At 41.2% G+C, this 72,089-nt stretch overlaps 1 protein-coding gene across 1 annotated transcript; it reads right to left on the bottom strand.

Annotated features, from left to right (window-relative positions):
* Positions 1-29,819: 29,819 nt before the first annotated feature.
* Positions 29,820-63,904, bottom strand: LOC141139965 (cryptic protein-like). Its single transcript, XM_073626653.1, has 6 exons — positions 63,570-63,904; positions 56,869-56,915; positions 51,071-51,241; positions 46,403-46,517; positions 34,061-34,173; positions 29,820-30,076 (listed from the first exon to the last, which is right to left on the bottom strand). Exons 1-6 carry the CDS (start codon positions 63,590-63,592, stop codon positions 29,928-29,930), a joined length of 618 nt encoding a protein of 205 aa, XP_073482754.1. The 5' UTR covers positions 63,593-63,904; the 3' UTR covers positions 29,820-29,927.
* Positions 63,905-72,089: the final 8,185 nt, after the last annotated feature.

The following is a 72,089-nucleotide window of genomic DNA, read 5'->3' as shown; positions in this document are numbered from 1 at the left end:
GTATCGAGGCACAGATCTGGGGAAGGGTACAGAAACATTTCTGCAGTATTGAAGGTCCCAATGAGCACAGTGGCCTCCATCATCCGTAAATGGAAGAAGTTGGAATCACCAGGACTCTTCCTAGAGCAGGTTGCCCATCCAAACTGGGTGATTGGGATACAAGGGTCTTAGTCAGGGAGGTGACCAAAAACCTGATGGTCACTCTGACAGAGCTCCATTGTTTCTCTGCGGAGAGAGGAGAAACTTCCAGAAGAACAGCCATCTTTGCAGAACTCTAGCAATCAGGCCTGTATAGTAGAGTAGCCAGACAGAAGCCACTCCTCAGTAAAAGGTACGACAGCCCGTCTGTAGTTTGCCAAAAGGCACCTGAAGGAATCTCAGACCATGAGAAACAAAATTGTTTGGTCTGATGAAACAAAGATTGAACTCTTTGGCCTGAATGGCAAGCATCATGTCTGAAGGAAACCAGGCAATGCTCATCACCTGGCCAATACCATCCCTACAGTGAAGCATGGTGGTGGCAACATCATGCTGTGGAGATGTTTTTCAGCGCCAGGATCAAGGGAAAGATGAATGCAGCAATGTACATGATTTGGAAAGGCACATACCTGCACACCTGTCTGCATAAGGCCCCACAGTTAACAGTTTTCATCTTTGATGAAAACCTGCTCCAGAGTGCTCTGGACCACAGACTGGGGCGAAAGTTCATCTTCCAACAGGACAACGACCCTAAGCACACAGCCAAGATAACAAAGGAGTGGCTAGGGGACAACTCCGTGAATGTCCTTGAGTGGCCCGGTCAGAGCCCAGACTTGTACCGGATTGAACATCTCTGGAGAGATCTGGAAATGGCCATGCACCGCCGCTCCCCCTCCAACCTGATAGAACTTGAGAGGCAACGCAAAGAAGAATGGGAGAAACTACCCAAAAATAGGTGTGCCAAGCATCATACTCGAAAAGACTTGAGGCTGTAATTGGTGCCAAAGACGCGTCAACAAAGTATTGCGCAAAGGCTGTAAATACTTATGTACATGGGATTTTTCGCCTTTTTTATTTATAATAAATTTGCAAAGATTTCAAACAAACTTCTTTCACGTTATCATTATGGGGAATTATTTTTAGAATTTTGTGGAAAATAATTAATGTAATTCATTTTGGAAAAAGGCTGTAATATAACAAAATATCCTGTGAATACTTTCCTGATGCACTGTACCTGGCAAGGAGGGAAGTAGTAGGTTTCCTCTTACGGGGTGTCTCTTCTGGCAGCTTCTTGGAACTGTGCCCCCACTAGCAGACGCAGGGAGATCACAGGGTGATCTACAAATCATATACCTCATCCAAGGGAAGTTCTCCTCAGGCATTTTGTAGTCTGTACACTCATGTTACATCACTATTGACAAAGTGCCTTGTTGACAAACTGTACCTTTTCTGCCTGAAGAAGTGTATAATCTGCAACATTAGTATTGCCACTGCTTTAAATTACCTTCTTACTGTGATAATTAAAATTTACAATACAAATAATGTTTAAGCATCAATGTGTTTTGACTCCAATTTCTGGGTATAAGTGTCACCCCCCACACACTGTAAATTATGAGTGGAGCAGCACCAGTGAATATATTTTTGGCATAACAGTAATCTACAGAAACATTTTAACTCCAAACCCTGAGAATCAAAGATTTACCTGCTCAATAATTTGTAATTGTGTTTTTCCAGTGTTGTCATCCACACACCCATAGGTAACATCTTATGCCGCGTACACACGGCCGGACTTGCCAAAGGGCTAAACTCCATCGGCATTTCCAACGGAAAGATTTAGAACATGTTCTATATCTGGGTCCGTCGGAAATGCAGACAGAAAAAGTCTGATGGGGCATACACACGGTCGGAATGTCCGACCGAAAGCTCCCATCAGACTTTTTCTGTCGGGAAGTCCGGCCTTGTGTACGCGGCATTAGCCTTGCCCTGAACCTGGCCGACATTGAAGTAATACAGCTTGGCCTAGAATGTACTCATAGTACTGCCCCTTCCACTCTTATGCCCTGTACACACGGTCGGATTTTCCGATGGAAAATGTGTGATAGGACCTTGTTGTCGGAAATTCTGACCGTGTGTAGGCTCCATCACACATTTTCCATCGGATTTTCCGACACACAAGGTTTGAGAGCAGGATATAAAATTTTCCGACAACAAAATCCGTTGTTGGAAATTCCGATCGTGTGTACACAAATCCGATGGACAAAGTGCCACGCATGCTCAGAATAAATAAAGAGATGAAAGCTATTGGCCACTGCCCCATTTATAGTCCCGACGTACGCGTTTTACGTCACCGCGTTTAGAACGATCGGATTTTCTGACAACTTTGTGTGACCGTGTGTATGCAAGACAAGTTTGAGCCAACATCCATCGGAAAAAATCCTAGGATTTCGTTGTTGGAATGTCCGAACAAAGTCCGACCGTGTGTACGGGGCATTAGTCTTGCTGAGCAGGCATAAAACCCGAAAGGTGATATGAAAACAAATGACAAATTATAATAGTAACAGTAAAAATACACAATATGTTCATTTTAAAGAATACTCTAATCACAAAACAAATTATCAGGGAGCTCTATCTTTCTAACACAAAACCTTCCTGATTCGCTCTGAATTTAAGCAATAGTCATCTGTGTTTCAGCCAGCTTTAGCTTTTCCAGTCAAGAGGTCCTGTCCACTTATAACACAAGTGGAATAATCTCCCTGTACATAGTGCAAGAGAAAGCTATTTGGGACATCTTGTAGGATTATGTTTGATTGGTGGACAAATTACTACAGCACTCAAAACCACTAAACCTTGGCATCAAGGACTGCTCTAGGCAGCATGTCAAAGTTGTAAGGAATCACTTCAGTGGGGTGCACGTGCATCACCAAGTACACCCGGTAAGCTCATTACAGCAGCTTTTGTTTCTGCAACGTGGTTTGATATCTAAGTAACAAAACCAAATGGGGAAATATATGCAAAAATTTTATTAAAATTCTGCTTTCTGGTTTTAGCAAGCATTCTCACAAATTCAACCATTGTTTGTTTGGAAGTGATTCATGTTTGCTTTAACATGCTCCTTCCTAATACATTATTGGTAGGGTCTTTCTTCATTATTAGTAGCTGATCAGCTTGATTGCAAGGTGTCAGACAAGTAAATGACTACAGATAGACTGCTGCATTCAGAGGCAGCTATAACTACATACAAACTGGCTGATTAAGCTGCAGTCTGTTTGTGTGTGGCAATGCCTGGGCACAAAATGTCAGGTTCCAGGGCTAGAAAAAGGCTCTATTTGCCTGTAACGGCCCAAATGAGTGGTTATATGTAAACAGCAGAAGCACTGGTCATTCATGTGTGCAGGTGACCACACTGCCAGTGTACTTGCAGCTGTTCCTCTGGCAGTAAGAATCTGCCAAAAGCTGTGGACAGTCACCCATGTGAATAAGAATAGCTGGTGGGTCTCCATCCTTTTGGGTGAGAATAAGCCTTGGAGAGTATCTTATTCAGAGCCAAGCAGAAGAGACAGCTGGCTTGTGCATCGTGCTGCGTGGGGTGCAGCTGAACTGGGAGCCTGTCCTACCTCTGCATTCCCTGTTCTTTGCAGAGCTGAGCTGTCAAACTGATATCTCAGTCCTGTGGAATTCACTGGGAGGTTGCAGCAGATCTCCCTGTGTAACCAGTGACACTCCATTCTGCCTCCCACTTTGTGGGAGGCGCTCTATGTGCTCCTGGTAAACATAGTACAGTTTCCCCCATCACAGAGCTCTAATGTAGGCTGACCAGACGTCCCCGTTTTCCGGGGACAGTCCCCGGATTGGGGACGCTCTCCCCGGACTGAATTTGTCCCCGGTTTTGTCCCCGGATTGGCGCGGCAGCAGCCATGGCACTATTTTCGGCTGCTTAGTCTCAGGTGCTTCCACATTTTAGCTCCGGGAGTCAGGCTGTAGCGCCTGTTGCCCATCCCATCAGCACTTCCTGGCTCTTCCCTCACTCCGCCGCCTGTCCAATCAGACAATCCGCCTTGAATTGGTGTCCGCCCAACCCTGCCCACACTCCAGCCTCCTGCATATAATGCATGCACTGTGCTCAGCCTACTTGTGAAAACCAGCCTGAGAGGGGAGGCATAATTGGTGAGTGAGCCATCTGCTCCATGAACAGCTCTCCTCTCTCACCAGACCTCTTTGCTTCTTTCCCTTCTCATTCTGTTCTCCCCCTTTTGCAGACTGGGGGGGATTGTGCTAATTGGGAGGGGAGTTGTGTGCAGACTGGGGGGATTGTGCAGACTTGGGGGGTGGATTGTGCAGACTGGGGGGGAGGATTGTGCAGAATAGGGGGGGTTGTGCAGATTGGGGGGGATTGTGCAGACTGGGGGGGTTATGCAGACTGGGGGTAGATTGTGCAGACTGGGGGGGTTGTGCTGACTGGCGGGTATTGTGCAGACTGGGGAGGGGGATTGTGCTGACCAGGGGGATTATGCAGACTGGGGGTGGGATTGTGCAGACTGGGGGGGTTGTGCTTACGTGGGGGAGGGGATTGTGTACTGACTATGAGGGGATTGTGCAGACTGGGGGGGATTGTGCTGACTGGGGGGGATTGTGCAGACTTGGGGGGTTCTGCTCACTTGGGGGGGTTGTGCTGACTGGGGGGGATTTTGCAGACTGGACTGGGGGGATTGTGCAGACTGGGTGGGGGATTGTGCAGACTGGGGGGAATGTGCAGATTGAGGGGAGGATTGTGCAGACTGGGGGGAATTGTGCAGACTGGGGGGCTAAACAGTGCTTTGGACGGTGGTCTGAGAGGAGGCCTGTAATGTACACGTGCTCTGGATGGTGGTATGAGAGGAGGCCTGTAATGTACACAGTGCTTTGGACGGTGGTCTGAGAGGAGGCCTGTAATGTACACAGTGCTCTGGACAGTGGTATGAATGGAGGCCTGTAGTGTACACAGTGCTCTGGACAGTGGTAAGAAGTATTTCTTTTTTTATCTCATGGACGAAATGTGAGAAATAACGTATATATCATACAATCATTCCATAAACACATACACTGCATATATCATTTGAGGAAAATATGCTTATCAAATAGTTTACCATTTGCCAATAAAAAATACATTTAAAAAATATGTCCCCGGATTTCATTTTGAAAATCTGGTCACCTTACTCTAATGATCACACAGGGATAGCTGAATTCTCCCGGTGTAATCTACCTGACTGAGCAATCAGTTATGAATTAAAGCTGGTAGTGTAACTTTTATTCATAGGGTTTTGCTTGGGCAATAAAAAATATATATTAAAAAAAAAAAAATTTTATCCTCTTATTAACCCTTAGTGAACCCCAGTTTTTTATTTACTCCCTCATTTCCTTGAGCTTCTTTTTTTTTTTTTTAATTGAGAAAAACAATCTTTTCACCAAAACATAATTCTAGTGCCTTTATGAAAAAGGAAAAATCATAGAATAAAATCTGTAATTATCCCTTATTAGTTTTTAAAGCTTAAAATTTAGTAAACCTTAATTTGTTTGCATTTTTTAACTCTCATTCTTTCACCTTAGCTTTTTTAACATTTGTATATAAACATTTAAAATTTGTGTTTGTTTTTGTATTGCTAAATTAAAAACTGGGGACGAGGAGGGCGCCCTTTGGCATCCTTTGCCATCCTAACGTTGGGTGCCAGAGGATCTTGTCTTGGCACTGATCTCACCCAAAAAATCTAATTTGTTTCTGGAGGTACATGTAATTTGACAGATTTTGGGAAAACCAATAAGACAATTACACAAGCAGGATGTGACATGCAGCATACAATCACCTGCGGGTTACCATTAGACACGTGCAATCATTATCGAATGCATTCTCGTCTGAATTTTTGGGGATTTTCACGTTTGTTTTAACAAAACGATAACTAACGCGCAGAATCCAAAATCCGAAAGATCCGAAATAAAAAATGCTTTATTTTCGTATCCATTATATTTTCGTTTCGTTGCAACAACAGTTCGATATAGATAGATAGAAGATTCGACATGACGGTGACAATAGCAATCTGCGTCTATCGAACCTGCGGTCGAATGTGCCTAACCTAACTCTATTAGTCCAAGATTATTCGACACAGAGAGAAAAGATTCAACATTATAGAAACATGAAGATTCGACGAAGCAGCTAAAAACATACTAAATCTATCAATGGATCCGCGCTTCAGACTATTAAACCACTGCTGCCCCCCTATGTGAGTAGGGAACACCTCAGTGTTACCCCAAAGAGGTTAGAATCAAAGTATAGGGAATGGCGCTGTGTTGAAACAGAAAGTGTAAACTATAAAATATTACTAAATTTTAAAAGTGACAGGTGTTCTAGTGCGTGATGCAATCCCTTCATAAAAGTAAAAAAAGAGAGGTGCAGTATTTAAAATGATCAATTGTTAATTAGTGGCAGAGGGAATTATCAGCTGTATATGCAAGCAATAACAATCTCATCTAATAAGCAGACTCAGACCTTATATTATCAACATTATAGAGCATGTGTTGGAAATGACTTATATAAATCCACTGATTAAAAAATATAAAGTGACAAGTGCCAAATTGTGCTATATATAAAAAAAAACGGTGGTTATCAAACCATTGTGCAATAATGTGCAAAAAACATTAAAAATTGTGAATCATCATTTATGTATAAATTGAGTCTTGCCACACAGAGTTAATCCATTTCTGAGCAATCCCCTTTTATTGTTCAGTGAGAAAAATCTTGACAAACTGACAAAAACTTTGTCAAATCCTCCCCCTTGCTGTGAGTGACAGCCTAAGACACAGGCATTATTTTTTAATTCCCTCCTCCACTCCTTTCTTCAGCAGCTCTGCAAGGATTGGCTGTTCCACACCTCAGCATGATTTGGCATGCTGAAGTCATGTGGTTACTTTCCTGTCTTTTCACTGGATGTTAGAGATCATAGCAGAAGCTCAGTGTTAGAAATACACAGGAGAAAATGCATATTGACAGGGGGAGTGTAGAGGTGGGCGGGGAGTCTACTGACATCACGACTCCACCCACCGAGCTCCAGACAACAGACCCACCCACAGAATATGCCGTTTTTCAGCTCTCATAACAGACAGAGGGGAGACATTTGACAGGTAAAGATACATGCAGGAGGCATGTATATCCTTATAGATAACCACTATGGCAGTAGTTTAGAAAGGATGACATTGGGTTTACATCCACTTTAAGCGCATGATGGTATCTACATGTGTGAAGAAATATCACCCTATGACTTTATGTATGCAAGAAACGCATTTAACCAATGAAACAAAATGTTGCCTTAGATATGCATGGGTGGGCAGGGCCTATCATTCCACTCACACCTCCTATTCCAGGGGTGTGAGTGTAATGTTCCACAATTCCATAGATTTTCAGGAAATTAATGTCTGTGTTGATACCGAGGGCCTGTTCATTTTTTTTGCATTGCCGAGTGGGAAAAGTATATTGTACTCTGGCTTGTGTGTATATACCCCCGCCATTTTCGGTGGTGGTACTCCGACTACTGCTGACATATTTGGAGGGCAAACCAGATCTACCGCTACTGACAGTGGGTGACTTTAACTGCTGGTTGAGTCCCTCCATGGACAGACACCCGTATTCGGAGGTCTCTGCCGCATCGAGGGAGTCTCCATTGCTGAGATTACTGAACAAAGTAGGTTGGATTGATATATGGAGTTTTAAGCATCCTGCTGATAAACAATTTTCTTGCTTCTCCAAGACTCATGGGACACTGTCCAGAATTGACCTTGCCGTGGGTAACCCTGCCATGCTCCAATCCCTTTTAGAAGTGCTGTATAAGCCCCGCAGTGTCTCGAATCACTCGCATGTAGTGATATATTTGATTATATCCCCGCCATCCACACTCCCTAGAGCCCTGTGGAAATGTAATGCCTACTGGCTAAAACAATTTTTGACACACGATGAGATGGAGCGGAGCATGGGGGAATTTCTGGACGGAAGGGACTTTACTGACTCCCCGGCGACAATGTGGGACGCTTTTAAGGTATATGTTAGGGGGCTAATTATCTCTGAAATTAATAAGGTAAAGAAGAACTCCTCAGGGCACAGAAAGGACCTTGAAAAACAGGTAGTGGCTCTGGAGGAGCCATATGTACAAGCCCCAACAGACTCTGCCAGGGAGGCGTGGCAGTTGGCTCAATCAGTTTATGAGCGGCTGCTGACCTTCACAGCAGAGAAAAAGCTCTTTTTCTGCAAGGTTGCTTTCTATGAGGAAGGGGAAAGCACGGGGTGCACGCTGGCCAGGATAGCTAATTCCCAACAACGTTCCCCGACTATCGGGGCTATCAAAACGACAGAGGGCAGGATAGTGAACTCCCCCGACTTAATACTGGAAGAACTGACCAGATTCTACGAGAATCTTTATCTTCCGACTGGACAGTATACCCAAACGGAGCTTACAGATTACTTACAAAGCATTGATTTTCCACAACTTACGGTAGAACAAAGAAGGGATCTAGATGCCCCTATTACTTTAGAGGAGCTACAGATAGCACTTCCCAACTGTAAGGCCCCTGGGGAGGATGGGATACCCATGGAGGTGTATAAGCAATATGCAGATATACTCCTGCCCAAGCTTTTAGCAGTGTTTAACGCGGCTAGGGAGCGGAGGGCTTTGCCTTCTTCCATGGCCGTGGCTAACATTGTCCTCATATTGAAGCCTGGAAAGGACCCTATGGACCTGGGCTCATACAGACCCATATCGCTACTACAGAGTGATATTAAGCTTCTAGCCAAAATCCTGGCACTCAGGCTGAATGGGGCCATCACAGGAATCGTTCACCCTGATCAGGCCGGCTTTATGCCTAATAATTCGACGGCTGTCAACTTAAGGAGGCTTTACCTTAATATGCAATCTCTGGCGGATAATGTAGGGCAGAGGGCTTTGCTCTCGTTGGACGCAATGAAAGCTTTCGATAGCATTGGATGGGAGTACCTTTGGGAGATTCTTCGCCGATTTGGATTTGGAGAGTCTTATATTTCCTGGGTGCGTCTGCTGTACCACAGCCCTCAAGCAACTATCCAGGTGGCTGGAGCTATGTCCCGCACTTTTACGTTGGGAAGAGGCACATGCCAGGGGTGTCCCTTGTCACCCCTGCTGTTTGCATTAGCCATCGAGCCCCTGGCGATAAAAGTGAGAGCAAACCCAGGAGTTGTAGGATTTAAATATGGAAACAAACAAGAGAAAGTAATGCTGTATGCAGACGACACTATGATCTTACTAGGCGATCTGGAAGGCTCTCTCAGAGAGCAATGGCTACTGTGGGAGAGTTTGGTAGATACTCAGACCTTCAGATAAACTGGACTAAATCTTCTCTGATGCTGATTGATGAGGGTGGGATGCCCCCGACCTCTATTACAGTGCCACTGGCTACTACGTTTAGATAATTGGGTATTCAGGTGACACCCAACATCTGTGACTATGGATGACTGAATGTCTCCCCGCTGCTACAAAGATTCAGAGACCGGATCAAAACGTGGAATTCACTCTGCCTGTCGGTAACGAGCAGAGTGAATCTCATTAAAATTATCATCATGCCGCAACTGCTATATGTGCTCCACAATGCCCCAACGGTAGTGACTCTAAAGGTGTTTAGAATTGTTAACTCCCTGTTTCGTACACTTATCTGGAAAAACTGCACACCTAGAATTAAATTTGAGCATCTTCAAAGACCTAAGAATGAGGGGGGGCTTGCCCTCCCGAATCCTTGGCTATATTATATTGCTGTGCAGCTGCAACAGTTGATAGGTATGATCCACACGAGAACGGACAGGGAGGGAGAGACCGGTGACTCTTCTGAATTAATAATGCCACATACGGTGGGGAGGGGACTCAGTATCAACTGCCCTGGAGTCGACAGTATTTGGGAAACCAAATAAATTATTCCCGACATATAACCTTATCCAGAAAATCTGGAATAAGACTAGATATCTGCAAGGGGCGATGGGATACACAGATTATAGACCTATCTGGGATAATGACCCAGAACTAGCTAAACTTCAGCACGGCAAACTAGGTATGGGGTCGTTTATCTTAGCCAGATCCTCCACAATGGAAAATTGCTTACATTTGAATACTTGCAAGGCCTTTTCGGGTCGCCACAATCTATGAGATTTTATTATATGCAATTAAAACATGCTATAATGGCCCAGGGCAGATCTTCGGAGTGGGTCCCCTCCCCGACTCCATTGTTTAACTTAACTTAATAACAAGAGCGCCTAATACTAAGGGCTTTATATCACAATGCTGTAATATGCTATTACAAAACTTCCTGAACAAATACCCGCTGCGTATGTTGGAAAAGTGGGAGGGGGAGGTGGGCCCGATTGATGGAGACCAGTGGGAGGAAGTCCTGCAGGCAGTACCCACTTGCTCCTTAAATATATCGCACAGATTGTCACAGCTGTATTTACTGTTCAGAGTGTATTATACCCCACATAGACTGTTTCTTATGGGCTTGCGACCTACCCCGCTTTGTACCAGATGAGGGATCACAGAGACCTAATCCACCTACTGTGGAGGTGCCCAAAGCTTCACCCCTACTGGAAGGGGGTGGTGGACACCATAAACAGAGTGTTTCAGGTTTCGATATCCACAAGCCTGAGACATTGCCTTTTATATATACTAGATGAGCTGGACTGGGAAGAGTCTACTAGAGTAGCAGTCATCAGATACCTGTTTCAGGCACACAAAGTAATTATGGCTCATTGGATATCAGAGGATCCCAATACGCTTAAGGAGTAGATTAACACAATGAGAGATGTGCTCTGGAAGGAGAAGGTAATCTATCAACACAGGGGTTCCGCTCAGAAATTCAAAAAGTTATGGGGGCCAAGGCTGGATGTACCGGGAATGGCCCCGGTGGATATGGTCATGGACAGATTGCTGGGTATTGGTACTTAAATGGGGGTAACCCTGGATTTTTGGCTCAAGTACGCGGGCGCTGGTGGTGTTATCTAGAACAGGGCATGTGATATGACCAGATTGTCAGGAAATATTTAAATAAATTTAAGTAACATGCATATTTTCTTTGTGTAATGACCATCAATGTAACGGAAAGTACCTTTTGCTTCGGTATATGTATGTATATTTCTGTTCTTTAATAAACTTTTTTCTTTGGATAAAAAAAAAAAAAAAAATTTGCCTGAAGTTCAACTTTAACCATTTCGCGACTGCCCCATAGCAATGTTAAAGCTATAGGGCGGCCCTCCTGTGCAGAATCACATTGATGGCCCACTTTTGCTGTGATTAATTACAGCAGAAGCCGATCTGCAGGTGCTGGACACTAGATGTCTGTCCAAACCTGCCAATCATCAGTAAAACACACAGAACAGAGATCTGCCTATGAATACAAGGGCGGCACAGTGGTGTAGTGGGTAGCACTCTCGCCTAGCAGTAAGAAGGGTCACTGGTTCAAATCCCAACTACGACACTACCTGCCTGGAGTTTGCATGTTCTCCCTGTGCCTGCGTGGGTTTCCTCCGGGTACTCCGGTTTACTCCCACACTCCAAAGACATGCTGGTAGGTTCATTGGATCCTGTCTAAATTGTCCCTAGTATGTATGAATGTGAGTTAGGGACCTTAGATTGTAAGCTCCTTGAGGGTAGGGACTGATATGAATGTACAATGTATATGTATAGCGCTGCGTAAATTGACGGCGCTATATAAGTACCTGAAATAAATAAATAAAAATAAATAAATCTCTGTTCTGACAGGGGGGAGGGATGAATTGTGTGTCCCTGCAAAAGAAAGCTCTATTTGTGGAAAAAAATAACATCAATTTTATTTGGGTACAGTGTTGCATGACCACGCAATTGTTGGTTAAAGTAACGCAGTGCCGTATTGCAAAAAATGGCCTAGTCATGAAGCAGGGTAAATCCCCACTTCAAGGAGTTGACAGAGTAAGTGGGGTCCACTAACTTTTTAGGACAGAGTCTAATAAGTATAGTATTTCCTTAGTATGGGACTTATGGGACTCCTGCTAAGCACTATACAGTTTTGGAAGTGAATTGTTGGCCTTTTCTAGATAACATAAAATATTTGTTCACTCAGTGGAGCAAATCAGACAGATTTACTGGACTGACTCATCTCTAATGACAGATTCTATCAAATACATGCTTTCTTAGACTGAAGACATAAAAATCACAGAGAAATAGAGAGCTGTAGAAATAGCCAGAAAACATACTCAGCTCCCATTAGTTAAGACGACCTTATTAGACCTTGACCAGCCAACTATGAACAACCTTTTCTATTCAAGCACATTCAAAGTGTTGTTGACAGACTCTACATCAACGTGAAGGTGAAGTTCACCTTTTCCAGAAAATTGCCTATGCAGTTAAAGGCCCCCAGTAGAATTAAAAAAAAACTGTTCAGCTTTTTAAAATGTGCATTCATTTCATTGACATACCCGTTTGGCCATTTGAGCCCCCTGAAAACCATTGGATGCTCACTTCCAGCATTATACAAGCAACATCAGTGCAGGGGCGGGGGAGTGGTCACTGGAAGGAGCTTTCTAGAGTTAGAAAAAAGCAAAGTATTTATACTTTAAGCCTCTGCCCCTAGACTCCCTGGTATTTCATAGCTGGCTTCTTCCTGTGCATGTGCAAGACCCACTACATTTTCTCAATGGTGCTTTAGTCTCCTGGGACATAAGCATGTCCCAGGGGGTTGCGGATGCGGAGGGGGGAGCTGAATTTCCAATCTGTTCACCATAGAAAACAGACCAGAAGTGGCAGTGGGTTGACAATGATGAGAGAGTAAAGGAGGAGGATGAATGGAACTTCCCTTTTCAGGTGAAGTTCAGCTTTAAATTTGCTTCAACTTAATTTTCCATATATATATATATATATATATATATATATATATATATATATATATATATATAACAGTTTAATAGGGCTAACGTATCTTTTAAAGGAGAGCTGCGGTGAGAGAAATAGCTGCCATTGTTGACAACCTTCTGAGAGTGCAAGATGCCCAAATGTCCTCTGGACCAGGCCATTAGTACTTTCAGGAGGAGTTTAGAAATAGCCAAGTCCATGTTTCTCTTAAGAGAGATTTCTTTTCAGCCCTACTATTACCCTGTAAAAAGAGAGAATTTATGACAAAGAATTAAATAAATAATCAGAATGAAAAAAAATATATGCATATATTATATGTAGGTTATTTTAATATATAAAAGCAAATTGTTTATTAAAATAAATGATTTATTCAAACAAAAAAAAAAATCGAAAATCAGTTTAGTCTTTGTAATGTATTTATTGTTAAACATTCCAGATTTCTAAAGAAATGTGCTTGTGGGTTAGTGTGATTAAATTAACTATATTCTTCACATTTATAATGTACTTTTTGTACTGAACATTTGAAAATGGTAAGTAGCAAATCGGTATTCACTTCAAATCTCTGGTGCAGTGTAGTTAAAACACTCAAACTATAATCACCATATTACAAAAATATAAAAGAATAAATAACTGTGAATAATATGATATTGAAAAAAAACAAGTAAAGATATTTGCTGGAAGCTTGGATTTGAAATCTAACATTTGATTTATGCTAATTAGATGAAAAAAAAAGATAAAATTTAGTAAAACAAAAAGCTTTGCTATGATCGTGATACTTCATGCAGCAAAAAAAAACCTCAAGGTACAACTCTAATGAAAAAATGTATTGGAGTCTGTGTCCCCTATATCACCTGATTTCCTGTCCCAGGAAGAGGAAATATATTTCACTACATCTTGCAGGATCCCAAGAGCTTTAGTCTAAGGGAATACTAAAGAATCCATTTATAACCGATCTTCCTGCTGTTACATGCAGAGAAAAAGAGTATTGTTCCACTATGTGCTGTCTTTCAACAACCGTTGTGTATACTATTATGTATAGATAGAACTTGGGGGGCCTGAAAATACACTTACTCCCAACACTGTTGGAGCCAACAAACTAAGGATTTCACAATGTCTTTTTTTGGTTGTTAGACTTATAATGCCTGCCTTGTATTTCATGAGTTGCAGTGCCTTGCAGGTTTGTGGCATGTATCTTTATGATATATCTTTATGATAACACCTGATCAGGACTGTGCAGATGTCTGTAGACACAGCTGGTACTCTAGTCATACATACTTTTTATTTGTATTTAAAAAGATCCTGTTGGCAACTTGAATTGCATATAAAAGCACCAAAAAAACAAGTATTGTAAAACCTTACTTGCTGCATATTTCCTTTCCATAAACATTTTTTTTTTAAATTCACTTGGAATGTGCATTTGAACTCACTGGGGAATTTGACCTCTCCGGGTAGAATCAATTTTTTAGCACAGCCATAATTCCCTCTCCCTCCTTTCACATCGCCGCCCTGTCATCTTCTGCAGCTAATTCCTCTCTGTGCTGGTTTGGCTCCTTCATCCCTCCCCTTATCTCCCTAGATAACCTTTTATGTAGCTACCAGGGGAGGAGTGAAAAGAAATACTGTAAATAGTAAATTGAGTGGTGGTCCTGAGTCTGCTGGGGTTGCTGACATCACATCCAAGATAGATCACCCAGCAACAGTCTTGGGGCTTTTGGATGTCTACATAAAGGAGGCTTTTGGAGGTAAATAATGCAGTTAAATGCACATATATTCTTATGAGAAGATTGTTATGAAATCAATGATCTGGTGACAACAGGGTCCCCAACATAAGAAATTCCAAGAAACCCATTCACTGCTTTCTGCCAAATAGATCTTTTGAAAATATTTTTTGCTTTCTATTTGTTCCCCAGGCCAGTGCCCAGCTCGCAACTCACCCCCACCATTTGTTTTGCCCTTACCGTTTTTATTTTTTGGTTCCCTCTGACTGCAGCCTAGTTTGGATTCAGCACCTGAACTTTCCTTAAGTTTTCCCAAATCTGAATCTTGGGTGTTCAGCACATCACAAGTCCTTACTACATATATTACAAACAAAGAGATTGTTCAATAAGCCCAAATTTCTGCATTAAATTGTAGCCAGTCCAATATTTAATACTCTACGAAATTCCAGAAATGGCTTTGAAACTTCCAGACTTGTGAAGCACTAAAATGAAGGTCTTATGATCCTAAATCTTTATCATAAAGAATGCTATAGATAATTAGTTCTTTTATACACTGCAACTATAATTGCTCAATCCACAAATGAAAACTTCATGGTATAGAGATAAACTTCACTGAATAGGTAATCTATATAACAGAATGTGTGTTGTAGCAAAGGGACTGTGAAAGGACATACATGTAGTGAGCAAATCCAACAAAACAGAAATATATCACATAAAATTCCAAATTTATTGTACAAAAGTAAAAAAAAATAGTAGTAAACATATCCATGTGTTGCACCCAGGTAAAGTTTACATCTGTAATACAAAGAATATTCCTGTTTTTACAAAACTGGTCCACATAAAAAACTAGGCACGTTTCAAAAGAACTGTTTCTTCTTCACCAGCTCATGTGAACACATATGATGACCAAAAACCAGACTATGTCTGTTGAGAAAGGAGCGCGACTTGCAGTACATCCAAGTGCGCACGCTCACGAAACGCGCCCCCCTCCTATGATGCCATCCCCCTGCAGCCAGCTGTCCTCTGTGTTCCAAGCCTTGGTCTGAGGCCACCTTCCGGAGCCGGCTCTAACATCGTTCGGAAGAGACACTGTCATCACTCACAGCACGGATCGCATATGGCACAGATTTGGGAGCGCCATCATGACATTTGATTCCATGCCTGTTATCTTCTAACAAATGTGAGTTGATCTTATTGTTATTAAAGCTGTCATTTTTAAAAAAACGACTGCACCCAGAGACGCCTCTCTACTTGTTATTTTGCAGTCCCAGGAATATGGTTTCTTTCCTACTATGATGGCAGCCCTGCTTGCTTCCTTTGGAAATTTTTTTATCCCTCTATTAGCATCACCACAGAGACTCATCAGCCTTTGTTTGCTATATGGACTATTGACCACTCATAGTTTTACTTCAGAGAGTTCTATTTTAGATAGATCTATGTGTTAGCAGATGCGTATTTTGGGGTCATATATGAATCCTGAGTTGTTGCGCCTACACTTGTTACTACATATGATGACCAGAACAGGGTCAATATCTAAATAGTGTTAACCCGGGTCTTCAGGAAGAAACCTTTTTCTCGTTACTTGAATCAGGTGATATCAAGCCTCCCACATTCTGGTGGCAGATGCTTGGCCCAGCTTACAGACACTGCAGGCCCTTTTTATAATTTTTTTAGCTTGTTGTCGCTGCCACATAATTATAGCTGCTGAATGACTTCATTAAAGGAATACAGTTATGATCAAGGGACATTACTTCATACACACTCAAAGATGTACTCTCTGCTGGTCACACCACCAGATAGCCACAACTTGCCCTTTATTGAGTAATGGGAATCAGACCTGGGTAGAATATTTACAGCGGATCAACGAACTAACATACTTCGGCTTGCTTTAAAATCTGTATGACGGTCAAAGAGACCAGTTTTAAAATCCTTACTCAGTCATACCCCATCTCTTTTGCATAAATATTTTCCAAATATATCTGGTCAATGCTGGCTGTGTCAGGGGGAATAGGGAACATTGCTGCACATTTTTTTGGTCCTGTCTCAAACTCTCTAATTACTGGTAAGTGGTCTGGAGGATTACACAAAATTTTATCGACTATGAAGTGCCAAGGACCTAGTTTTTTTCATTTTTCAGGTTTCCAAAAATTTACAAGAAATCAATTTTTCATCACCTCCTTATTGCTGCTAAATCATATATCCCTCTTACCTGGAAAAATGTCCAGCCCTCGTCCATTGGACTTTGGCTCAAAAAGGTCAAGGAATTGAACTTGCTTTGGGACCTGATGCTCTCTTTACAACACAAACGAGAACAGTACACGAAAACCTGGACTCTGTGGGATGTTTACATATTCTGTGGAGGGCAAAGCCATCTTTGATATAAGCCCCACTGGATCTTAGAGTCACCTTTCACCTTCCCCTGGGACACACCGACATTATTTCCCTCCCCCCTTTTTTCCCCCTCCTTCCTCCTCTCTTTTCTTTTTCTGCTTCTCTTTTCTATTTCCTTTCTCTCTTTCTCTATATGTGTAAAACTCTGACAGTTCCCTCCTCAGCCATGGACCCCACCTTTTTTATAATATTCTTGGGCTTGTAATGTGAGGAACTACACAATCATTTGTGTTAAAAGACCTTGTCTTGTACAATAGAGTTCCAGTGAGTCAGCAAGATGATAGAACAGCAGGGAGCATGCCATGTAGTGGATCATAGGCATGTGCATGTGGCAACAGCAGTTACTGACAACTATTACCCCATCTCAATAGAATATGCATATGCAAAAAGTAGTTATATTAACCAGCCTCCATGATGAACGTTTGACACAAAAATATGTAAAAACCACTGTAGATGCCAGTTAATATAATTACTTTTTGATAAGGATTTTCTGTATTCCTGGTCCTCCTCATATCAGCATACAATAAGACTTAATTAGCGATAGCAATAAGAAAAGGAAAGGACAATTATAGTGAAAAAAAGATGTCTATAAACACTGTGCATAGTGGGAAGAGAAAGTTTGTAATCCTGAAACTACTCTTGCCAATGATGTGGCTGTTGGAAACCCACTTTTTCTTGTTAGGTGCTACAGAGAGCACTTTTCTAAAGGATAAACAAAAGGGCACAGAAGGGCATACAGCACTCAAGACAAGCCCCATGCAGGAAATAAAGTGCCTTTTGAAAGCTTGAATTTTAACTTGCCTGCAGAAAATGCTTTATTACCTTTCATCTGACCCCCATCAATGCTGGCAAAGCTGAGATATGAACTTTGATAGAATTGAAGGTTAGGTCGGAAGAAAGAAAAATTTCAGATAACACAAGTTTGAGGAAAAAAACTTCTCTCAGATTTGGTGATAAGTTCTATTAGTAGAATCCATCCTCACTTGGATCAGTATGAAAATGACCTTCGATGATAGCCCCATGAACTGTAACCTTTGCCTCTCAATTGCTAGGCAAACAGACAAGCTGGTTTGGGATGAAGCTCCTGATCCTGGATCAGAAGATCTCTTTGACATGGAAGAGGTTTTGGAGGTGCAATCATGATGCGTGAGAGGAGAGTGAATTATGATCTTTTTGGCCAATAGGGAAGAACCACAATGACCATTACAGAGTTCCTTAGATTTTCAGAAGCACCTTCAGAATTAAGGGTATTGGAGGAAAAAAATACAAAAATATTATTTTGCACTTCGTGTAAAAACACAGAGCAGTACTCACTAAGCATCAAAATATTGGATGTCATGTCAGAATCTATATATACACATACAATAAGTGTGCATCCACACAAATAAAAACACCAAGTGAAAACATGATGGGCAAATCTTGTAAAAAACAGTAAAGTCCAAAAACAAGTGAAACCATTCAACTATCCATCAACTCTATGAATGTATCTTGAAGAAGCGACCAAGACACTCGTGCCCTTCACCACAAATAAGGTTGGCCTCTTACCAAATATGAAAGATCCCCACCACAGAGATCAGCCAGGCATGTAATTCACAGAGCTCTAGACATTCGTCAATACCAGCTTCAGGTTTTAGTAATTTCAAGCATCAGCATGTCAGATTCATGGAGGAGAACAGAGGCCACACATAGTGCAAAACCACTAACAATTTATGTAAAACAATAGACAGGTACTTACAGACGTACAATAAAATACAGCATATCACAACATGTGCTGATGCCTCGCCACTGGCCACATGGTGAGTGTGATGACGTAACAAATTAAGCCCCACCCAACATGTTTTACCATCAAACAGCATCATCAAGGGAAAAGGAGCAAGGTTGGTGTTGATGTCCAAGGTTGAAGTTGGTGTCCTGCTATTGCCAATGATGAATGTCTGGAGGTCTGTTAATTACATGCCTGGCTGATCTCCGTGGTGGGGATCTTTTATTTTTGGTAAAAGGACAACCTTATTTGTGGTAAAGGGCACAAGTGTCTTGGTCGTCTCTTCAAGATACATTCACAAAGTCGGTGGATAGTTCAATATTTTCACTTGTTTTGGGACTTTACTGGTTTTTTAGAAGATTTGCACATCACTGATGTTTTCACTTGATGTTTGTTTTTTTTCTATTTGTGTGAAAGCGCACTCATTGTATGTGTATATATTGGAAGAAATACATACACAAGTAGAAAAGTTCAAGCCACTGACATGGCATCTTGAGTAAGGGCTTGAACCTCAAAATAAAAAAAAAAGAAAACATTCCATATTGGTGTCAGAAATCAACACAGGATATGACCAGATATATGTAGCTACACAAGGAAACTGGGACAGACCACGTATGTATATCTTTAAAGTAAGATGTATTTACAGTGAAACAAAAGACAATCACACACCAGCAAACAGTAAACATAACAAACCCCAGTGACTAAATGCCTTATTAACCTAACAAAGACCTAACAACTAACTATATACAAAATATATACAAAATGAGGGACAAGGGTAACAGGGATTACCAGTAATGCAAGGAAGGGGGGAATCAAGTTTGGGTGCAGGAAACAAGGAGTGGGAGTAAGCAGCAGGGTACAGTATGCAATGCTAGCTCATGAGCAGGATAAACAGGCATAAGGATCTGGCAGCAAGGATGGCAATCAAAACACTGACACGCCGTGTGCTAATGGGAGCAGCAGTATATGTCCTGCTAGCAGCTGAGACCATTTGGAACTGATTACTGGAGCCTGCTGGCCTCTAAGGGACACCTGCTGGTGGGTACTGGAACTGCAGCAATCAGCCCAGAGCACCACAGTGCCACCAGCAGGCAGACTCGGTCCTAACAATTGGGGGGAGGATTGCCATCATATCAATTACTAGAGTCCCCCTTGACCTGAAGGTCTACCAGAGCTAACTGGGATTCACAACCAACTAGTTCTGTCTGGGAAACTGCAACTCAGGGTATTTGCCTATAGATTCTCTAATGTAGGAGGAAAGGCCATGGCCACTGAAAAAATCCAAAAAGCAATCAGGAACAAGGAAAGACCAGCCGTGCATTTGATGAAGGAGTGGACAAAATCATATTGCTTGCTTAGCAGCATTCAACATGCAGGAGAGCAAGACTTGCCTGGCACCACAGGTGCCCCAATCCAGAGGATGTACCTCATACATATGGGTACTCTATCCATAGGAAAGGCTGAACAGGGTGAGATTAGGGTAGGCAGAATCTACTGTAGAGTGTGCTGGAGCAAGGGACCGAAAAAAAAGAACACTTAGAGATAGGATTGCATACTTTCTATTTATTAGTGTGAGGGTGGTTCTGGAGTGTCATGGTTATGGAGCTGACACATGGCATGCTGATATGAGGAATACCAAGAAAGTTTTCAAAGTTCTTACATCTGTAGCTTTCATTAAAATAATCACTGGTGATGCTGCTTGCTTGCCTTAGCACATCCTGTTATATGGTGACAATGATCCCTAACATTTATGTTTGAGTTTCACACCATACAGACATGTCCTTGATTCTCAGAATGGGTGCTAGAGTGAGGTGATGGATGGTGCCAACACAATAGAAGTGGATGAAGAGCTCACTAACATGTCTTCTTGTGAAAAGAACATAGAGGGACATTTATCAAGAGAATTGTACTATTAGCAGTCTAATTAGCAATCAGCCTTGTTTTGTGTGGTTGATATATCATAGATGCTAAAAAGCCCTTCAGTTTGCTTACATAATCTTATTACTGCAACAGGCTAGTGGAGATGCTGTTGGGTAGCTACTATGGTGGTAACAAGGGGTGATGTACTCTGGAACAGGCAATTAGCCTGGCACCCAAAGTTTCATGCACTCTGCAGCACTAAAGAGAACAGTCCCCTTGATAATCATGTGATTATCATGCTGCAGGCAATCAGTTAAAAAAAATTACAGCTCTGAGCAGGGGCATAGAGTAAAGCCTCGTACACACTGCTAGTTTTTTTTTCCGCTCAGCCCAGCATGAAAAACGAAATAAACCCGACAGCTTAGGTCGGAGCCTCTGTACTAACAATCCAATGTTAGTACAGCAATCTCCTGCTGTTCTATTGTGTTCCGACAGGGGGACAGCCCCCCCCGCCAGAACACTCCGGTCAGCGCCCTCAGCCATTGGAAAAAAAAGGAAAAAGTTGGAAGGCAGTCTTTTAAGGCTGCCACTGTAATCACAATAGGAGAAAAGAGGTACTCAAGATTATAGATAAAAAATCAAAATGTATTAAATATCATCTAAAAACATGTCACAAGAATAGAGGCATAGGTATGCCATAGTATGCGCAATCTCCCATATATGACAAATATGGCTGGACAAGGAAAGATGTACGGGTGGCCTCTGGAGTAATAAATATGCTGTCATAACAGAAATCGTCTATCTGAAGGCCAGCCGACGAGATCAAAATGCCAGCACCAATGGATCACTACGTGTTTGGCCAATAGCTTCTTTAGGAGATCCTATTGGTACAAAATCAAACATATGAGAGGTATGAGGCATCCAATTCACCATGAAGAGGAGAAGGGGAGAGGAGGAAGAAAAAAAAGGGGAGGGGAAGAAAAGGGAGAAGCAGGAAGATTCTCTCAACCGTCTCCAAAGGGCTCCAATGAGGTATCAAACAGCCTTATGAAGGGCCTCATTCATATATGGCAGCTTTTAAGTGGTTGTGGGTGATGGGTTCAATGATGGGTTAACACACCTTTTTAGATCCCTTGGGCTAAACAGGGATTATGGTATGGCGTAACCTATTTGGGTATTCCTTAATGGAAATGGTCAAAATCAAAAACAATGCCTTCTATGATAGTAGATAGTAGGTAGTAGAGTCAGTATAACCCTGGGTGCCGGTCCTTGTTGCAGGAATCTTCTCTACCACGGCGTGAATGAGACGTCCATCCAAATGGCCAACTTCTGGTCAGACTAGCTGCAATACACACAGGCCGAATGTCAGCCGGTTTCTATTGAACATTTGGCCCTTGTGTATGGGGCTTAAGGGAAGGAACCACAGGAGGTCTTTAAAAATGCTGACTGCACACTGTTCAAGTGTGCACTCAGAGAAGTGCTAGGCCAGCTTTAATATGCCATCTGAAGATCTGGTGCCGGACAGGGCTGCCACTTCAGTGAAGGTTTAGGAGCCTGGAGGAGATTGGGGAGCAAGCAGAGAGGCTCAAGCTACAGAAAGCACCTTTTTCCACACTATTTAAGTGCATTTTAGTTTTTACTTACGTGCATTTTTTGACACAGTTTTCTGTTGCAATCTAAATCACAGTGCATGCAAATGACATGGAAAAGGGGGAAATCATTTGCTAATTGTTCACACTGAGGCACTAATCATAAAGTGCCTTAGTCATCTCAAATTACTTAAATAACATTTGTGTTTAACCACTTAACCTCCGGAAGATTTACCCCCTTTCACGACCAGGACACTTTTTTGCAATACGGCACGTGTTACTTTAACTGACAATTGCGCGGTCCTGCGACACTACCCAAATAAAATGTTTTTCAGTTTTTCCCACAAATATAGCTTTCTTTTGGTGGTACAGTTGAACCTCAGATTACGAGCATATTCCATTCCAGGAGTATGCTCGTAATCCAAAGTACTCGCATATCAAAGCAAATTTTCCCATTGAAGTCAATGGAAACGAAAATAATTTGTTCCGCATTGACTTCAATGGGATGCAATACTGCATGCGGCCAGAGGTGGGGGGGGCACCGGAGAGCCTCAGAAACAGCCGGAAAGGCCCGAGGACACGTTGGCTGACCTCGGCAAATGTTGGAAAGGCTCGGAAACTGAGTATTTCCGTGTATTTCCGTGTCTTTCCAAGCATCGCCGAACGGCAGCAATCGGCTGCGATCATCACTGTTCGGCTCTGCTCGGCTCTGGCGCCACCGCACGTCAGGCCAAATGCGGTACTGCAGGCCCAATTAGGTTGAACTCTGCTCCTCTTGCGAAAATTGAGTCTGAATTTTTTTTAAAAAGTTGCTCGCAAATCAAAACACTCTCAAACCAAGTTACTCTTAAACAGAGGTTCCACTGTATTTGATCACCTTTGTGTTTTTAATTTTTTGTGCTATAAACAAAAAAAAGAGCGACAAATTTGAAAAAAAAAAATATATATATATATATATATATATATATATATATATATATATATATATATATATATATATATATATATATATATTAATTTCTGCTATAAAACCTATCCAATAAAAAAATTGAAAAAAATCAAATGTCTTCATAAATTTAGGCCAATATGTATTCTGCTACATATCTTTGGTAAAAAAATCCCAATAAGTGTATATTGATTGGTTTGTGCAAAAGTTATAGCGTGTGCATACTATGATATATTTTTATTTATTTATTTATACTAGTGATGGCAGCGATCAGCGGCTTATAGCTGGGCTGTGATATTGCAGTGGACATTGCAGCACTTAACTGACACTTTTTGGGAACAAGTAACACTAAAAAAAACTGCTTAACAATATGCACTGTCACTGTACTAATGACACTGGAGGGGAAGGGGTTAAACATCAGGGGCAATCAAAGGGTTAACTATGTGCCTAACCAGTGTTTTACTATACTGTATGAGGTGCTTTTACTAGGGGAAGAGATGGAATTTATTCCCTGCTTTGCAGGGACACAAACCCTATCCCTTCTCCCCTGTCAGAACGGAGATCTGCCTTGTTCACATAGGCAGATCGCAGTTCTGTCTCTCTGCCTTACGATCTGTGGGTGCTGTGGGCATTGAGTACCCGGCACCCGCCAATTGGCTTCCACTGTGTGTAATCACAGCAGAAGCGAGCTGCCGGTGGTGCGCATGGTGGTGCGCATGCATGGCCCCTACCCGGAAGTGCGGGATAACTTATATATATATATGTGATTCAGAGTTCAGCTGCCACCCTAAAGAAGTAAAACTGCTATAGGGAGGATGGTAAGCAGTTAAGCAGCTTTCATTTCTATGCTTCAACAGTTTCAAATTGCGTTTTTTCGGTTTTGAAACTGTGTTTCTTTAATTTGCATGTTAAGTCATCACAGGCCCAAAGGTTTAGGACCATGCTTGACCCATTCATCAGACGATAAAACGGATTCTTTAAGGTTCTTAAATTTTGGGTTTGTCGTGACTCTCTTACTTATATGTGAATAAAAGAAGCTATGTTCATCTAACACACTCAGTTGTTATCCTGCATTGTCACCATGTCAAATGAGATTCTGATCCAAGCTCATTTCAGCACACATTACACAGGCATCGCCCACTGTTGTCAACATCATAAAAACTTCACTGAATAATGTAATGCTGGGGTACAGGTAAACAAGATATGGCTGCAAAGAGGCTGCAGGACATCAGCTACACCGAGATGCAACAAAGGATGAAAAAAAGAGAAAGCATTTCATTTTAAAAATGCCATTAGTTGATTGTACAAAGTGCATTTAGTTAGGGTTTACAGCTGCTCTAATTTTGTTTAACCACTTCCCGACCACCCACCGCCTATACAGCGGCAGGGCGGCTACTCTGTGCCAGATCACGTATCTAGTATGTGATCTGACACTTCCGGGTCTGGGGCACGCATGAGTGCTGCCAGTGACCTGATTCCTCTGTGATCACACCCAGCGGCGGGTACTGCGAAGTCGATGTCCGCTGGCACCCGCCTATTGTACAGTACACAGGCAGAATGGCAGTCTGCCTATGTAAATAAGGCAGATTACCGTTTTGTCAGTAGGGAAGGTATTGATCCTGTGTACTTGCAAAGCAGGAACATGGATCAATGCTTTCCCATAGTAAAAGCACCTTCCTCACAGTGAGAAAGCACAGGCTAGGCACACAGTTTACCCTTTGATCACCCCTGATGTTAATCCCTTCCCAGCCAGTGACAGTGGATATTTTTTAACACTGATCACTGTATTAGTGTCACTGGTTCCCAAAAAGTCAGGTGTCCCATTTGTCCACCGCAATTTCGCAGTCGCTGATCGCCCCCATAACTAGTAAAACATTTTTTTTTTAAATAAATAAAAATATCCCATAGTTTGTAGACGCTATAACTTTTGTGCAAACCAATCAATATACGCTTTTCGGGATTTTTTTTCCCCAAAAATATGTAGCAGAATACATATTGGCCTAAATTGATGAAAAAATTACATTTTTTAATTCTTTTAATTTTTACTTCTTTTATTGAATATGTTTCATAGCAGAAAGTAAAAAGTATTGTTTATTTTTTCAAAATTCTCAGTCTTTTTTCATTTATAGCGAAAAAAATAAAAACTGCAGAGATGATCAAATACCACCAAAAGAAAGCTCTATTTGTGGGAAAAAAAGGACATACATTTTATTTGGGTACAATGTCACATGACTGCGCAATTGTAAGTCAAAGTAACGCAAAAAATGGCCTGGTCATGGGGGGGGGAAATCGTTAGGAGGGCGACTGGTTAAAACAGAACTTTTGACTATAAATTGTAAAGAATCAAAAACCCTTTAAAACATCAGGAGCAATGTATATAAGCAGTTTTTTCACTGGCCCTAAAAAATCTTGTTAACTTTAACCACTTGCCGACCGGGCCATAGCCGAAAGACGGCAACAGCGCGGTCGGCTAGTTCTGGGTGGACGTCCATGGACGTCCTCCCAGAATACTGCTCTCGCGCGCCCCCTGGGGCGCGCACCCGAGAACTTCCGTGACCGCCGGGTCCAGAGGACCCGACGCATCACGGATCACGGTAAACGGCCGCTCATCGCGGCCGTTTACTATGTGATCGCTCCGTCAAATGACGGAGCGATCACATGTCAACAGACTGGCGTCATCTCATGACGCCGGTTCCTCCCGCCCCTCTCTGTACCGATCGGTACAGTGCGAGGGGAGAGGGGGAGGGATCGGATGGCAGCACCGCTGTGGGCTGGATGTGTAGTGCCCACAGCGGTGCTCAGTGACAATTGCTGTCACATCCATCCATCCCTCAATGCTCAGCCAACCCTGCAATACTCTGCACTATACCCTGCAATACTCTGCACTATACCCTGCAATACTCTGCACTATACCCTGCAATACTCTGCACTATACTCTGCATAACACCCTGCAATACTCTGCATAACACCCTGCAATACTCTGCACTATACCCTGCAATACTCTGCACTATACCCTGCAATACTCTGCACTATACTCTGCATAACACCCTGCAATACTCTGCATAACACCCTGCAATACTCTGCACTATACCCTGCAATACTCTGCACTATACTCTGCATAACACCCTGCAATACTCTGCACTATACCCTGCAATACTCTGCACTATACCCTGCAATACTCTGCACTATACCCTGCAATACTCTGCATAACACCCTGCAATACTCTGCACTATACCCTGCAATACTCTGCATAACACCCTGCAATACTCTGCATAACACCCTGCAATACTCTGCACTATACCCTGCAATACTCTGCACTATACCCTGCAATACTCTGCAATACTCTGCATAACACCCTGCAATACTCTGCACTATACCCCGCAATACTCTGCACTATACCCCGCAATACTCTGCATAACACCCTGCAATACTCTGCATAACACCCCGCAATACTCTGCATAATACCCCACAATACTCTGCACAATACCCCGCAATACTCTGCACTATACCCCACAATACTCTGCATAACACCCTGCAATACTCTGCATAACACCCTGCAATACTCTGCATAATACCCCGCAATACTCTGCACTATACCCCGCAATACTCTGCACTATACCCCGCAATACTCTGCATAACACCCCGCAATACTCTGCATAACACCCCGCAATACTCTGCACTATACCCCGCAATACTCTGCACTATACCCTGCAATACTCTGCATAACACCCTGCAATACTCTGCATAATACCCTGCAATACTCTGCATAATACCCCGCAATACTCTGCATAACACCCTGCAATACTCTGCACTATACCCTGCAATACTCTGCATAACACCCCGCAATACTCTGCATAACACCCTGCAATACTCTGCACTATACCCTGCAATACTCTGCATAACACCCTGCAATACTCTGCATAACACCCTGCAATACTCTGCATAACACCCTGCAATACTCTGCACTATACCCTGCAATACTCTGCACTATACCCTGCAATACTCTGCACTATACCCTGCAATACTCTGCATAACACCCGGCACTACTCTGCATTATACCCGGCACTACTCTGCATTATACCCGGCACTACTCTGCAATATACGCGGGCACTACTCTGCATTATACCCGGCACTACTCTGCAATATACGCGGGCACTACTCTGCAATATACGCGGGCACTACTCTGCAATATACCCTGCAATACTCTGCAATATACCCCGCAATACTCTGCAATATACCCCGCAATACTCCGCAATTTTTAACCAGTTCCCGCCCACAGTCATATGACATCCCTGACTTTGAGCGGGTATATCTGAATGATGGGTGCAGCTACAGGCATCATTCAGATATCAGCTTTTTCAGCCGGCGATTTCCTACACCATAGGAATGATCATAGCTGCTGTTCCACTGCTTGATCATTCTTATGGGAGGCGAGAGGGGACGCCCCCCCCCTTCCCGCCACCCTCCGGTGCTTCTACCGACTCACCGCTACGATCGAAGCCAAGATCGTTTTTTTTTTATTATTATTTCAGGCTTCCCAGCCTAGAGGTGAGATGTGGGGTCTTATTGACCCCATATCTCACTGTAAAGAGGACCTGTCATGCCATATTCCTATTACAAGGATGTTTACATTCCTTGTAATAGAAATAAAAGTGATCAAAAAATTTTTTTGGGGGGAAAAAGTGTCAAACTAAAATAAATAAAGTAAAATAAACAATAAAAAAAAAAAAAAAAAATTTAAAGCGCCCATGTCCGTGTGCTCGCATGCAGAAGCGAACACATACGTAAGTCCCGCCCACATATGAAAACGGTGTTCAAACCACACATGTGAGGTATCGCTGCGATCGGTAGAGCGAGAGCAATAATTTTGGCCCTAGACCTCCTCTGTAACTCAAAACATGTAACCAGGAAAAAATTTTAAAGCGTCACCTATGGAGATTTTTAAGTAGCGACGTTTGGCACCATTCCACGAGAGTGTGCAATTTTGAAGGGTGACATGTTGGGTATCTATTTACTCGGCGTAACTTCATCTTTCATATTATGCAAAAACATTGGGCTAACTTTACTGTTTTGTTTTTTTTTAAAGCACAAAACTGTTTCTTTCCCCAAAAAAACGCGTTCGAAAAATTGCTGCACAAATACCGTGCGAGATAAAAAGTTGCAACAACCGCCATTGTATTCTCTAGGGTCTTTGCTAAAAAAAATATATATAATGTTTTGGGGTTCTATGTAATTTTCTAGCAAATAAATTATGATTTTTACATGTAGGAGAGAAAGGTCAGAATTGGCCTGGGCGCTCCAGAACGCCTGGAGGTGCTCCCCTGCATGTTGGGCCTCTGTATGTGGCCATGCTGTGTAAAAGTCTCACACATGTGGTATCACCATACTCGGGAGTAATAGCAGAATGTGTTTTGGGGTGTAATTTGTGGTATGCATATGCTGTGTGTGAGAAATAACCTTCTAATATGACAATTTTGTGAAAAAAAAAAAAAAGAAAAAAAAAATCTTGATTTTGCAAAGAATTGTGGGAAAAGATGACAATTTCAAAAAAACTCACCATGCATCTTTCTAAATACCTTGGAATGTCTTCTTTCCAAAAAGGGGTCATTTGAGGGGTATTTGTACTTTTCTGGCATGTTAGGGTCTCAAGAAATGAGATAGGCCGTCAGTAATTCAGGTGTGATCAATTTTCAGATATTGGCACCGTAGCTTTTGGACTCTCTAACATTCACAAAGACCAAATAATATACACCAAGTTGTACTTATTTTTACCAAAGATATGTAGCGGTATAAATTTTGGCCAAAATTTACGAAGAAAAATTACTAATTTGCTAAATTTTATAACAGAAACAAAGAAAAATTCATTTTTTTACCAAATTTTCAGTCTTTTTTCTTTTATAGCGCAAAAAATAAAAAACCCAACGGTGATTAAATACCACCAAAAGAAAGCTCTATTTGTGTGAAAAAAAGGATAAAAATTTCATATGGGTAAAGTGTTGTATGACTGAGTAATTGTCATTCAAAGTGTGAGAGCACCGAAAGCTGAAAATTGGTCTGGTTAGGAAGGGGGTTTAAGTGCCCAGTGGTCAAGTGGTTAAACATCAGAAGTAATTTTTGTTTTTTATTGACACATCGGGGAAAGTTTACACCATTCATACAAGTGACAAAGGGACATGTCTAGTTCACTCAAAGGTCAGAGGACCTGGTGTCCCTGGTTTTTGTCAAGTTGTTCTGTACACGTGTGAGAAATAAAGTTTTTTGTAAGGTTCACTAAACAACATTTAACCAAAGGCACTGTGCTAAACATGATCCCTAAACCCATATACTGTACAGTAAGTCACCCAGATTTTATTTGTAGTGCATATTAATTTTTAAGAGCTAAATTTAGGACACACATAAAGAAGACATTCACCAAATATATCTCAAACAGTTTTATTCAAATATATGGGTGTTCCATTGTGCTATTCAACCATGTTATACATCATTAAATGTAATACATAATGAATAAATTATTTATTTTATTTTTATTTTATTTATTTATTTCAGGTACTTATATAGCGCCGTCAATTTACGCAGCGCTTTACATATACATTGTACTTTCACATCAGTTAATGACGTTAATGAATAAATTATTTGTTAAATATTTCTTCCACAGGAAGTGTAAATAATAATTTAGTGTGCATGCAGTATACTGAATCTAAAGAATGATTCAGAGCAACCAAAACAGATTGCACATTTTAGTACAATTTTTTGTTAGTACATTTTTGTTCACATAACCAAGCACTGGGTTAGTAAATTGTTTCCAAATAACATGAAAATAAGAAAATAACAATAAAATAAAAATAACACATGTGCTCTTGAATGTAATATTGCTCCGTTAGAATGTAATTCTAACCAAATGTCATCATTTTCAGGATCTAAAGAAAAAAGAAAATAAAAATAGTTTTTAAATACTGCTAAGCCCTATTGCTTTTACATCATTATTGAGTTGTTGCAGATACCAAACTAAATGTGTATTTTTTTCAGTTAAAAGCAACATTGTTAAGTACTTGATAATGCTTATCTGCTATTTTTTGTGACTCAACCTAGAGTAAATGTTACAGAGATAAGCAGTGATAACAGAGTATTTCAAATCACTTATAAAATGTAAGATACATTACAAAATGTGTACCAAACCTGCAAATTTGTATGCCCATGAAAATAAATGTATCCTAAAATATACACCCCCTGAAAACCATACTTTATTTATCTGATTTTTTTTTGTTTTTATATTAGCAAACAATCTTATTTCATGGCAATATCTGAAACTGGTTCTATGCATAGGGATCGGTAATCCTATACTTCAAGGTTTTCAGAATCAAGTTGATAAAAAAATATTGCATGTGAATAGAATGTATTTTTATTTTCAACCAGCAGCTCTGGACTCCATTTCACATTTTTGGCAGTCCATTTTTGCCCGCTTCATTGGAAAAAAAAGTTTTATTGACCTAACCCAATAGCTCAAGCTAAAAATTAAAGACCCTACCCCAGCTGAAAGGGATTTCTCATAAGTGTCATTGGGCAGAAAGACAAAGACAGTAATAGTAACCTGAAACAGGTTCCAACCCTTTCTCTTTTTACTTATAGGATAGTGTATCTAAACCCAAAAACGCAACATGTTGCAGCTCAACAGTCTTTAGATATGGCTAAGTACTTTTTCTGCAATTGAAAAAAGATCTGTTGATGCTGAAAGACATGTCCTTGTCACTTTCTTCTGAAACAATGAGAAGAGGGGGGAGTGTTTGTATTTCAAATCAATAGAGCAGCCTAGGAATACAATAATGGCTCTATCTATAGAAACAGTACAATGAGTAAGATACGTCCACCTAGACAGGAAACATGTTACTGGCAGGATCATCATGCCAAAATAAAGGAATAGATGCCAAAAGAAAAAAAAATGTATGTCACCACCACATGTAGAGACTTTTTTTAGGGTGGGGGAGGTTGCATTTTTCAATACACTTTTTTAAAAACAGTTCTCTTGTTACAGTCTGTGTACCCACTGGAGATCTTTTCCTTTGCTTCCTGCCCTGATTGGAAGTTAGGGGAAGTATTTCCAAAATCCGGGGTTTTTAACCCTTACCCATGTTGTCCAAATCTTAAAAAAAGTTTTATCTGCACACAACTGAGACAGTGACCCTGCAGGCAAATAGCTTCTGCTGTATACTCTTTTATAACGCTCTGTCAGTCCTAGATCTTGAGTGCACTCCATGTGAAATGTTTGTTTGTAAGAAAAACACACAAAAATTCATATAAAAAAAAAACAAAACCCATTACAATTTCCATTTAATTACAGATAATCCAGTTAATCCATTCCGCTCACCATAAGTGGCACAATCTTGCTCCTTATTTTATAACCCCTCTGTCTTGGCCAAAAATTAGCCCATTTAGAGCCACCCCAGGGGGTACAGACTACATAAAGGGCTAAAAGTTTCCAGAGTCTCCATCCCAGTCTCAAGTCTTTTGCAGACTCTAACAGGCTTTATTCTAAGATTGCCTGTATTTGGCTCCATTCATGTTCCCATCAACTCTGACCAGCTTCCCGATCCCTGCTGAAGAAAAGCATCCCCACAACATGATGCTACCACCAACATGTTTCATAGAGCGGATGGTGTGCTCAGGGGGATGTTTTCACCACACATAGAATTTTCCTTTTAGGCCAAAAAGTTCAATTTTGAAAAAGTGGAAAGGTCTGGTGTCCCCAGTAACCTACTTCCATCCCTGTAACATATAATAAAACAAAGGATTCGCCCCGAATGAAGTGGGTACCGTTTCCGTCAGTAAACAAAACAGTACTAAATACAGTATATAGTTTACTCAAGTAAAATTGTTTACATGCATAGATATCACCAACAGTTGCCAATTTAAAAAAGATACATAAACAAGGAACTGTGATTGTGTAATAGTAGTGTACTGATGTATCCCTAGAGACCTCATTCGTCTAATAAAGAGTATGTATACATATGTTTATGCCAATACTCATTGACTTTACTTTACTACTTTAAATGCCTGACAAACATATTCATGTTTATAGCCTATACTCTTTATGGACTAACGAGGTGTCTAGGGATACATCAGTACACTACTATTACACAATCACAGTCCACCTCTCTCTCCTCTGTTTCCTTTCCTATATTTTCACTTGTTAGTATCCCTCTGCTATCCTAAGTTTCCAACCATCTCCATGTCCCTACCATCTTTGGCCCAGGCCTTTCATTCATATATACATATCTTTATGCTAATACTTATTGATTCTACTTTACTACTTTAGATGCCTGACAAACATACTTATGTTTACAGCCTATACTCTTTATGGACTAACGAGGTCTCTAGGGATACATCACTACACCCATACCATACCTGCTCTCCGTTTGGCCCCTGGCGGGCTCCCATCTGACTCCCTCCCCTCAGCTCCCTGTTGAGGCACTTGCTGCCGTCTTCTTGGAGTCGCACACCTGTAGCCATGGTCAAGCTCAGTGGTGAGTATGGGGACCCATAACCCCTCCTACTCTGTGCCTTTATAATTAATACTGTGCCATATTGCCAAATATATACTTTTTCATCCTAGGCACATTGTTACACACATCCACCCCGGAGAGCGAGCTGGATCTCGCGAAACGTGTTGGGTAGTACGATGCCTGTGTACTATGACTGCTATTACATCTATATACCAATATTCCTTGTTTATGTATCTTTTTTAAATTGGAAACTGTTGGTGATATCTACGCATGTAAACAATTTTACTTGAATAAACCATATACTGTATTTACTACTGTTTTGTTTACTGATGGAAACGGTACCCACTTCATTTAAAGTCCCGGGGCGAATCCTTTCTTTTTATTAAAAGTTCAATTTTGGTCTCATCTGACCAGAGAACCTTCTTCCACACGTTTGCTGTGTCCCCCACATGGCTTCTCGCAAACTGCAAACTGGACTTCGTATGACTTTCTTTCAACAATGGCTATTTTCTTGCCACTCTTTCATAAAGTCCAGATTTGTGGAGTGCACGACTAATAGTTATCCTGTGGACAGATTCTCCCACCTGAGCTGTGGATCTCTGTTTACCTGCTTCTGCTTGGATCTCAAAGTTACCATGGGCCTCTTGGCTGCTTCTCTGATTGATGCTCTACTTGTCCGGCCTGTCAGTTTAGGTGGATGGCCATGTCTTGGTAGGTTTGCAGTTGTGCCATACTCTTTCCATTTTTGGATGATGGATTGAACAGTGCTCCAAGAGATGTTCAAAGCTTGTGATATTTTTTTTATAATCTAACCCCGCTTTCTCCACAACTTTATCCCTGACATGTCTGGTGTGTTCCTTGGCCTTCACGATGCTGTTTGTTCACTATGGTTCTCTAACAAACCTCTGAGGGCTTCACAGAACAGCTGTATTATATTAAGTCTAAATTACACACAGGTAGACTCTATTGACTAATTAGTTGACTTCTGAAGGCAATTGGTTCCACTTTTAGTTAGGGGTATCAGAGTAAAGGGGGCTGAATACCAATGCACGCCACACTTTTCAGGTATTATTTGTAAAAAAAAATCGAAAACCATTTAACATTTTCCTTCCACTTCACAATTATGTGCCACTGTGTTGGTCTATCACATAAAATTTCAATAAAATACATTTACCTTTTTGGTTGTAACATAACAAAATGTGGAAAATTTCAAGGGGTATGAATACTTTTTCAAGTAACTGTAGTTTGATTATAAAGTGATAGATGCTGGTATTTTGCTGGTAACAAACTGGTAAAAGTTTAGTTATACTCTTCAAGAGTGGATTTTTCTGGGTTAAAAGTTGATGCAATTCAGTCATAAACCACACTTGCTTTGCCTTTCTTCTCAATGTAGAACAAACTCACCACAATTTGTTTGCCTAAACTCTGCTAAGCAATGAAGAACGCCATAGGTGCACCGACATAATCTGCAGCCATGTTGAACCCAGTCTCCATGTTTGATTGTGGCAGCACAGTTCCTGGGTAAAAATAAAAACATTTTTTTTTTTTTTTCATGACAGCTAAGGTTAACTATTATTACAGTAGCTAATAAGACATTTTGATCTAAAAAGATTTTCTCTAATTTAAAATTTATTTTAAGATTGCTGAGATTGTTTTTCAGATTGCTAAACATAACCTTGTGCATCAGTCTCTAAAACATTAAAGGGTAACTCCACTTTCATGGGGAAAAAAAATAGCAAATAAAAAAAAATAATATAGCATAAACAATTGTGACACAAGTCATATTGTAATTGAATATTTCCTTTCCTTTTCAATCTTCAGCTCTGTAATTTTCTGTAAAATGCAATGCAATATGACTACCTGGAGGTGTTCTGTACACAGAATGTGTACAGAATGCAGGGGCGGATCCAGGGGGGCAGGCGGGTGAGAGAGTGGGTGGGCTGGGCAGCTGAGCAGCTCGGCGGGCGGGTGAGAGAGCGGGCGGCTCCTCAGGTGGGTGGCTGGGCAGGTGAGAGAGTGGGCAGCTCTGCGGGCTGTTGAGAGAGAGGACGGGTGGGGCAGCTGAGTGGCTCAGCAGGTGGGTGAGAGAGCGGGCAGCTCCGCGGGCGGCTGGGTGGGTGAGAGAGCAGGCAGGCCGGGCAGCTGGGTGGCTCAGTGGGTGAGAGGGCGGCTGGCCTATCAGCGAGCCAGCGGGTGGGGGAGCAGAGAGATGACATCATCTCTCACCACCCACCCTGCATTCCTGCAGTTCCGCCCTCACTGTGCAGGAAGCAGCAGGCAGCAAAGAGATTACATCATCTCTATGCTGCCTGACTCTGGGACACAGCAAGAGACAAACCCCACCTTAGCAGGAAAGTGACACAGCAAGTGACAATCGGCAACGAGTGGCAGGTGATGTGGCAGGAGACAATCTGCAACGTGTGGTAAGTGACAGTACGCAATGAGTGGCAGGTGATGTGGCAAATGACAATCCGCAACTTGTGGCAGGTGACGTGACAAGTGACAATCTGCAACTTGTGGCAAGTGACGTGGCAAATGACATTCCACAACTTGAGGCAGGTGACGTGGCAAGTGACAATCCGCAACTTGTGGCAGGTGACGTGGCAAGTGACAATCTGCATCTGGTGGCAGGCAAGTGACAATCCGCAATTTGTGGCAGGGACGTGGCAGTGACAATCTGCAACTTGTGGCAGGTGGCGTGGCAAGTGACAATACACATCTGGTGGCAGGCGACGGTGGCAGGTAACAATCCGCAACATGTGGCAGGTGGCGTGGCAAGTGACAATCCGCAACGTGTGACAGGTGGCGTGGCAAATGACAATCTGCATCTGGTGGCAGGCGACGGTGGCAAATGACACACTCAGGGCTCCCACTGATTCTGCATTATGGTGAGTTGAACCATTTCATTTTATATAACAATGTAAGAATATAAATAATGTGCTTCAATTATCCTGACACCATAACAACCATGGTGCCAGGATGATTGAATGCTAACATCAGCCATTTCCCCGATAAACTGCCCGCAAAAAAACATATTTTCTGGCAGTGCCCCTCCCGAGACTAGACTCTGGATCCTCCCCTGACAGAACGCCCCCCCGAAACATCATTTCCTGCTTATGTGATTAGCTCACTGATTTTCACAGAAGTCTACACTAAGATGCAAGTCAGTATTTTGGCATGCCCCGCAGCAAAAATGTCATTTTTTGGTAAGATACTCCCAATATGAAATCACATCTAAAGGGATGCAGACCCTGAAACTTTCCTTATTAGAGCCCTGATTGTGCAGCAGCTGGTTGATAATTATTATGAAACCACTCCCATTAGACTCATTTAGAACAGGGGCACAGAGGAACAAACATGGATTTCTTCAGAATAACAAAAGGTAGGAATCTGCAACAAAGTGTGTTAAAATCCCTGCAATGTACATAGATCACCCAGAGGGGAATGGTTTTTTCTCAACAAAGGTGGAGTTACGCTTTGAGCCTACTTATTTCCAACAAAATCTGGATTTCTAAACCAGATACACAAAACAATATGTCGATTTTACCCTCCTGCTTTAACACAATGACCACCAAATAAAGAACAGAAAGACATTCATATTGGTTAAGGCTCAACTCAAAGTTATTTATTTATTTAGAATAGTGCAAAGGGTTAGAACCTCTATAAGTTTATTTTTTTCCAATTTTTCTTTTTTTTTTTTTAAGTAGAGTAGATTCTCCTTCGTTTCCTGTCCTGGTGTTATCATAAAAACATCTGAAGGATAGGTGACAGTCTCTGAGATTTTCTCCACTTTCTGTACATTTTCTATACCTATGACACCTTGTTATCTACACAGGAAGTGAGGGAACATCTTGCCAAAAAGATCACAATTGGTAGTAAAAATGTAGCATGGGCTCAAAACTTTTCCCATTCAGTCCAAAATAAGGAAAACATTTTAGCTGGAGCTTTAATGGTAATAGAGCTTCCTTGCAGCTTATTAAGAATTGTGCAGTTATGACATGTCAAGGAGTAAGAGTGGTCACGTACATAATATGTCTACCTGTCTGCTAGAAGCACAGAAATTCTTTTACCCTGAAATGTATTTGATTGAATTGTTAGTATAAATGCATGGAAGTTTTTAATGGAGTTCTTTAAAGCAGACACAAATATGCAAGGTCCATTTATTATAAACTAATCTATCCCCCCTATGTAAAAAAGACACATTATAAATGTGCAGAAAAGTTAGAAAATATACTTATTTTACACCCGGGTTGTGTCTGCTGTGAGAGTGAAGTTGCAATCTTTCCCAGCAAGAACCTGGAAAGTCTGAGGATCCTAAATCTCCTTAGAAGATGCTCTTGCATTGCACTCATCACGTACTTCAGTCCTCTTGTGAGCTTTGGTATACTGCAATCCCAACATTTTGCCACTGAACCATCATCTCCAGTTCAGAAGCTGGGTGCAAGGTATGTATATTTTGAACTAAATCTGCAGCAAGCAGCACAAGGGACACATCGCATTGGCTCTCTTCTGCTATTTTTAAAACAGTTTTGACTAAACTTAGGCTTGAAAACAAGCCCTCAATGGCCTCTGTAGCTGTAGATACTGTGGAGTAATTCATCCTCACAATTTCCCAGAGATCCAGTGAAGTTGTTTTTGCTCTCCCTCTTATTTTTGTGCACTTGCTCTGGCAGCCTGCCAACTTACGAGAGAAAGAGAGAGAGAGAGAGAGAAAGAAATAGAGAGAGAGAGAGAGAGAGAGAGAGAGAGAGAGAGAGTGAGAAAGAGAGAGAAAAAGAAAGAAAGAGAAAGAGAGAAAAAGAAAGAGAGAGAGAGAGAGAGAGAGAGAGAGAGATAGAGAGAGAGTGGTATAGATTCAAATATAATATTTGGAGAATGTTATATTACAAAAACTGTTAGGGACTGCAGACATGCAACAGGAGATGGCCAAAGACGATAGTCATGCTCTGGGACTATGAAGATGCTATAGGAGTTGTTGGAGACTGAGGACTTAAAAGGAAAAAAAAGAGATGCATGCTACAGAAAGAATAAAATAGTATAAAATAAATATGTTAAGTGATTTAACTGCTAGAAGCCAATCTAAAGAATATTTTTTCTTCACTGGCACTTAGGGTAAAGTAAGGTGAGTAAGCACCTAGGTAAAAAACACAGGCTGCTATCTGCAGGGTATCTGAGGGCCACGCAATAAATGCCAGTGGGCTGCTGGTAAAATGTATGTGTAGCCAAAACATTTTCTTTATTTTGTACAAAGTAAGGAAGTTTTAAATCCCCCATCAGTGCCTTGTTTGCTGTCTGTGTCCTCTTGGGGAGATCTTTATATTATCCCCCGCTCCAGAGACACTAGAAAGTGAAAAAAAATCTCTACCAAATGAAGAAAATTGAAACAGGTGTCCTTCCCTACTCCATCCATTTTATCTGATTCTAAATGTGTTTTAGTTCTCTCCAGATGCAGCTAGTAGAATCTAAAACCAGATTATAACACGTGCCAAAAATATGCATTCAAGTACATACAATATATTGTACTGCTGGCCAATAACCCATGCTCAGTAATGATCTGTCCATGAAAAAGATGCTAGTAATTACTGGGAGACACATGGGTGTAATGCAGGAAGGATAACAAGTATTCACACAAAATGAAACTTTATATCATTTGATCATAAGACCCTTCTGTTTTACCTAAATGAAAGGGAAAAGATTTTCAATGCATATGTGAGGAAAATTATCATATGTAACAGGTGCGCTGGCGAAGCCTTTGAGTTTAAGTGATTGCTATCCAAACTGCATATAGACAAAACAAAACTAAGCATGCCAATGATGGCCAAATTTGTAGCAATTAAGTCCAGTAATATAAAAGAATAATTATTTATATATTTTCCAAACAATGTTCAAGTGAACAGACAGCTTGGCTCCATTTAGATCTTATCTTCTTTATCACTGCCAAATATCAATAACAGGATAATTTCTGCACTTTTTACAGTTTCGCTGTTTGAGAATGAATGAGCTAGCCTGAGGTTCTTCAGCTACACAAACAGCTCATAGAAAACTTTCAAAGCTTTTAATGTTCATCCTCAACTGCCCTCATTTAAAATAATAAAATAAATGACTGGTTCCAAAAACTTTTTAGTATGATGGAAAATCTCTACCACTCTTTATGCTCAGTGCCATGCACTGCCCAGTTATTACCAACATAGAACGCTTCAGTAGTGTTAAAGTGTTACTAAACCCACAACAGTAAAATCAGTCTGTATATGAAGTAAAGCATGCTTGTTATACTCACCGTGGAACCTAAGGGGTTAATCCTCTGCATTGTGTATACAGGCTGTGTAATACTGTCTTCTCTGATACTCCTCTTTTTTAACTAACTCCAACCCATCTCTTGCTAGAGCAGAGCATTAGGAGTCAGGCTGCACATGCTCAGTTTGGTGTGCATTACTACAATTTCTTTTCTTTTTCTTGGGAGGGTGCATGTGATCAGCACAGGGCCAATCTGCACTGTCCAGACAGAAGGTCAGGGGAGAATGAAAACTCCTATTACAAGTCACAAGACTGCTCTATACCGCTGATGAAAAAGGTTTATATAAAAAGCAGTTTATATTTACTAAAACTATTTACTAAAACTATTGGACATTGATGTTCTCTGTTCTGTGGGAGACCAGATATAGTAAATGCTATGCCTGGGTTTAGTAACACATTAAAGTGACACAAAATGAGGGGCGGAGTCAGTCAGTTTAGCAGATGGCAGCATAGAACCAGAGTGCTGCTGAAAACTAGCTCCAGCGACCACACAGCAACTTCACAAGGGGCACAATCCAACCCTCTAGCACCCACTACCTTCCTGCCACTATCGAGCATTATGTCCAAGTGATGGAAGGATCTCAAACTGCCACGGAAGCCCTCAACATTCTTCACTGCAGTAAGCCCGGGCTGGTGCCAACGGTTCCCTCCGGGATCCCACGAGGCTTTCTCCTGTTCAGTCTTCCAGCCACAGCCTGCCACAGAGACCGGAGCTTTCCCATCCTACAGTGGCTAATGGTGAGTCCTCTGAGCCAAGCTCTCCCTTGCCAGCCCAGTTAAGTCCAGGCCCAGGATGGAGACACAAACCCTCTCACAAGAAGCCCCAGCCCTCTTTACGCTGCCCTTCTCAGATTCACAGAAGCCAAGTGATAGATTCCTTTCCTGCCTCAGATCAGCCCATCTCTGAGGAGACTATGAAGAGTATGCTAATCTCATGGAAACAAACCCTCTATACTGATCTATCTACAGTCTCCTCACTAGCTCACAATTTACAAGCACAGGATCAGCATATCACACATAAAGAATCGAAAATGACAGAGATGTCCACCGCTCATAATGAGCTAGTTGATGTCTATACAGATCACGAGGAAGAGCTTCAACTTATATACTTGGGCAGAATGGCATGGCTGCACAAAACAACATATGGGTATGCTGTTCCCTTTAAGAGGCAGTGGAGGTGCACACTGTATAATTGTCAATGGTCCCAAAAATGTGTCAAAAGTGTCCGATCTGTCTGCCGCAATGTCGCAGTACCACTAAAAATCACAGATCGCTGCCATTACTAGTAAAAATAAAATAATAAAAATGCCATAAAAATGCCATAAATCTTTCCCATAGTTTACAGATGCTGTAACCTTTGCCCAAACCAATCAATATATGCTCATTATGATTTTGTTTACCAAAAATATGTAGAAGAAAATATATTGGCCAAAACTATTGAAGACATTTGTTTTTAAAAACATTTTTGGGGATATTTATTCAGAGGAGATCAAATACCACCAAAAGAAAGCTCTATTTGTGGGAAAAAATTCCGTTTGGGTACAGCGTCGCACAACCGCGCAATTGTCAGGTAAAGCGACGCAGTGCCAAATTGTAAAAAGTGCTCTGGGCAGGAAGGGGGTAAAATCTTCCGGGGCTGAAGTTAAACTTGTAACCTAGAGGATAGGTCGAGACAAAACAATATAAAGTTCCAAAACATCCCTGAAGAGGTCCAAAAACCAGAGCTGGTGCAATACTTGCAGAATTTGAGGCATTCTCTAATTCGAGACCTATAAAAAAAAAAGACATGGAAATTCATAGGCTCCCAAAACCATCCCATCTACCAGCATCCACAGCTAGAGACATACTAGCTCGCATTCACTTTTTGACCACTAAAGAAAAAATGATGCATGCAGCAAAGAGGGCTGATAAACTACCTGAACCCTTCACTAACATCAGACTCTATTCAGAGCTCTCTAAAATAATGATGGGAAATAGGAGACAACTATCCACCATCACCAAGGCCTTGCAGAACCATCATATCACCTACAAATGGGTAGGATTCCCCACCAAACTTTTGATAACTCATTAGGGATGAACACATGCCAATATGAACCCTGTCTGGAGGCCTTCAGCTACTGAGAGAGTGGCATTTGATCCGTGAGGAAGCCCAGCTGCCCACGCTTCCTACTTTCTCTCACATGGAAAATGAGTGGGGCTACCAAAATACTTAAAGGACCTACCTGTGCCCTAACTAAGCTACTTTGTCAGATTTCAACGGCCTACCTGGATAGTTCCTTAAATGTTAACCTTCCTTCTGGTTATTGAAGATACCATCTGCAAATACTGTTTTCCCCCCTTGTTCTTTAGCAGTTTTTTTCTGCCCATTGAGCCCGTTTTTATTGTTGGCTCTTATTTTTTTCTCTTTTGTTTTTTTTTCTACTAAAGTTGTGCCACTACCCGTGTCATTACACCAGCTTCAGATACCTACCAAAGACTGTTATTACTTTGTCTGCAACTGTACCGGGAACTGAATCACATTTTCTAACCTTCTCCACCTTAGCCTAATTGCTTCTCCCTGAGATCCCAGTCTCCTCACCACCTTCATCTCACCATGGATTTTAAGCTAGTGTCCTTGAATGTTAGGGGTCTTAATAGCCCCACAATAATGAGCTGCTCTGCAGAAATAAGCAAATACCCTACAGGCCGACATCTTATTCATAAAGGAGATGCACTTTGCCCTGACTAAAACCTAGACGTTCAACATTAAACATTATGATCTCCTGATTCTTGCCTCAGGACCCACAAAAAACAATGAGGTATTGATAACCAATTAAGACTCTCTCATTCCAAATCCACCAAATGCATATAGACCCACAACGCCGCTATATCATCCTGGTATGTGACATCAACCAGACCACCTACACACTTGTGAACGTCTACATTCCCAACATGAAACAGATTCGCTACTGTAAACACCATTTGAAGAAATTGGAAACCTTAAGAAAAGGCAGTGTAATTATAGGGGAAACTTTAACACTGTGGGTGACCACACATTGGATACCGCTTCAGGCTCATGACATCACCGACCAGCCTTGAAATCCCTCTACCATGCTCACAATTTGTATGATGTGTGGAGATGCCAACATGGCTCAGAGCAAGACTTTACATATTTCTATCCCTCCCACCTCTCATACTCTCGTATAGACTACTTTATTGTTGATAAATGGACTCTCCACAATGTGACTTCATTGACCATTGGCACCATCATATGGTCCGATCATGCCCCTATTTCATTATCACTAGGGTTTTGTCAGGTTGGTGCACCTCGCCTGTGGAGATTCAATGCCTCCCTCCTGGCAAATCCAGACGTTTATCAGAGCATTACTGAGGCTCACCACTCTTTTAAACTCAACAACTTACCAGATACTGACCGATTTATTTTATGGGCCTCATATAAAGCCTACATGTGTGGGGTACTCATCAAGTTGAATAGCAAAATTGGGAACCAGAGGACTAAGCAGGTTGATGAGGCTATACGTCTGATAGAAAGCTTAGAGGTGCAGAATAAACAGTCACCCTCCCCTCACCTAACCAAAGATCTATTCCTGGCATGGAAGAAAACTACGTCATTGCTGTTACTAAAATTTGAGTCTAATTTGAAATTTACCAAGTCTAATTATTACTCCCTAGGGAACAAAGCTGGAGCACTCCTATCTGGAGAGTTAAAGCTCAGCCTGCAAAAAACAAAATTACCTCCCTTAACCACCCCACCTCGAAATACCTCCTAACCAACCCCCAAGAGATTGCTGATGCCTTTAGAGTCTACTACACCTCTCTCTACAATCTCCACAAAGACCACTTTACCCCACAACCCACAGATAAAGCTATCAAAGAATTTCTAGACTCCACTGACCTGCCATCTCTGAATTCCTCCCAATGACATTCACTCTCTCAACCATTTTCTGATACAGAACTTCTTCAAGCGATTAAAACCATGCCCTCTCACAAGTCCCCAGGTGAAGATGGCTTTACAAACAAATTTTACAAGCTCTTTGCTAACATACTATCGCCTCATTTGACTAGCCTCTTCAGTCATGCTGCATCCTCTGGTTCCTTGCAAAATGACTTACTGCGCTCAGTGATTACTACTATTCCTAAACCGGGGAAAGACTACTATCTACAGCCAACTATAGGCCAATATCCCTATTGGATACAGACATTAAGTTACTAGCTAAAGTGTTTGCCCGCAGACTACAAGCTTTTCTCCCCCCTCTAGTGCACCCAGACCAGGTTGGTTTTATACCAGGCAGGCAAGCATCGGATGCCACTAGAAGGGTCATTGACCTCATTTACCACACTACCGTCACAAAAACGCCTTCTCTGATGCTCTCCTTGGACGCAGAGAAGGCGTTTGACAAGGTCACTGGGGATTCCTCCAAAACATCCTCTCTATGTTTGGCATTAATGGGTGGTTCCAGCCCGTAATCCTTTCTCTATATTCCAAACCTTCAGCTAGAGTGCTCTCAGGAGGGGCCCTGTCCACACCTTTTACTAAAACTAATGACACCCGACAGGAATGCCCCCTATCTCCACTCATTTTTGCCCTAATAAGGGAGCCCTTTGCCACTAAAATCAGGTGTGACCCACGTATCTCAGGTATCACATGCTCTAGAATGGAACACAAACTTAGCCTCTTTGTGGACGATGGTATACTTTTAATTACCAACCCGTCCCAATCACTAGCAGCAGTTCAGGAGGTTTAGTGTCCTGCTATAAACTCAATGCCACCCAATCATTGATCTTGCCACTCCCTCTGCCCCAACCACTGATCTCTCAGCTGCAGAAAACCTTTCCGTTTGTATGGGCAGACCAATCTATTCCCTACTTAGAAATTCAACTAACCTCCTCTAATAGCCAGCTTTTTGACCGAAATTTCAAGGCCTTCCTCTAAAACCTTCCCCAACTTTTAAGCTCCCTCTGCCTTACTGGCGTCTCCAAACTAGGTAGAATAGCTTCTTTCAAAATGCTCATTTTACCAAAGCTTCTTTACCTGTTTTGCACTCTAATTATGCCTTATACTAAATGTATATGGGATTCAAAACCACCACTCTGTGCTAACTCTACCTTAACCAGACCTCACCACATGGGAGGTGTTGGATTACCTCACATTTGTACCTACTATCATGCCACAGCTCTAGACCAAATTTACTATTGGTGGAATCAAACCCCCCAAAAAATATGGTCCATCATAGAGACCTCGCTCTATCCACATAATGGGCTAGTCAATTCCCTCCTTCTAACCACAAGAGGATTACCTCTTCTTCTAGCACCATTTCCTGCCATCACTGCATCCTTGGAGGCTTGGAAGCAATTCTCCTCAGCACACGTATCTTCTCTCCCTATCCACAAACCCCCAATCCCTCTGAGGGCTCTAAGTACACAGATACACGACTTATCAATGCATCACTATTCTAATACCGTTTGACACCCTGTGCAAGGAATTTAACCTCCCAGCCACAGACTCTCTGTCTGGAATAATTTTGATTAGCTCTGCACAACTTCATCAAAGCATAATTTCTCTTTTCCTTTTCTGTATTTGTTAAAACCTAATAAAAACTATTGGAATTAAAGTGACACAAAACATTATCCTTATTCTCTAAAAATAATCTGTACACATCCACTACATCCACTGACCCTGTAATCTATTCTTCATGTACTGAAATCTGTACCGCTGTCCGTCTAATGACTGGCTTCTGTTGAATGGCTTTGCTGGAAAACCAAATTTTTATCAGCCAATGTCTGCATGAGCTGATTTGTGTATGCGATGAGGGGGAGTCCCAGTTGTTAGAATACAATAGAGCAGCAGGAGAGATACCTACATCAACCCCACTTGTATTGATGTGGGGATCTGCCAGTTTTTTGTGTTCAACCTGCTGGATGAATGAAAAAACTACCTGTGTATATTGAACCTTACTGTGTTTTTCTGCCACCTTGTGACATCCTCGGTATGCTCCCAAACCTCTCTTTTTTCATTCACTTTCATTTCTTTGGAAGAAGCCATGCGTGTTAGTTGCAATCATGCGCACTGCTTTATGTGTATTACACATCTGATAGTCCAAAGGCCATAATTCCTAATCCATCTCAGGAGTGAGCAAGAGAGGGTGGCTACATTACTACATACAGTGGGACCATGGCAAATAAAGGTAGCCACCTCTAACAGTTGGATCACAGCAACAAAAAAAGGAATTTGGAGATTTGGAGAAGGCTGAGAACAATAGAAGGTACTGCTTTGAGTTAAAGCGGGGTTCCACCCAAATTTTGAACATTATCTCTATGCATTCTCTTCCTTGCCTAGATGCTGACATGCTGTGTAAAAAAAATTAAATCGCTGTAATTACCTTTTTTTTTCTAATCTTCTTAGCACTTCCTGGTTTTCCTCCCATGGGAGTAGGCGTGTTTCTAGCCTCTCCCAGACCTCCCACAGTCCCCTGGGAGCTAGTCTCAGGCTTCCCAGCATGCATTGTGCAACAGCGTCATCGCAACATCTCAGTGAATGCTGGGAGCACAGCATTCACCGCATCCAGGAAATACATGCTTGTGGGCTTCAAATGCCCACAATGAAGATGGAAACCGCCTTCAGTGAATTTTATAAGTTATTCTTTACAACGAAATCGGACACAGGCGGACTTATTACACAGAACATGTGAGTAGATAATCATGAGAAGAAAAGTTTGTGAATGAACTCCAAAAAGAAAAAACGATAGATAGGTGGACCCCCGCTTTAAGAATACAAGCCTAAATAGAATTTTTTCCAGAGTTTAATGTCACTTTAAGGTAACGTTAGTGTATTGCTGGTCTAATAGTTGTCTGGTCTAAAGCCTCGTACACACTACAATTTTTTTTTTCGTTCAACCCAGTGGGCTCAAGTCGGATTAGCTGTATTAACTATACGATGTTAGTACAGCGATCTCCCCTGCTGTTCTATTGTGTTCTGACAGGGGATCTCCCCATACCCGCCAGAACACTCCGGTCAGCGCTCTCAGCCATTGGCTGAGAGTGCTTCTGTTGAAGGGGCTGAGAGACCTTTTTTGGTCATGCCCCTTTAACAGAAGCTGGCCAAACAGCCGGTTTCTACTGGACACAGGAGCCGAAGGTCGGCCGGTTTCTATTGAACCGGCTAATGCCACCCAACATTCGGCCTGTGTGTACTAGGCTTAAGTAAGGTAGTGTATAGCTGGTCTAATAGTTGTACAAATACCCTATCTAGTACAGTTAGCATGATTTCCACTTTAATTTGGCTATATACATTGAGACTGGATAAAAAAAAACCCTGCTGAGCTCATAACCTGGCCTCTAACAGCAAGATGTTTGGTCAAACATCGGTGGCCATACACAGCCTTATATTCGCAAAGATGCAACTGCTAACTTCTTTCTGGAAAACAATTCTCTTATTCACCACTTAAATCTTACCTTTTCCTTTCATCAAATTCACAATATCGTCCAGTGAAATGCTTTGGGCAAGCACAGAAACTTCCTAAGACGCAAGTTCCTCCATTCATGCAGCAATTTCTGTTGAGTTTACTGCCTTAAAGAGACAAGGAAATTGTTACATTGACACACTTAGCAACACTGCCCATAGATAAATCTTATTTGTCTCTAGTCACCAAAAAATCTTTAAAAGGTTTACATTTATTGTCTTGTAAAGCAATACAATTAGCTGCCTGTTAGAAATGTTTGTTCAGTGAAGGCACTGTTATTTGTACAAGGATTAAAGGACAACTACAAAAGATTAGTGCCTTTTATGCTGACACTCCAAATAAATTCTAGTTGGGGGGTGCTACATGTTCCTGCCTAATTATTTATGGCACTCTTAAATAGTGTTTTTTGAGAGGTACTTTGGAGCCACATAGGCCATAAAGGATGCGAGAATTTACAGTTGTCATACTCCTTGCAAGAAGGATCAGTTTACTTGACATTACCATCTCAAAAAGGGTATTTTCAGTTTTGCATTCAAATTTAAGGAAACCCTACTATATGTTTGTAATGTGTTCCCATTCACACAGCATAGTTAATGTTTTTTTCAAAAAATATTTCTTACCTTTTTCCAAGGAGGAGTAATGGTTGACTCTAAGAATTTCTGGGCAGTCACAACTGTTTTTGACCCCAAACTATCCCTCATTAACATACAATGCAGGAGGGTGGTTTCTAAATGGTTACCTCTTTGTTAGGACAGACAGTGTTCAAATCTAGTTTACAGATGATAATGAAGAACTGCAAATGCAGTACTGACAGGGTCAATTATGCTCACATTATTCCACAGCCCCCTACTAGACATTGCAAAGTAAAGAGCACTTTTTAAAGTGGAAGTAAACACTTTATTTTTACTTGTACCTACAGGTAAGCTTATAATAAGGCTTATCTGTAGGAACAGCGAATATATCCTAGATCTGCATAGTTTAAGAGATATTCACACTGCATGCAGCCGGTAATGTCACGGGTGCATCAACTCTGAAGGGATGGTATACCCATGCTGCCCTTTTAGAGCTCCATGCCATGGTCAGTGACATCATCACGTGCAGCCAATCAGAGAGCCAGAGGAGGCAGACCCAGAAGGTAGACTGGGTGAAGATGATAGCAGTGACAGCGAGGCACTGGAAGGCTTTGTTCTAAGGCAAGTATTTCATAATGTGCTAGTATGCGATACATACTAGCACATTATGCCTTTGCCCTGCAGGGTTTAAAAGAAAAAAATAGGTGCTGTTTACTACCGCTTTAAAGTTTTAAACAAGTAAAAAGCACTTAAAAAGGTAACCAGCAACTTTTATGTTTTTTTTTAAGTTACGCTACAGTATGTTAACGTCAACATGTAACAAATATAAAGTAGGTGTTATCCCAATTTGGCTGCAAAGTGGAAATACACTTTAGGGGCTAGTATACTCAAGTATGAAGGTCTGACATGGTGTTGAACATAACTTCCTGAACAAATCACACTCCTCTCAAGAGCCCTCAGCCTTAAAGGGGTTGTAAACCCTTGTGTTTTTGCACTTTAATGCATCCTATGCAATAAGGTGCAAAAACTTCCGGCAGTCACCGGCCCCCAAGCCCCCCATTTTACTTACCTGAGACCTGGAATTCATTCGGCAGAGGCACGCTGTCCCTCTCTGAACGTGGTCCTGGCTCTTGATTGGATAGATTGATAGCAGCGCAGGCATTGGGTTCTGCTGCTGTCAATCAAATCCAATGACGCGGGCGCCAGGGGGCGGGGCCAAGTCTGGCATTCGTGTCTATGGATGCCGAATGCTGGACTCAGGAGTGAGCCCACAAGGTAAACCCCAGGAGAGCGCTTCTCCTAGGGGGTTATCATGTGGGGAGGAGCCGCAAGAGCCACCGGGGGACCCCAGAAGACAAGGATCGGGGCCACTCTGTGCAAAACAAGCTGCAGAGGAGGTAAGTATGACATGTTTGTTATTTAAAAAAAAAACGAGCCTTTACAATCAAGCAGTGAGCTAGTTCTTCGGAGCATTTATGCAAATATTAAAATGCCTAATGAATGGATATCTGTCTGAAGGACTGGGAACTCATGGTAAACTGCATTTACATCTGATCACACTAGATAACACCCACATGTGATGCTGAACATCCATGATTGAAGGAACTGAAGTCCAATGAATAAAAGGGGTTGGCCAGGGACAGTCGGGCTGGGGCAAAGGGCTATATAATGCTGGCTATCTTTCAGAGAGGAATGTCTGGTGGACTTGCTGTACTTTGTAATACACATTTGGGGAAATTCCATTGGAGCACAGAATGGAAAGTGCCAGTGCTTGCATCCAATTCATGTTCCTGTCGCATGTCTGCAATGGAGAAGGAGCACTGAACATTCCTTCCCCAGTGCACTCACCCCTGCACCCCGCCCCCCCTACTATGCCCGTCACACTGATGGACCTTTGACCAAGGGGTTTTATACAAGGGGTGGGTGGAGCCTGATGGGGAACTGAGAGACTAGTTCCCCCATCAGGTCCGCTCCACTTTTGATGGACAGCGCATGGGAGTGGGCAGATCCATAGCTGCTATTCAGTCCAAAAGCAGCCTTTAAATCCGCTGCTGTGCACTGCCACTCAAAAGGAAAGTGAACCTAATAGAAAACAAGTCTCTCAGTTCCCCATCACCCAATGACAAGTAATTTCCTAAATATGATTATTGACCATATATGGGTAATGATGCTGTATCTACCAGACCTTTTGCTTACATTTAGCTTTGAAAATTTCCTGAGGCAGGGCAGGGGATACATCGCTGTGTGGGAAGCAATCACATAAAGGACAGCTTCCCAGCAGAGGCAGGGCCTGCTGTGAGTACTGGCATACCTCTGTAGGGCAGATCAGAGTTGGTCTTAATTACTGCCAGTTTCCTAAATGGAGAACTGGCAGAAATTCTTTAAGAACGCGTCGCTGCCAAAGTGATAGATTCTGAAAGTGGTAGTAGGAATTGCATTTTCCGCACATGCCGGTACTGCTATCAACACTGGAGTAAATGCTTGCCTGAATTATGAGCAGGTAGTTCTTAACAGAACTACTACCTGAAAATTGCTGTTAGGGCGATTTTGAATTTCCCTGATTGTGAGAAGCCCACAGTGTACAGTGGAATCAGTAAGCAATTTAAGTACAGAAAAGGAACCTGTACAACTGTGGAAGAGTAAATGTAAGGCCAGAGTTCAGATTTAAGAACTTCCCACCTGCGCTATAGCCAAAAGATGGCTACAGCACAGCTCTGCAGTTCTGGGCGGGTGTCCATTGACATCCTCCAAGAACTGCACTTCCAGTGTGCCCCCTGGGGTGCGAATTGAGCCTGGTCTGTGGCCACTGTGTCCTTTGGACACAGCTGATTACAGATTGTGGTAAAGGGCCAATCACAGCGGCCCTCTACCATGTGATCAGCTGTGTCCAATCACAGCTGGTCACATGAAAACAGACAAGTCATTTCCTCACACGTTATCTCTGTGTGAGGAAAGGAGAGCCGATAATCGGCAAAGCTGACAGGGCACAGTGCATGAGTGCCCATCAGTGCAGCCTCCCCTGTACCCATCAGCGCAGCCTTTCAGTGCCCATCAGTGCAGCATCACCAGTGCCTATTAGCGCAGCCTCATCAGTGCCCATCAGTGCAGCCTATTAGCGCCTATCAGATTAGCCTCATCAGTGCATATACGTGAAGAAGAAAAATTACTTATTTGCTAATTTTTTTCTGTTTGTTTAGCAAAAAGTTAAAAAAAAAAAAAAAAAAGTGGTGATTAAATGCCAGCAAAAGAAAGCTCTATCTTTCTCAAAAAATGATACAATTTCATTGGGATACAGTGTTGTATAACCCCGGAATTGTCATTAAAAATGCGAGAGCACAGAAAATTGGCCTAGGCAGGCAGCAGATGAAAGTGCCCGGTATTAAAGTGGTTAAATAAAAGTTACACATGTTTCTAACTGCTTGTTGACAGTTATGCTTCAAACCTAACTTCAGCAAAATTAAGACCCTAGCTATCCAGAAAAAGACAATGTATAATACGTTAGGATAAACTACAGAACTCAAAACATAAAATGTGGGGAACCAAGACATCACTGAAAGAAAAATAAAATGTGGGATATTAGGGGGTTAGTGTGAAAAGGGTCTGGAGACTCAAGTGGTTAATGGTAAATTTCACCTTGATTTCTTTTGACAGAACTCTTTCACACATGCAAAATGAAAAATAGATAGTTTTGACTGGAGTAAACGTATTTTCAGTGTAAAATGCTTGTGACATAATGAGTTTCCTTTTTTCTAAGCATATTAAAGGATAATCCACTCAAAAATACAACTTGTTTCTACATCATTTGTAACATGTGCACAGTCCAGAATTAAGATGCTGACATTGAAGGCTATGCTAGAGAAGAAAATGTGCCATATATCTCTGTTTACTACCGCTTCAGGTTTAACTACCTAAGAAAAAGAAACCTAGCATGGTTTATTTTAGAACTCGTAGGAAAGCAATTATGTGCAAAATGACTGGATAAAATGTCATCCCAATTAAAATTAATTTATTAAAATGTATTTGTGTTTCTCCAGGATCCATTAGCGGTAATTTAATGGAAACTCATTTCACAGAGTCTGGCTACTTACTTTCAGTAAGACCAGTGAAAGGGATAAGTGCTTCAGTGTTTGGTAGCCTTCTGACCCCAGTGCTTCTGTTCATCTCATGTAGTATATCCATGACCCTGGTTCCATTTACCTGTTGAGGTTCAGACTTTGCATACAAACTATTAAAGGCTTCGGATATCGCCTTTGCACTTCCTAAAATTTGGAAAACAGACAGAAAAATGTACCATGATTGTTGACAGAGTTTGTAATATTAAACCATATCTAAGTCCAGAAAATAAAATATATTCAGCTCATGGATTCTTAGATGTAGTTACTAGATTACTTTTTATTTTTCTGAAATGTTTGTCCTTTATTTTAATGTTGGTAGGTGCTGTCACCGTCCCCATTCACTTAACCCCAAGTCACATAACCCCAAGCTATGTAAGCAAAAGGGCAGAGTGGTGTTGACATCACTGATCAAACATGGTCATGTCCATATTTGATCAGTGATCTCACCATATTCTCTCCCACTTGTGAATAACCTAATAACATTTCTGGAATGCTGTCACTACTGGTGGGAGTGCTGCATAAGTCTATGGGTCAAGATATTGATGTTTTTTTCTTTGATGTTTTTTTCTTTGGACGATCAGTGTGTGACAATCATCGTGGTTGATGCTAGATTTACAATACTGTATTTAAGCGGTTTTAGTTATTTTAATTAAACTCTCATCAAACAATTATGTGTGTTTATTGTGACATTGCTTTGTGAATGATAAAGAGTACTATATACTCCTTACTCATTCACTTGGGGGGGATATTTGGGGCCCCCCAATCTTAAAGAGGGCTTCTAGATTCCCCCCTACACATCCACAATCATTGGACCAGAGTTTCTCATCAACATGTTCATCTGACCCCCCCCCCCCATGTTGAGGGCATGTGGTCTGTTATGATGCAGCAAAAGAAAGCAGTGCAGATGCCTCCCTTTCCTGGTCTGCCAGGCTGCATGATTTGATTAAGAGCCTGGTATGGTTTTGAGGGGGGGGGGCCCAATTCCATTTAATTTCTTTTTGCAATGGGTTAAATCTGCAACAAATCTGGAGGGTCTGATATCGATATTGAGTGGTAAGCTTTGGGGTTTTTTTTGTTTGTTTTTTTCTTGTGTTGGGTTTCCCCTTACAATCCATACCAGATCCCTCCCAAGCAGTTAGCTTTTCACTACTTATTTAAAAATTTGCCTTACAATTATATCAACATAAAAACCCTTACTTTAAGGGCCATCTTATACATGTGAGTCTTTAATACACCCCCAGTTATAATAAGCTTGGGTATGCTTGGAACTTAGTCCAGGCAGGTGGGTTGAGGCTAGGATCCAAACACACTTGAACTAATCTACTTTTGTTGATCAATTAATACTGACTAGGCCACACACAAATTTAATTTTGTAAAGCTTAGTGAAAGGATAATAAACCAAAATTCAATGTACAGTATGGACAACTTTAGAAGACTGACAGTAGCTAAATTGAGGACTTGAAAAAGGTGCAGCAGGTGTTACAGCACATCCAACGCACCTGTTTTAAATTGCACATCACTGAGCTGCACCCACCAAGTACTTGAGCATGAAGTGGGCAGAAGGAAGGCAAGATATTAGCTTAAGGGCTTTCACACTGGAGCGGTGCACTGGCAGGATGCTAAAAAATGTCCTGAATGCAGCATCTTTGGATATACACCGCTCCTTCACCGCTCCTGCCCATTTAACTGAATGGGCACCACTGCAGAACCGCTGGCAAAGCGGTGCTTTACTGCTGACGGCCCCAACACCCCAGTGTGAAAGGGGTCTAAATGTATAGTGCTAACAGATGCTGAAGTCTGCATTCAATTGATAATCGCTCACTTTTTAACAAGTGTCAGTGGACCCTTGATCATTTGGAATGTGTGCTGAATACTTAATTTCATTGCCTATTCATAGAGGACATTGGGCTGTGCAATAAAGACCTCATAGTTTTGAATTATTTCTGGGAATTAAGGGTGGACTTCAGCCAAACAGCTAAATATTTAAAGCCATATTATTATTATTATTTTTTATTATTATTCAGGATTTATATAGCGCCAACAGTTTACGCAGCGCTTTACAATATAAAAGGGAGACAATACAGTTATAATATAATACAATACAATACAATAGGATTAAGAGGGCCCTGCTCAGAAGAGCTTACAATCTAATCTAATCTAATCTAATATTAAATGCTTTCTTTTTAATATTGCTATGTAGTCAGTTTTTCTATTCTAATTATTATGTGTTTGTGCTTAACAAGTTGCCTTATGCCAGCAGCACACTGAAGATACAGATGACTGGTCTCACAATGAGTCCAGTGACTGGGCCTCCAGTAGTCCAACATTCACCCTACAGAGTTCTCCAAACGATAACACTGCTTAGGGAATGCAAATGCTGTTAATTGGAGTATTGTGCAGGTGGAGACCCAAACTGCTAGAGACCCAGATCCCGATGCAGCACTGGGCAGCTTTCAATATATTCAAGAACTGTTTTTTGGTTCACTGTCAACCTCTTTGTATGTGCTTTTAGGGGTGAGTGTTTTTGATGAATCCTGTTATAGGATTGTCTTTTTTTTTCCCATTACCACTAAAACCCTACTGGCCCCACCCCCCTTTTTCCCTGCACATCTGTTTTGGTTTAGATTATGCTATTTCAGGTACCTCCTACCAACCATGTTTATAACATGAGAACTAATATATATATATATATATATATATATATATATATATATATATATATATATACAGTCAGGTCCATAAATATTGGGACATCAACACAATTCTAATCTTTTTGGCTCTATACACCACCACAATGGATTTGAAATGAAACGAACAAGATGTGCTTTAACTGCAGATTTTCAGCTTTAATTTAAGGGTATTTACATCCAAATCAGGTGAACGGTGTATGAATTACAACATTTTGTATATGTGCCTCCCACTTTTTAAGGGACCAAAAGTAATGGTACAATTGGCTGCTCAGCTGTTCCATGGCCAGGTGTGTGCTATTCCCTCATTATCCCATTTACAAGGAGCAGATAAAAGGTCCAGAGTTCATTTCAAGTGTGCTATTTGCATTTGGAATCTGTTGCTGTCAACTCTCAATATGAGATCCAAAGAGCTGTCACGATCAATGAAGCAAGCCATCATTAGGCTGAAAAACAAAAACAAACCCATCAGAGATAGCAAAAACATTAGGTGTGGCCAAATCAACTGTTTGGAACATCCTTAAAAAGTAAGAATGCACCGGTGAGCTTAGCAACACCAAAAGACCCGGAAGACCACGGAAAACAACTGTGGTGGATGACCAAAGAATTCTTTCCCTGGTGAAGAAAACACCCTTCACAACAGTTGGCCAGATCAACAACTCTCCAGGAGGTAGGTGTATGTGTGTCCAAGTCAACAATCAAGAGAAGACTTCACCAGTGTGAATACAGAGGGTTCACCACAAGATGTAAACCATTGGTGAGCCTCAAAAACAGGAAGGCCAGATTAGAGTTTGCCAAACAACATCTAAAAAAGCCTTCACAGTTCTGGAACAACATCCTATGGACAGATGAGACCAAGATCAACTTGTACCAGAGTGATGGGAAGAGAAGAGTATGGAGAAGGAAAAGAACTGCTCATGATCCAAAGCATACTACTTTATCAGTGAAGCATGGTGGTGGTAGTGTCATGGTGTGGGCATGTATGGCTGCCAATCAAACTGGTTCTCTTGTATTTATTGATGATGTGACTGCTGACAAAAGCAGCAGGATGAATTCTGAAGTGTTTTGGGCAATATTATATGCTCATATTCCGCAAAATGCTTCAGAACTCATTGGACGGCGCTTCACAGTGCAGATGGACAATGACCCAAAGCATACTGAGAAAGCAACCAAAGAGTTTTTTAAGGGAAAGAAGTGGAATGTTATGCAATGGCCAAGTCAATCACCTGACCTGAATCCCATTGAGCATGCATTTCACTTGCTGAAGACAAAACTGAAGGGAAAATGCCCCAAGAACAAGCAGGAACTGAAGACAGTTGCAGTAGAGGCCTGGCAGAGCATCACCAGGGATGAAACCCAGCGTCTGGTGATGTCTATGTGTTCCAGACTTCAGGCTGTAATTGACTGCAAAGGATTTGCAACCAAGTATTAAAAAGTGAAAGTTTGATGGATGATTGTTAATCTGTCCCATTACTTTTGGTCCCTTAAAAAGTGGGAGGCACATATACAAACTGTTGTAATTCCTACACCGTTCACCTGATTTGGATGTAAATACCCTCTGCAGTTAAATCACATTTTGTTTGTTTCATTTCAAATCCACTGTGGTGGTGTATAGAGCCAAAAAGATTAGAATTGTGTCGATGTCCCAATATTTATGGACCTGACTGTATATATATATATATATATATATATATATATATAAATGCCATATTTTGTTCTTCCTTTGCAGCCTGACTGTAGAATTAAAAATCCTTCAGCAGGTAAAACAGCTTACTAATATGTATTCCAACTGTCTTGTTGTTTGCCAGGAGTTCTGCTTTAAAGTGTTACTAAACCCACAACAGTAAAATCAGTGTGTATATGCAGTAAAGCATGCTTGTTATACTCACTGTGGAACCTTAGGGGTTAATCCTCTGCATTGTGTAAAAAGGATGTTTGATCCTGTCTTCTCTGATCAATGTGTTCTTCCAAAGTCCCTAATCCATCTCCTAATAGTACAGAGCCTTGGGGGAACTCTGCACATGCTCAGTTTGGTGAGTATTGCTAGAGCATTTTTTTTTTCTTGGGAGGGTGCATGTGATGGACACAGGGCCAATCAGCACTGTCCAGACAGAGGGTCAGGGGTCCTGCAGCCTCATAGGACAGTCAGAGTAAAATGAAAACTCCTTCAACATGCCTTAAAAAGACACTGATAGAAACTAACAGTTTATATTTACTAAAATAATTGCATTTCCATGTTCTGTGTACAGTACTGTGGAAGACCAGATATAGCGAATGCAGGGTCCTGGGTTTAGTAACACTTTAAGCCCACTTTGCACAGGCAAGATTTCTCGCAATACAAGCCCTTTCAATGAACTAATGCATCAGTGTATGAATTGTAAAGGACAGTATTGGCACACTGTGGAGTCTTATGACCCGTACACACAATCGAACTTTCCGACAACAAAACCGTGGATTTTTGTTCAAAGGATGTTGGCACCAACTTGTCTTGCATACACACGGTCACACAAATGTTGGCCAACAATTACGAACGTAGTGACGTACAAGACGTACCTGATATCTCCTATACGAGTGCTAGTTTTACAAGACCGAGCGCTTCCGGGTCGTACTTGATTGTGAGCATGCATGGACTTTTGTCCGACGGACTTGTGTACCCACGATCAGAAAGTCTGACAACAAACAAATTTGAGAACCTGCTAGCCAACATTTGTTGGTGGAAAGTCCGACAACAAATGTCCGATGGAGCATACACACGGTAGGACTTACCGCCAACAAGCTCACATCCAACATTTCCCGTCGGAAAATCCGATCGTGTGTATGCGGCAATATAGTAATCTTAAAGGTTGCAAATGTTTGTTTAATATTCTATTTTTTGCTGAAGGTGCACTGGAGACGAAAAGAGATTATCTAGAGGTCATGACGACTTCATAGGCATTTCCAAACAAACAGAAAATAATTGATATACAGTACATATAGGATGAAAGGTAGGTATTCTAATGATTTCATAATAAGCTACCAGATGATCAGATTCACCTTCAGTGTCAGCTGTCAGCTAGGAACTTAAAAAGAGGGAATAAAGCTTACCTCTCTGAAAGGGAAAAGCCAACACTGTCAATGTTATTACAACGAGCCTGATAAACAGAAAGAAAACACAGTGTTAGTGTTAGTGTCATGACCCACTATATAAACAAGCTAACTGACCCTTTTCAACAGAGCAAAGCCTGTGGAAGGGTTCTAAAATGTGCAAAACAGCAAAGGATCTTTAGTGCATTTGTTATTTATCTAGGCCATCAATTACGCTAGTGGCAGAATAAAGCAAGCCATGGAAATGAGTGATTAATCAGTATCTCCTGGGAGCGCTCTAATCGCAAGAGTATCTTTTTAAGCTGGGTATATACACATAGATTCATTTCAATCAACCTTTAGGCTGAATGGAAATAATCTAATGACGTGTAAACACGGGCGGACTTTTCGACCGGACTGGTCCGACGGGACGAATCCGTCGGACAATTCGACCGTGTGTGGGCTTCGTCGGACCTGCAGCGGACTTTTTCGATCGAAAATTAGACGGACTTTAGATTTGGAACATGTTTCAAATCTTTCCGACGGACTCGCGTCCATTTGAAAAATCCGTTCGTCTGTATGCTAGTCCGACGGACGAAAACCGACGCCAAGGCAGCTATTGGCTAATGGCTATCAACTTCCTTATTTTAGTCCGGTCGTACTTCATCACGTACGAATCCATCGGACTTTGGTGTGATCGTGTGTAGGCAAGTCCGTTCATTCTAAAGTCCGGCGGAAGTCTGGCGAAAGTCCGTCGGAAAGACCGTCGGACCTTTGATGCTGTAAAGTCTGCCCGTGTGTACACGGCATAACAGATTCCATCCAGCTACGCTATACAGAATGGCTCCTGTCAGAATACCCAAACAGGAGATGCATCTATAGGCTGTCCCCGAGTTACAAGTAAGACAGGGTCTGTAGGTTTGTTCTTAAGTTGAACCTGTTTGTAAGTCGCAACAGGTAAATTTTTTAAGTGTAGCTCAAGCCTAAAAACTATTTTTAAGCTTTTTGAATAGCATAGGAAAGGGTTGACACCCCTGTAACATTTGTTTTGCTGTCTGTGCCCCTCTTCAGAAGATTTTACCTCACTTTCTGTCCCAATGACAATTGAATTTTGAAAATTTTGGGCTGTTAGGAAAACATGGACTGGTGATAAAGCATCAGTGGAGACAACTTTTTCCCATATTAACTCTTACAGGAGAGAATTTTGCTTGCTAGGGGTAGATTTCCTCTCACTTCCTGTCTCCCTCCGTTTGTAGGAGTCGTATGTAAGTCAGATGTTTGTAACTAGGGGACTGCCTGTAATTGGATGCAGCAGCTGTTTAGCAGGTAATTTTCCACCTGGCTCCTTTGATTCTTCAATTGGAGGATGTTGAGCAGGCTAACAGGGACATCCACATAGCAAATTTTGGCTAGTTCCTAAGGAAGAAATTCATGTAGTGTGTACCCAGATTTAAATCTCATTCAGATGGGCAATTAAGAGCAGACAGGCTGCTGCATTCAGAAGAGGCAAAACATTGTTTCTGGACAAAGCCTCACCCTGTGTGATGGCCACATAGAAACTGTTCAATTAGATGCGGCCAGTGGGTATGCAACCAGAAATGCCATCCCAGGATGCAAACTGTCTGCATCCAGGGCCAGCCAGAGTCCCTAATCACAAAGACATCATGACTAGGTCTGAGACTGTCATTTACCTTGTGAGCTCCATGAAAACCTTTTGGGGGTTGATTTACCAAAACGGAGAGTGCAAAATCTGGTACAGTAGTGCATGGTAGCCAATCAGCTTCCAGGTTTTTTTTTTTTTGGTCAAAGCTTAATTTAACAAATTGAAGATAGAAGCTGATTGGTTACCATGCACAGGTGCACCAGATTTTGCATTTTAGTAAATCAACCCTTTTGTGTCTAACATTTCTTAGCCATGTGCATTTTTTTTAAATCCATAACAGTATCTTGCAGAATATTTTTTTTATTTATTTACTTCACCAAAGTATTCAAAGCATGATGCATAAAGGCATATAGGAATTTAGTGGAATAATAAAAGGAAAAAAAAAATCTATTGAGATGCTGTTTACAATAGTAGTCATTTACATTCCACCTGTTATTCTTTTGAACAGGTTAAAAAAAATAAGTATTTGATTGTTAGCATGCTTTTTGCAACAGCCACTTTTATTTTTCTCTATTTAAACTTAACTGAAAATTCAGTTTAAATCATCAAAATACATTTCAGCTGCATTCAGAAACCAAAAGACATTACAGTTTGTTGTCTTCAGAAGCAGCCACAGCCTAAGTAGAAAGGTTTGGTTCCTGCCACCATGCTGCAGAGAAGGACCACTGCTTTCTATTTGGAAACAGTGGTCTTCCTGCAGAGGTCTAACACACACACTGCTGAATTAGAACTAGAGCTCTCCAATCAGCAAGGAGCATGAGCTTTGTATTGATTACAGCGTTCTAGGTTTGCCTTGGCAGGGGGACGCTTGATCCTCTGCAGTGAGACCAATGCTTCTGCACAAAAATCAAGATACATCATGCTGGCAGGAGACAGGCTTGTCTACTCCATGGCAGATCTCCAAAAAAAAGTCTCAATGCCAAATAGAATTAAAGGGGTCCTAACAAAAGCTTCCTGTTTCATAGGGCCCTTGTCCCATGTTCCTACCCCCATAAGTTCTAATGTGGGAACCGGCATGTCATAAAGGCCCAAAGCTGTGATCTTCTTTAGTGTGCAATGTAGGTTCTCAGAAACACTGTCAGCCCACCATTTTGACCAGTGGGAATGTTCATAGTCTTCCAAAGCAGCTGTAGGAAGAGAGGCCATTTGTCATAGACATGGGTATAATAAACCGGGAATTCACCCAAAAGGGAAGTTCTGCTTTTCCTCCTCCTCTGTCATATTTGGAACATTGTTTTTTTTTTGGGGGGGGTACCTAGTCTTGACAGGTACCTGCTCCCACTTTCGCTTGGATTGCCTTGGCGAGCTGTACAAAAGTTGTTCTCCCCTCTCCCTGCAACCTTGTAGGACATGTCACAGGTCCCAGAAGGCTGTGGGACCATTCACAAAGTCATTATATGCATGTACAAGCTATTGGGATTAGAGCACAGGTATATCTTGCTTCTCTTTCATCCCCAAAGTGCAGGACGGCTCGTGCATGCATTGTGGGAAGCCAGCTGTGAAGCCGCTTAGAGTCACAGCTGGCCACCCACAGTTAATATGCCGGTGCCGAGAATCCGAAGACTGGTGAAGAACCGGGGGCGGGTGGGGACAGCGCTGGATCCTTGGACAGGTGAGTGTCTGTTCATTAAAAATCAGCAACTACAGTTTTTGTAGCTGCTGACTTTTCATTTCTGCAGAAATGACTGAAGAACTGTTTTGAAGTCCCACAGAAAGCCAACTAGCAGCCAGTTAGAATTTTGTATCCCTTGCACCACAGTCCAAATTTCAAAACTTTCACAAACTACATAAAAAAAGCATTTCATAACATTCTACCGTTTTTTTTTTTTTAAATCTTATATAAAAGAACAAAGCATTACAAACACAATCAAACACAATTGACCCAGAATCATTTATGTGATGGACTGTAAATTTTATTTCATCATATAAGAGATAAGAAAATCCAATATTATTTCCTTTCCCTTTTCCCTTGGGGTGAATACATCAATAATAGAGCATAGGAGCCACTCCAGTGCTGCAGGGATCACTGATAATTAGATATCCCAAATATCAAGCCTTTAATGCTAAACTGCTGGAGCATTGGCAATGGAACATTTAATCAGTGTGACAAAGAAATAGGAAGGAGAAATGCAGCAAAGATACCTGAACTGGGGGAGTTTGTAATGAAAAGTAACAAAAACGCTACGGCAGTTTCTAGCTGGTGCAGCCATGTGTGAAAATGAAAATCTTAAAAGCCCCAGGCTATATTTACAGGTCATTGCAAAACTCCATCAAAAAGCGTCCCTCTTAACACACTGTACTAAGAAAACTCTAAAACAATTAGTATTAGCATGAGAGCACACCACAGTTGATTTGGCAGAAAAGTTAATTGTTTTTATCCACACGCTTAACAGAGTAATTTTGACTCAGCAAACATCAATACCAAATCATTCTCTGCTTCTTCCTGGCCGCTTTCTACACTACGCTCAAGCCTCTATCTGTGCATTGCACTGAGAGCTCTCCTAATTGGAAATTGACATTTTCAGTGTAGCAATTGACATCCAAATCTGTAAATTCCCACAGTATTTAAAAAAAACATTCTGAGGCACTCAAAATGTTACATTGCCTTACTGTGTTTTAATAGATAAAAAATATACTTTGCAAAATTAAGTTTGTGCCTGCTGAGGCCCTATAATCTGGTATTCAGCAAACAGATTTGGAAGCAGCAAAGCAGACAGTTGGGACTATTTATGTGTTTAGACAGCAGCGCCGTGAACGTTTGTAATAACTTGTGACATTGGCAAGCAAAGTCAAAAAGCAATATTGTAGGAGATGATTAATTTGAGATTTGGCCTTTTTTTGTTATGTCTTATGTTTAAAATGCAGTGAATGCCACAATATTACATTTGTGCATTTATGTATATATGATTTTTTTTTTCATCTTATTGTACTACATACCAACGATATAAATAAGGAAAAATAAATAAATAAATCTGCAATAAGAGTAATAAATAGAATGCCATTTCCCACTCCTCTTCTTGAAATGCTTGTTCCCTGGCTGTCATAATGGCCCTTCGCGTTTCATACTTTCTTTATCATTGACCCAGAAAAAGTATAGCATATAGCGATAAGGAATTCTAAATGCAAAAACAATTATAAACCTCTAATTGGGATTTTTAAGGCAATGTAACAGTGGATTTGAGTAAAAAATTCATTTTTTGATACAAATATAAGAAAATTGTATCACAACATTTTTCATGCATTTGTCCTCTTAGATTGTAAGCTCTAAGGAGCAGGGCCCTCTGATTCCTACTGTATCAAATTGTATTGTACTTGTACTGTCTACCCTCAAGTTGTAAAGCGCTACGTAAACTGTTGGCGCTATATAAATACTGTATAATAATAATAATAATTTGTCAGAGAACGATAAAGTGCATTCCCAGTGCCAGAGTGAGGGGGTCCCAATCCTCAATAGCCCACGCTGCCCTGCATCCTCTACAAGACAACGGGATAAATTTAAGGATTCCAAAGCATGGCGACCAAAAATATGCATGAAAAATATTGTGATACAATTTTCCCTGAGGAAGACTCTTTTTTTGCTATATGTTGAAACGCGTTGGAACACTGCTACTTGACGCCAACTTTTTGCACTGTTGGTTATTGTATCTCGTAGTAAGATGTATCACTGTCTATCATCATTCTCTCCATTATCATGCATTATGATCTTTTAAATCTAAATCATTATGGAAGTTTACTTGTGTATGTTATGAACTTATATTTGTGTCAATAAATTCATTTTTTACTCAAATCCATTGTTACATTGCCTTAAAAATCCCAATTTTTGAAATTACTCACGTTATGATGACAATGACACATCCAACCATCTGAGTCAACTTCACTTCTTTTTAGGAATTCTAAATGCTCTCTTATTTTTTTATTGGTTGCATGCTTGCTCCAGGTCTATGACTCAGAAGTATTCAATCCACGCACAACCAGGAAATTAGAAATTGGATAAAGAAGCTAGCAATGGCGTTTCACATATTTCTCTCATGACAGTTGCAATTTTAAATCATGCATAGTTTACTTTTATTTTGATTTATTTTTCAGCAGGGTGTATTTACATTAAGATTTATTCTCATAACTTTGCTATATGTCTTAGTCTAGATGCATGTATTGCCAGAGCTATAAGGCTAAAAACGGAAAAAAAAATCCAGTTTTTCTGGGTTATATTCAAAACCATGATGTTTGAACCACCCTAATCTTTCTATTATAATCCACCCTCCCTGAATTTTTATAAAGATTTCATGAAAGTTTAACACAGGGTTCTTCAAACTACGGCCCTCCAGTTGTTCAGGAACTACAATTCCCATCATGCCTAGTAATGTCTGTGAATGTCAGAGTTTTACAATGCCTCATGGGATGTGTAGTTCCGCAACAGCTGGAGGGCCGTAGTTTGAGGATCCCTGGTTTAACACATCATAGTCATTCATTGAAAAGTGCAGTTCCAGTTGAAAAAAACAGCTGTTTCTGTTCTAAGGTCAAACAATTGAAAAAAATAAGCAACCCAAAATTGTGCAAGTCACATAAAATAATCCCAAAATATGTTTGTAGCTTAACTTTTTTTTTTCACAATAAATTTGTTAAAGGATACTTTTTCAAAATTGCTTGCATAATCATTATAATGAAGAATATCAATGCGTATTAGTTGAATATTTATTTAATTGCATATCCTGAAAATGTTTGTTATATAATCATCATCAGCAGCCTGTAATGGACTGTATTTTCCATCATATCCCTTAGATCTCCACATGGATGCCATCATAATTTTCCACATTTTGAAGGCCAAGTAGATATGGTAGGATGTCAGCTAGCTGGTGGTTTGTGGGGCTTTTTATTCTTGCTTATACACTTGTATGAACTTTAGCTACTTAAAATATTTATAAACAATTAAATATTTGATAATGGTATAAATCAGTATAAACTAATACAACACAAATAAAACACACATGCTCAACACATGTGCTCAATACATTTAAAAAAATACACATACTGTAGGCATTTGTTTAGCACAAACACTTACCTAATATGGTCTCTCCAGTGCATTTTCTGGAAAAAGACAATTTTTTGTAAAATTCTCCTTGAGCTGATTAGTAATGAATAAAGCCAAGTACGTGAAATGTCCGTCTGTAAAGCTAATCCATGTTCACAAAGGGTCTTAGAAAGAACATATTCTGCACAACAGAAAATAAAAGCAGCCTCTTCCTTTCCTCCATAGCATACAGATACAAGCAGTTTACAAAAGCTTCCAGGTACTCTTTGGTATTGTCAAAAAGACAACCAGTGTGTTTCCTTCATTGAATGCTCCTCCCAATTATCATTAGCAAGAGGTGGAGAAGGCCACACAGGGTTCCTGATCTGTTTATACTATGTAAACAGACTGGCCCCTTACAGCATTCAACAAGTGATATACAGCAGATACAGTACATGCAGGGGGAATTCTAAAATCTTTAAACATTTATCTCATGCTGAGCTTTTTAAATTGACATTTTAAATTCCTGGTTTTAAATTAGTTTTTCTAATTATTAATACTACATGATAATTGGCTATTTTTTCTTTCATACATGCTTTTTCTAAATATTTCAAAGTTTTTTTTTTTTTTTTGTATAATATTTACTTGTACAGGCAATGTAGACAGTTGTTTAAATATCCCATATAAGTGTAGCAGATTAGTTGTATGCAGGAATGGAAGAATAAGGGCCTAATTTAGTAAAACTTATGCATTTATGCCATTGCATTGGTCATAATGTGTGTATGGAATTTACTAACAAGTGTGGTTTGTTATTGAGGATAGGCTCCAGCATTTGAATGCATGCCAGCTAAGTGGTGGCATATCTAAAATAAAAATGTGATTTTCACAAATGTTCATTGGTCTATCAAACTGCTGTTTAACATCCCTTGCATTAAACATGAGCATTACTCAGACCTAGAATTCGATGTTAAAACAGTTGTAAAAAAAAAGTGAAGTATAGGAAAAAAAATAATAATAAAAAAAATTCAGTTAACTAAAAATGTAAGGTACCCACAAGCCCACCCCTATGCATTTACAGTACATAAACACGTGTACCCCCAGGATGCACATGTGTACATAAATGATAATTGCTTAACACATATTGGATACCGTCACAAACACAGGTGTAAGATTAATAATTTTACAGCCATTATTTTTTATTAACTCTACACTGATGAGCTGTAAAGGTTTTTAAAAAATTGTCTTCTGAATATTTTAGATTGTTGCCATATGGCACACAATTTTAAGTCTTATATTTGCATATTTGTTATCCAGGGCTTTTTTGTCATAGAATAGGTGCCAGAATGCACACTCCCCACTCATGGATGAAAATAAGGATGTGCCACTTTCTGTGTCAAATGGTGGGTGTAGCCAAATTGCTCTAAAAGTGGGGGGAGGAGGGGGGTCCTAAAGAGCCATTGTTAACTAAAACCAGCAGTGCATAAAACACAGGGTGTCAGGGTTCAGGTGTGCATTACACAAAATGTGGAAGGATTCAGTAGTGCACAATGCACAAAGTTCAGGTTTGTGCTATGCACAGGAGGCAGGGTTCAGGAGTGCAGGGTTCAGCTTTGCACTACAAACAGACCGCAAGGTTCAGGAGTGCATTACTCACAGGTTGCAGAGTCAAGGATTACACTACTCACAGAGTCTAGGGTTCAGGATTGTGCCATGCACATTGTGCAGAATTCAGAAGTGCATTACATACAGGGTGCAGGGTTCAGGATTGTGCTTTGTACAGGGTGCAGGATTCAGAAGTGCATTACACACAGGGTTCAGGATTGTGCTACACACAGGGCGCAGGGTTCAGGATTGCTCTATGCACAGGGTTCAGGATTGTGCTATGCACTGAGTGCAGGGTTCAGAAGTGCATTACTCACAGGGTGCAGGGTTCATGATTCAGAATTGTGCTTCACACAGGGTACAGGATTCAGCAGTGCATTACACAGAGGGTGCAGGGTTCAGGATTGCTCTACGCACAGGGTGCTGGGTTCAGAATTGTGCTATACACAGAATGCACAGTTCAGGAGTGCTTTGCGCACAGGGTGCCTAGGTAAGGAGTGAGTTACTCACAGAGTAACTCACTCCTTACCTCGGTACAGGGTTCGGTAGTGCTTTACACACAGGTGCAGGTTTCAGAAGTGCTTTATGCACAGGGTGCAGGATTAAGGAGTGCCTTACTCACAGAGTGCAAGGTTCAGCCCTCTTCCAAAGCTCCTTCCCTCTGCATCCTTCAACCACATCTCTGTTCTAAACCCCTCCTCAGCTCTAACATCTGAATGTACTCCTCACCTCTACACATAACCCCCTCACCAATGCCCTCATCTTCGGGTTTCCCCTCAAAGCTCCATCATCTTCTACATGTTTACCTTTCTAAAAAGCGCCACCCTGCACTAGCACCTTCTATGTCCGCTGATTCCTTTTGCACACAGTGCACACCCCTTTACCTCTCCCCCACTAAGCAAGAGATGGGCATCATGGGGTAGCTTACCACCCGACGCCCCTCTACTGCCCATGAACACCATGCAATCAGCTAGCTGCCCCTTCCTTGTCCCAGCTCTGAGTGTAGGGGCAGAGGGAGTTTTGTGGGAAAGCTGCAATGTAATTTGTGAATACAGAAGACGGGCTTCTAAGTTTAGAAGTGAAAGTGGTGAATGGTGAGCACAGGGCCAGTGTTGGAGGTGGCTGAACAGAGTTCCACCATGTTCCAGCTGAAAAAAAAGCTCTGCTGTTATCTAGTTACATGCCTTGTTTTTTCAATGTTTTAAGTGAATAATATTGTGCTTGTGTGTGCACTGAAATAAGTGTTAGTGCTTTTTTGCTGCACATATTGCTTTAAAAACAGTTATGCATATGTCAAGCGACATTGCTGCTTGAAATGGAAATTGCAAAGATAGATACTACTACTTCTACTACTACTACTACTACTACTACTACTTCTTATTGCTCTGGCAGCACTTCCTTTTTCCTTTCCCAGCTTCCTTTTGTATGCTGCATTGCTTGTAGTATGCTAATTTCATTGCATGGAGACTTGGCCATATTTGTTTATTTTGTGCATTCCTTTATGCACCTGAATGGACCAGAAGGTGCAAAAGCAGTATTATTTGGATGTTGAATGTGTGTGGAAAACTAATACTACACTGTACATGTTGAACATCAGTGTACTATTTGCCAGATGTGTTGAGGCCTCCCATACACTATGCACATGTACATTTATGTGTTTATTCAGCAAACATGAGGATCCAATTTACAAAAAATAACACAGTAATTATTAGGAGAATGCCTCAAGCATACACTTTATTACCAAAATTATTGTGACGCCTGCCTTTAAATGCACATGAACTTTAATAGCATCCCAGTAATAGTCAATAGGGTTCAATATTGAGTTGGCCCACCCTTTGCAGCTATACCAGCTTCAACTCTTCTGGGAAGGCTGTCCACAAGGTTTAGGAATGTGTCTATGGGAATGTTTGATCATTTTTTCAAGTGCATTTGTGAGGTCAGGCACTGATGTGAACGAGAAGACCTGGCTCACAGTCTACGCTCTAATTCATCCCAAAGGTGTTCTATTGGGTTGAGGTCAGGACTCTGTACAGGCCAGTCAAGTTCCTCCACCCCAAACTCATCCATCCATGTCTTTATAGATCTTGCTTTGTGCACTGGTGCGCAGTCATATTGGAATAGGAAGGGGCCATCCCCAAACTGTTCTTACAAGGTTGGGAGCCCGAAATTATCCAAAATGTCTTGGTATGCTGACGCCTTAAGAGTTCCCGTAGCCTCCCTGGCGATATGATTATGTCAGATTTTTGAATCTCAAAGCGGTACATTATTTTGCATAGAAATTTGGCGTTTTATATTGTGGGCCTGTAATTCTTAGTAATAACACACTTAAACCTGTCAAAACAAGAATCTAGCAGACATCCCGGGTATGAGAAAGTTTGACACACGAAAATTATTATATAAAAAATATTTCTAAATAATTATAAAAAATAATAATATAATAATAATAAAATTAATTTCCCCACAATTCACTATCGCTCAATTCTGCAAGTGTTCTAATTTACTATCGCTGTTTTCTAGCTGGTCTAAAACCACTTTTGACGTAAAGGGACACTTTCTGGTTGCCATGGACATTCTCAAATTTCCAGGCAGAAAGAACAGTATATATAATATAAAACTGCATGCAGGGCATTGGACAAAGCATTGGGGACAAAAGGGATGTGAAATGATTTGATACAGCAATGTAATCTGTAAGTTTACAGTGTGCCGTATGTGTTATGTTTTGTGTACTTTTTGAATTTGCCGTCGGGCTCTGCCCCCATGCATTGCAACGTTCGCAGAGAACGGAGCCCGGCACACAGAGCATCGGGCAGGGGACACAGCCCACAGATACAGCGGGGGGGACATCGCAGGATCCTGGTGACAAGGTAAGTAACCGGGACCAGCATTCTGCAATGCAATCCTGAGTGAGGCTTGGGGTTACCGCTAATGGTACTGAAATTTAACCCCGAGCCACACTCAGGATTACCGCCAGGGAGGTTAAGGGGCCAAGCCCAACCCCTGAAAAACAACCTCACACCATAATCCCCCCTCCACCAAATGATTTGGACCATTGCACAAACAAGGTCCATAAAGACATGAAGTGAGTTTGGGGTGGAGGAACTTGACTGGCCTGCACAGAGTCCTGACCTCAACCCGATAGAACACCTTTGGGATGAATTAGAGCAGAGACTGTGAGCCAGGACTTCTTGTCCAACATCAGTGCCTGACCTCACAAATGCGCTTCTGGAAGAATAATCAAACATTCCCATAGACACACTCCTAAACCTTGTGGACAGCCTTCCCAGAAGAGTTGAAGCTGTTATAGCTGCAAAGGGTGGGCCAACTCAATATTGAGCCCTACGGACTTAGACTGGGATGCCATTAAAGTTCATGTGCGTGTACTATATACAGTAACATATATATATACCTTACACGGCTTTCCTTTTTTATGTGGAGTACAGCACTGCCTTTAAAAGGCAAAATAATTAAACACATGCAATGCATCCTGGAATACACACAACTTTCTTCATATTTTGTCTCTGTACAAATCTTGCAAGTCCAGAAAAATAGCTGTTGATTTTGTCAGAAATCCAGTGAGCTGACAACACTGACTCTGCTGCACTGAAATCCTAAGCAGTGTTTTCTGTCCAGCCCAGCTCTCCCTTTGGACTACAGAGCACCCACCCCTTATGCTATCAAGATGGGGAGCGTGGGAGGTGTTCTGTAGTCCAGGAGAAGTGGCGATACTGCTCAATTTTCCCTGCAGCAAATATTGTATTTTCAGTTTAGTTTCTGGAGGCCCAACAGATGAGTAGAAGATAGAGACATAACATAAACTCATTGTAGGATATTGGCTGGAGACCTTGCCTTGTAGTCCCTTTTGTTATGCTTCATAGTAATAGTTAAGGTTAATCTGTATCTTGTTTATGTGCTGGTGCCCACAGACATTACATTGATTGCAGTCTTCAACCTGGCCATTGTCTGCTGGATGAAGCAATAAACTAACATCTAGCAGCCCTTAAGAGCCCTCACATCTAGCAGCAACTGACTGTTCTCAGAGTAAAAAGGGAATCAGACAGGTTAGGAAATCTTGTCTTATCACTTATATTTCCAAATTGCCACAGATAAGCTGGCACCAGATCTGTAACTCCTTTCTCCTCTCTCCATTGCCTAAGTAAGATTTCAAGCCAGCCCCCACCACTCCACCTCATGGAAGTGGCATTTGTGTCTAGCCCTGTACATTATCTAATATATAGATTAGTCTTAGTGCATAGACATTGAGGCATAACTCCCAGACAGTCTCCTGTATGCCTAACAAATGTTCATAGCTTAACTGCTAATTTGTTGAAGTGCAATTTTAACTATTTCCTCACCTACATAACTGTAGTAAACTTTTTGAAATTGTGCCCATATGGCTGATTGACATCAGTTTATCAGCTATCATACATAGGTGCAATGAGAGATGCTCTACTCATAGGGTCCCACACTATCTGTAATCCTTAGGACCCTGTCACACATAAGGCTCAATTCAAAAACTTAACACACCACAATAAGGATACCTATTTAAAAATGCAGTTATTGTCATTTGAGTCCATTGAGATTTGAAAATAGGATGCCTTAGACTTGTGTAAAGCTATATGAATTGAGCCCATAATGTGCTTCAGTGTGTGGTTCAGCATGCTCTATTGCAGTAGGGTTGCCACCATCCCATATAATATAAGATTGTCCCAGATCTCAAAGTTTTAAGCTTGATTCAATACAGGATGCAGTTTGTCTCATATTTTCAGGAGGTAAGCAGCTGAAATTTCCAGTCCTGGTTGGTCAATATATCACACTGGCTGCCTGGAGAGGAGGAGAGGGTGAAGGAGGCGTGCTAGGTGCATTAACTCTGAAAACATACACTGCCTGGACCATAGTTGAAAAGCAGCAGCTTTGAAAAATGTAATGCTGATTTCTCAGTGAGGCAAATGTGAAATCGCAGTGTCTGCACCTGCACTTTATTCTTATTACTACTAATGTTGGGGGGTTATTTTTATTACTGCACCCATTTATTTACTCTGCACTTTGTTCATTACACACTCCTGACACCTGCGCTCTGTGCATTATTTACTTATTACCCTTGCACTTTGTGCAATGCCTACTCCTGGCTCCTTCATTCTCTGCAATATGCACTGACTTCTGCATTCTGTGCATTACTTACTCCTGTCCCTTGCACTTTGAGTGTCACGCACTACTGACCCATACAGTCTGTGCATAATGCACCCCAGACCCCTGCACTCTGTGCATTATGTACTCTTGACCCAGAGCAGATTAGGCTTAGATTTTATTTAACCATGCACCATGATTAGCCCCCCCCCCCCTGCTCTGGCATCTACTCGCCCCGATCTCCCAACAAAGATCTATTCGATTCTGAAGAGTCTACAGCTTGCACAAAGTAATAGGAAGCTAAAGCCTTGCTTGAGATCAGCATTAAAAATATACATTAAATGGCATTCATAATTCTATTGATCCTTGTTAAAAAATTATTGGCTATTACAGAACATTACACAGTGATGAAGTTAAAATTTCAAAAGCTAATCTTATATTGGTAAAATAATACAATATAATACTGTGTTTACATCAAGTTGTACTGCTTTCAGAAAGAGTAAACTGCCATCTGTTCATTTTCTTTATACATATAAAAATTCAAACAACAGCTTATTGAACTTGTTGGCTTGCAGACAAGGTTAACTTCTGTGCATCTTTACAAAACAGACTTTTCAATATACCGTTGAAGAATGTAGATTAACATAAGCCTGGTGCATGTAATCACTTATCTGACACATGGCGTGAAGCAAATTCCTGTTAGCACACATTCTTATTGATTGGAGGACAGAGTTAAGCAAACTAAAATCCAGGCCAAAAGATTTTTTAGATTTAGGCTGGTTGTTCCATATTGAGCAAAATTAAAACAATATGTCTTTAAACACAACATTAGCAAAATGCTGATTGAAAAAATTGATCAAGTTGTACTTTTAATTTCTTGAAACTATTTTGAAACTCGAGCAAACTTGCACTTTGTTTCGGAAATACAACCTAGCACATAATTTAACTAGACCTTTATTATATAGTGCATAGAAAACAATTTTATACAAAATCAATTTATATGGTACCAACTAGGTTATGGACATAGCCTAAGGCAGTGATGACAAACCTTGGCACCCCAGATGTTTTGGAACTACATTTCCCATGATGCCCAATGACACTGCAGAGTGCAAGAGCATTATGGGAAATGTAGTTCCAAAACATCTGGGGGGGGGAGCCAAGGTTCGCCATCACTGACCTAAGGCATCAGGGAGAGATGAGAGAATAGATCCCTCTAGTGATTTCCCCAAATTTCTCTGGAGCAGTCAGCTATTTTATTGGGGGGAGACCAAAAGTCTCAGCATGTAAATGCTCCCTCCATGGCCTGTGTTTCAACCGCAAGAGCTGACCCATCCGGGGGGGGGGGGTCATTCTGATCTGTGGAGAACCTGATACATCTCCTGCTGCTTTGCACATTTTGTTGGCTAGTAACAGGGCTCATAGTTGTAATAGGCTAATAGAAATCTGAGAAAGGCAGAAAGGAGTGGACAAGTTTTGTCACAACTAAGTAGTGTCAAAGCAAGTTTCAAGTAAGATTTTTTGCAGTGCTGTCTCTTTAGATCACCCACAACCTTCTGGGAACCCTTTGTCATATAATAAATATTTATATGTAATATTAAGACGGTATATAGATAGTAAGAACTGATATAAAACATCAGTTTAAACAAGTATACACTTTAAATAAAAAAACAATTTAACACTGACCCAATAACATCACACTTCCCAATACTTGCTTTACTATTTACCGAGTCACTTATCTTGAAGTATGTCAGCAAAGAACTGTCAGGAACCTAGATAGGTAAATTCCTATTCTGAGTTAGTAACTCAACGCTACAATCTCTATAAACTCTTCACAATCTCCTTAAG

The sequence above is a fragment of the Aquarana catesbeiana genome, linkage group LG01 (assembly GCF_042186555.1).
Source record: "Aquarana catesbeiana isolate 2022-GZ linkage group LG01, ASM4218655v1, whole genome shotgun sequence".
Lineage (NCBI taxonomy): Eukaryota > Metazoa > Chordata > Amphibia > Anura > Ranidae > Aquarana > Aquarana catesbeiana.
Note: the sequence above shows the minus strand (reverse complement) of the source record. Positions and strands in the feature narration are given on the sequence as shown.

Excerpts from the sequence above, each read along its gene's own strand:
- LOC141139965 (XM_073626653.1), bottom strand. The coding sequence starts at position 63,592 with ATGCACTGGAGAGACCATATTAG. Across the intron at positions 51,242-56,868 it reads GGCTTTTCCCTTTCAGAGAG|GAAGTGCAAAGGCGATATCC; the intron begins GTAAGCTTTATT and ends TCCAAATTTTAG. Across the intron at positions 30,077-34,060 it reads GTTTAGGCAAACAAATTGTG|ATCCTGAAAATGATGACATT; the intron begins GTGAGTTTGTTC and ends TTTTTTCTTTAG.